The 72,089-nt window shown below is 47.2% G+C and overlaps 2 protein-coding genes across 5 annotated transcripts; both read left to right on the top strand.

Moving 5' to 3' along the window:
• Positions 1-16,604: 16,604 nt before the first annotated feature.
• Positions 16,605-28,310, top strand: LOC125535743. Of its 4 annotated transcripts, XM_048698815.1 has the most exons (5): positions 16,605-16,807; positions 17,368-17,425; positions 17,547-17,591; positions 17,688-17,800; positions 27,722-28,310. In XM_048698815.1, exons 1-4 carry the CDS (start codon positions 16,733-16,735, stop codon positions 17,777-17,779), a joined length of 270 nt encoding a protein of 89 aa, XP_048554772.1. In that variant the 5' UTR covers positions 16,605-16,732; the 3' UTR covers positions 17,780-17,800; positions 27,722-28,310. The 4 variants fall into 4 exon arrangements, with proteins under 4 accessions (XP_048554772.1, XP_048554770.1, XP_048554771.1 ...); XM_048698813.1 differs by having other exon boundaries at positions 17,547-17,800; positions 27,722-28,307; XM_048698814.1 differs by lacking the exon at positions 27,722-28,310 and having other exon boundaries at positions 16,606-16,807; positions 17,688-17,998.
• On the top strand, positions 25,331-27,714 carry LOC125535741 (aspartyl protease family protein 2-like). The gene has a single exon (XM_048698811.1). The coding sequence runs from the start codon at positions 25,446-25,448 to the stop codon at positions 26,772-26,774; it is 1,329 nt and encodes a 442-aa protein (XP_048554768.1). The 5' UTR covers positions 25,331-25,445; the 3' UTR covers positions 26,775-27,714.
• Positions 28,311-72,089: the final 43,779 nt, after the last annotated feature.

The following is a 72,089-nucleotide window of genomic DNA, read 5'->3' as shown; positions in this document are numbered from 1 at the left end:
CTTATGTTTATTCTCCCCCTCTACTCTCTTGTGATGAATTGAGTTTCCCCTTTGAAGTTATGTTATCGGATTGAGTCTTTTATGAACACTTGATGTATGTCTTGCCGTGCTTATCTGTGGTGACAATGGGATATCACGTGCCACTTGATGTATGTTTTGGTGACCAACTTGCGGGTTCCGCCCATGAACCTATGCATAGGGGTTGGCACACGTTCTTGATTCTCCGGTAGAAATTTTGGGGCACTATTTGAAGTACTTTTATGTTGGTTGGATAAATCTGAGATTGTGTGATGCATATCGTATAATCATGCCCACGGATACTTGAGGTGACAATGGAGTATCTAGGTGACATTAGGGTTTTGGTTGATTTGTATCTTAAGGTGTTATTCTAGTAAAAACTCCAGGGTTGTTTGTGACACTTATAGGAATAGCCCATCGGGTTGATTTGAAAGAATAACTTTGAGGTGGTTTCGTACCCTACCATAATCTCTATGTTTGTTCTCCGCTATTAGTGGCTTCGGAGTGACTCTTTGTTGCATGTTGAGGGCTCGTTATATGATCTATCTATGTTATTATTGTTGAGAGAACTTGCACTAGTGAAAGTATGAACCCTAGGCCTTGTTTCCTATCATTGCAATACCGTTTACGCTCACTTTTACCACTCGCTACCTTGCTGTTTTTATATTTTCAGTTTACAAAAACCTATATCTACTATCTATTTTGCACTTGTATCACCATCTCTTCGCCGAACTAGTGCACCTATACAATTTACCATTGTATTGGGTGTGTTGGGGACACAAGAGACTCTTTGTTATTTGGTTGCAGGGTTGCTTGAGAGAGACCATTTTCATCCTATGCCTCCTACGGATTGATAAACCTTAGGTCATCCACTTGAGGGAAATTTGCTACTGTCCTACAAACCTGTGCACTTGCAGGCCCAACAACGTCTACAAGAAGAAGGTTGTGTAGTAGACATCAGATTGCAATGTACAGAAACGCTAAAAAGCTCCTCAAACTCTTTGTACTCCTTCTGTTCCTTTTTACTTCACACATTGTGAAAGTGCATACTTTTTTGTATAAGATTGGTCAAAGTAGAGATACTTTGACTGCAGACAAAACTTGTATGCAGACTAGAAAGGACCGGAGGGAGTACATGTGAAACTGCTGTAAATGAGGTGATCACCCTGGGAATAATGCTAGTATGTATTGTTTTGCATGTTCATCCAATGCCAGTGATACAGGAATTCGAACTAATTGAAATAAATTCATTCATACACGGTCGGATTTTATATAAACATGCCAGATTTCATTACATTTCATACATTCTTCAACTAAAAAGGGGTGCGCTGGAGGTATAATTAATTAACCGAAGCTACCCACATGTGTCCTGCTGAGCCGAACATAAGCTTCAGTGACTTAACTGCAGGTGCAGTTGCGTAACTGACATGTGGCCTGTTGGGCCCACGTGCCAGTCAGCCAACTGCACCAGCAGTTAAGTAGGAGCAGCGTTATTATCCAGCAGAACTCCCCGACTCCACGTCGCCGCCAAGAAGCTAACCGGCCGTCAATGGTCAACCCGCCTAGCTTGGCTTCAACAGGAGGGTAGCAGCGGTGGCCTTACTTGGACCCGAGCGGCGGCGACCTACCGTGTTCTACTCGTCCTTGTTTTCTGTGTGGTGCGGCCTCGTTGGCAGCGGGGCGGGGCCTCGGCCGAGCCGGCGATGTCCTCTGTCTCGTTGCCAGTGGGCGGCGCCTCAGCAGAGCGGTGGAAATCCTCCCCTGCGTTGCCGGCAGGGTGGGGCCTCGGCTGAGCCGGCGATGTCCTCTGCCTCGTTGTTGGCGGGGCGGGGCCTCGGCGGAGCCGGCGGTGTCCTCTGCCTCGTTGTTGGCGCCGCGGGGCCTCGGCGGAGCAGGGCCTCGTCGACGCCAGCGGAGCGGGGACTCGTCGGAGCCGGCATTGTCCTCTGCCTCGTCCTCGGTCTCTCCAAACAGCCTCGCCCGCTTCATCGCCCTCTTTGCTAGCCTCTTTGTAGGCGGCCGTAGCCTCCGCCACCCGCATGCGGTCCCGCCAGCGCTCGAGGCGGCCCTTGCGGGCGGAGCGGTACGAGTCGAGCAGAACCTCCTGCTTCGCCCGCTCCGCGGCGATATGCTCCTCCGCCTGCAGGTGCTCCTGCAGGAGATGGTGGTTGTAGGCGGCATCGGCCTGCGCCTCCCGGAACTGCTCCTGATGCATCTGCCTCACACTGTCCACATATTGGGCACGGGCCTCGCCGATGGTCATGGTGCAATGCACCGGCGAGGATGGCACAAAGGAGGGGGTTGGCGCCGGATCGTTGACTACCATGTTCTCCATTGGGACGTCGTCGTCCTCCGGCTGCCTGCTGGCCAGCCGGTCGCCCGTCCCGAAGAGCGCTGGAGCGCGAGGAAGCCATGGTGGGCAGTAGTGGTGTGGACAAGAGAAAGGGAACGGATGCGGATGACTGCGGCTATGGCCGGCGCAGTAGTTTATATAGCAATGGTAGGCGGGCGGAGGGACGGACGTGTGGCGTCGGAGTAGCCGCCTCGGCAACCGCGTATCATTAATGTGGGCGACAGATGGATGGACGGACGACACTTGTGTCGTTTCAAGGCGAAGCAATCGCCTGCACCGGGAAGCGGGGCGGGCGGCGCTGACTGTTTCAGGCGGAAAGCGCGCGCGGGCTAGGAGATGACTTTACTTGGAGAGGATGACAATGGGGACCCACCAGGTCCATAGCCTCACGTACGCAAGTGCCTCCTTATTATATATATATGTATAAAACTATACTCCCTCCGTCTAGGTGAATAATTCGTATTAGAAGGTGCATCACGACCTAGGTGCAAGCAGATTGGTGGAAAAGAAGAATATTTCTCTCTTCTAAACACGACATTTAATCACAGCAGTTAAGAGGATGCCTTATTAGCTACCCATGCAGGCCATCGTAATTCATAGCATGCAAAGCACTTTTATTTCTTGCCTAATAACCGCATGGACGTGCTGCATGCATTGGTCCTTGCCCGAGCAAAAAAAGGGAGGAAAGGGGTTTCCACGGGAGACAACGAGGCAGAGGTGGAAGCGCTCGCTGGAGTTATTTATTTTGCTTCCCCTAGTTTCCTGACATCACGGTCCCACACCATTGTCAACCTATGTAGTACTAGTCAATAAACGAGAGAATTGCACAAGAAGCGGCCGACAGCTGGGACCAAGCAGCTCGAGCAGTATTTATGTTTTTGAGGTGTGAGCACTGCAGAGTTTTTCGATGTTTAGCCCAGATATTAATTTTTCTCCTCTGAACAACAACGAAAACATCGCTGCAAATATTAACTGGGCGGGTTGTGGACCGTCTAGCCCAGGCCAGATATCCAGCCCAGATATTAATTTTTTTCAAGCTGAAAATGGCTAGCCCAGCTATACTTTTTTTAGGAATACCCAGGCAAGCTCAAGTTGTTATTCTCCGCCCCGCTGGGCTGCAAATCTTTCCTAGGAGGGATGTATTAGGCTTAACAAGAAAATGCGCTTTAAGAAATAATAAATGGGATGTAATTATAAAAACTAGGCAGTAACTATAAAAAAATGCACCAAACACGTGATTACTTTATAAAATATTATTTTTGGATATTGAAAATTTTAATTTCATTAATTGTTGCGAGCGCAATGTTTCGTTGGATTTTTACGTAATATAAATTTATATTGAAATTGTATTTAACCTGACTAGAAATTTCGGGATAAAAATATTTCGGATCCCATCAAAATGTGGGAAATTTTATTGAATTCTGTTTTGAACGGTTGGTTGAAATGGGTTGTACTTTTAACAAACTGTAAATGGGCTGTAGTAAATTCCATTAGAATTCAAAAATGGGCTACACATTCTTGCAAATCTCAAATGGGCTATAAGTTCTCTGCCACACACTTCTGGCCTTACTAAGTTGACGCATCCCCTAAAAAAACAGAGTTAACGCGTATGCAAGGCTTTGTCAACTTATATTCAACACACGGTTCTAGCAGCAGTGGCCGTTGGATGTCCATCCAACGGATGCCATGCTTCTTCTTCAATCTCGGATATTCTAGCTTCACCCGCCCAAAAAATGATTCCTCCCCCTGACATCTGGGGTGCACCGTTTCGGAAGCTGACCTGTGGGCCTACTAAGTTGACGTACCAAGGGCTTTGTCAACTTAGTCAATATAAACGATTCTAGCTGCAGTGACCGTACGATGTTCATCCAACGGCCATAGTGCTTCTTCAACCTCTGGTCTTCTTGCTCCAGCCGCCCAAAGCAGCGCCGGTCGTGCCGCCTGCTCCTGCCTCCCGTGGTTGGCTGTGCTGCCGTGGAGGCCTCACCGCCCCCTACTATTCCCACCGCTAGCCAGACCCTGCGGCGACCGCAGCCGAACGAGTGAACCCTCGTACTCCTCTCCACGTGGGCATCCATTACCGCGTCTTCACCGGCTCCGCGTCGTCCCCTTCCTAGGCCTCGCCGTCGTCCACCGCCCTGGTGCTCTCGGCGCGGCGTGGTCAGCGTGGTCAAGGAACGACTTCCATCGGATGTGGACTGTACGTGGAGAGGCTGACAACTGGGTCCACGGTGGAAGCAAGGAAGTGCCTCCTTATTACGCGGAAAATAATGATTCCTCCACATGACATCAGGGACCCACTGGATAGGCCACCAGTATTTTGTGAAAAAAATCGTTTCCCCCTGACTGCTGGGACCCACCGGACGGGCCACCGTATTTCGCGAAAAAAACGTTCGCCCCGCTGTCAGCTCGGACCCACCGGAAGTGCCTCCTTATTACGCACAAAAAATGAATACTCCCCCGGCTAGCTGGGACCCACCTTGCTGGGAGGCTGACTTGTGGGCCTACTAAGTTGACGGGGATGAAGGGCTTTGTCAACTTAGTCAATATGAACGATTCTTGCTCCAGTGACCGTACGATGTCCATCAAACGGCAGTAGTGCTTCTTCAACCTCTGGTCTTCTTGCTCCAGCCGCCCAAAGCAGCGCCGGTCGTGCCGCATGCTCCTTCCTCCCGTGGCCGGATGTGCTGCCGCAGAGGCCTCACCGCCCCCTACTATTCCCACCACTGGCCAGGCCCTACGGCGACGGCAGCCTCACACCGCAGCCGAACCAGTGAACCCTCGTAGTCCTCTCCGCGTGGGCTTCCACTGCCGTGTCGTCCCCTTCCTAGGCCTCGCCATCATCCACCGCCGTGGTGCTCTCCGCGCGGCGTGGGCAACGTGGTCAAGGAACGACTTCCATCGGAAGAGTACTGTACGTGGAGAGGCTGACAGCTGGGTCCACGGCCACAGCCCAGTTTTTTGTGATTTGCCAAGTAAGTCGCTTTGTTAGGCCCGTTGGGCTGCAAATCTTTCAAGACGAGGAGAGCTTTCATTCGGCTGGCCGAGAAAATGGCCCATCAGTAATGAGAAATGGGTTGTATATTTTTAAAACACATCAAACCGGCAATTAGTTTCAAATATCTTTTTTTTCATTTCAAGATTTTAAATTACATTAATTTTTATGCGTGGAGAATTTGTTGGATTTTATATTGATATACATTTATTTTTAAAATCAGTTAGAATGTGAGTCGAAATTTCGGGATTAAAAACAGTTCGGACCGCACCGAAATATGCAAAATTTCGTATAATTTTTTAACCGTTGCCACAATATGGGTTGTAATGCTAACAAAAAGAATATGGGCTCCAAAAAAACCTTAAGAATTAGCAAATGGGCTGTAAATTATTAGAAATAATGGCAGATGGGCTGTATGCTGTTTTCCACAGATTTGAGGCTTTCCTAAAAAAAGGTTGACGCACAAGCAGTGACTGTTGGATGTCCATCCAACGGTTGTCTTCCTTCTTCAATCTCTACTCTTCCTGCTCCAGCCACTCAAACAAGCGTCGGCGGGACTGTCTGCTCCCTCCTCCTTGCGACCGGCTGTGCTACCGCGCAGGCCTCACCGCCCGACCGTACTCCCATCGCTGGCCTAGCCATCCCTCTACTCACCCACATCTGCTGTTATTCTCCGGCGACGGCAGACGAACCAGTAAACCCTCGTACAGTCGTACTCCCCTCCGCGTGTGAAACAACTGCCGAGTCTTCCCGGCCTCCGTGTCATCCCCTTCCTAGGCCTCGCCGTCGTCCACCGCCCTGGTGCTCTCGGCGCGGCGTGGTCAACATGGTAAAGGAACGACTTCCATCGGACGTGGACTGTACGTGGAGAGGCTGACAGCTGGGTCCACGGCCACAGCAAGGAAGTGCCTCCTTATTATGCGGAAAATAATGATTCCTCCACCTGACAGCTCGGACCCACCGGACGGACCACTGTATTTTGCGAAGAAAAAAATTCCCCCTGACTGCTGGGACCCACCAGCTACATCTTCGCACGCAAGGAAGTGCGTCCGGGTAAAAAACGATTAGCCCCCTGATTGCTGGGACCCACCAGCTACATCTTCGCAGGCAAGGAAGTGCCTGACGGTCTGGACCCACCTGGTCGAAGCGTACGTAGTGTTGTCATTCTGGTCGCGAACGTGTACGTACATACTGGTCGATGTAGAGACGCGCACGTGTCGTAGTAGAGGCGCGCACTTAGCATGTACACGTACGTACAGCGGCCAGGGTGCAAGAAAGAAAATACGGCCACGTATGTGTACATACGGGCGGGGTCTCAAACGCCTACTCGCGCATACATACGGCCAGGGCTCGTGTACATGGCTGGGTCGGAACGGAGAAACAGCGTCGTCGTCGTGTTCATGGGGAGGCAACGGAATGCGTCGTGTTCATGGGGAGGCGACGGAATGCATCGTGTTCATGGGGAGGCAATGGAACGCGTGGGAGCCAACCGGCTGGGTCAGAACGGAATCCGTGGTCGTGTTCATCGGGAGGGATTGGACGGAACAGGCGACGGAAACGAGGCCTGGCGTACTGCACAACGGAGGAAATGGACCTCCTATGTTCGGAACGGGGTCCTATTGATCGAGAGGGGTCTGGCGTACCGCAAAACGGAGGAAACGGACCTCCTACGGTCGAAACGGGGGTCCTGTTCATCGGGAGGGGTGTGGCGTACCGCAAAACGGACGAAACGGACTTGTGTTGGAGCGCTACGGTCGAAATGGGGGTCCTGTTCATCGGCAGGGGTGTGGCATGCCGCAAAACGGGACTCCACAGGATACTGTTCATCTCCACCGTCGACCCCCTCCAGCCTCCATGAGCTATTGTTCATCCACCGTCGACCTCCTCCAGCCTCCACCAGTGATTGTTCATCCACGGGCTCATGTTCATCCAGCCTCCACCGCGCGATACTCCACCGGCTACTGTTCAACCAGCCCTCTCCGCGGGTTCCTGTTCAACCACCCATCCACGGGCTACTGTTCATCCTGCCCTCCATGGGGTGGTCCTGTTCATCCAGCCCTCCACGGGGTCCTGTTCATCCAGCCCCAACCGGCTCGATCGATCGGGGTCCTGTTCATCCAGAGGCAACACCACGGGGTCCTGTTCATCCACCCCCACCGGGAACTGTTCATCCATCCCCTCCCCCCCTGCGCAATGCTCACTGTTCATCCAGAGGCAGCATCGACCGGCTTCAGTTAGCAGCAGTAGCGAAGGAATCGCTCGATCGGGTTCAGTTAACAGCCATCGATCGATCGCTCGGGTTCAGTAACCCGTAGCCTGCAGTGAATCGCTCGGGTTCAATTAGAGACCAACGCCTCGCTCAGGTTCAGTTAGAGCCAATGCCTCGCACACACGCGCGTACGTGTATGAGAGAAACGCGCATCGCTTGGCCCCCGACCTCCCACCGTAACCGGGAACTCCCCGAAATTTTCCTCGCCCTCGCTTCTACCACGGTTTTTTCCGTCATGGACGGCCCAAAGAATGTCATGCAGCTGCGTCTCCGGCCCGCCCAGGACGAAAAGCCCATTTTCTATCATGATTTTTTGTCATAGAAGTAGGAGCCCACCACATCTATGATGATACCGGGTTTTGTCACAATTATCATCATAGAAGTGTCATATGTATGACAGAATTTTTTTTCGTTCGGCCCAAAATGTCACGGATGTGTCTTTTTTTGTAGTGTAACCTACTGACATAGTGCCCAGTGCCAGTTCCTGTTTTTCCCATGTTTTTTACATCGCAGGAAATCAATATCAAATGGAGTCCAAATGGCACGAAACTTTACGATGATTTTTTATGGGCCAGAAGAAAGGCAATGGGCCCTGGTTGCACCTGGGGGGGTGCCCCGAGGGGGGCACAACCCACCAGGGCGCGGCAGGAGGCTCTGGCGCGCCCAGGTGGGTTGTGCCCACCTCATGTGCCCCCCGGACCGCCTCTTTGCTCTATAAATACCCAAATATTCCCAAAACCCTAGGGGAGTCGACGAAATATTCATCCAGCCACCGCAGAGTCCAAAAACACCAGATCCAATCTAAACACCATCATGGAGGGGTTCACCACTTCCATTGGTGCCTCTCCGATAATGCATGAGTAGTTCTTTGTAGACCTTCGGGTCCGTACTTAGTAGCTAGATGGCTTCATCTCTCTCTTGATCCTCAATACAATGGTCTCTAGGAGATCTATATGATGTAACTGTTGGGAAATGCAGTAATTTCAAAAAAATCCTACGCACATGCATGATCCATCTAGGTGATGCATAGGAACGAGAGGGAATAGTGTTGTCCACGTACACTCGTAGACCGTAAGCGGAAGCGTTATGACAACGTGGTTGATGTAGTCGTACGTCTTCACGATCCGACCGATCCTAACACCGAAGGTACGACACCTCCACGATCTGCACACATTCAGCTCGGTTACATCCCACGAACTCTACATCCAGCTGAGTGTCGGGGGAGAGCTTTGTCAGCATGACAGCGTGATGACGGTGATGATGAAGTTACCGATGCAGGGCTTCGCCTAAGCACTACAACAATATGACCGAGGTGGAAATCTGTGGAGGGGGGCACCGCACATGGCTAAGAGATCAACTTGTGTGTCTATGGGGTGCCCCCTCCCCCATATATAAAGGAGTGGAGGAGGGGTGGGCCGGCCCTCTCTATGGCGCACCCTAGGGGGAGTTATACTCCCACCGGGAGTAGGATTCCCCATTTTCCCTAGTTGGAGTTTTAGTCCCTTGCATATTGTAGTTCATCACGAAGCTCTTGTAGCTTGGTGGCGGTGATTGAAGAACTCTAACAATGACACTATCATCATGAAGATTAACTCCCAGTTGAGTCAACTGGTTGTGGTACCCAGACATTCTGAGTATATGTTCACTGGCAGAACTATTCTCCTCCATTTTGCAGCTGTAGAACTTATTGGAGACTTCATATCTCTCAACCCGGGCATTTGCTTGAAATATTAACTTCAACTCCTGGAACATCTCATATGCTCCATGACGTTTCAAAACGTCGTTGAAGTCCCGGTTCTAAGCCGTAAAGCATGGCACACTGAACTATCGAGTAGTCATAAACTTTGCTCTGCCAGGTGTTCACAACATCTAGCGTTGCTCCTGCAACAGGTTTGTCACCTAGCGGTGCTTCCAGGACGTAATTCTTCTGTGCAGCAATGAGGATAATCCTCAAGTTACGGACCAAGTCCGTGTAATTTCTACCATCATCTTTCAACTTAGCTTTCTCTAGGAACACATTAAAATTCAACGGAACAACAACACGGGCCATCTCTACAACAACATAGACATGCAAAATACTATCAGGTACTAAGTTCATAATTAAATTAAAGTTCAATTAATCAAATTACTTAAGAACTCCCACTTAGATAGACATCCCTCTAATCATCTAAGTGATCACGTGATCCATATAAACTAAACCTTATCCAATCATCACGTGAGATGGAGTAGTTTTCAATGGTTAACATCACTATGTTGATCATATCTACTATATGATTCACGCTCGACCTTTGTGTTTCGAGGCCATATCTGCATATGATAGGCTCGTCAAGTTTAACCCGAGTATTCCGCGTGTGCAAAACTGCCTTGCATTCGTTGTATGTGAACATAAAGCTTATCACACCCGATCATCACGTGGTGTCTCGGCACGATGAACTGTAGCAACGATGCATACTCAGGGAGAACACTTATACCTTGAAATTTAGTGAGATATCATCTTATAATGCTACCGTCGAACTAAGCAAAATAAGATGCATAAAGGATAAACATCACATGCAATCAGTATAAGTGATATGATATGGCCGTCATCATCTTGTGCCTTTGATCTCCATCTCCAAAGCATCGTCATGATCACCATCGTCACCGGCTTGACACCTTGATCTTCATCGAAGCATAGTTGTCGTCTCGCCAACTATTGCTTCTACGACTATCGCTACCGCTTAGTGATAAAGTAAAGCAATTACATGGCGATTGCATTTCATACAATAAAGCGACAACCATATGGCTCCTGCCAGTTGCTGATAACTCTGTTACAAAACATGATCATCTCATACAATAAAATTTAGCATCATGTCTTGACCATATCACATCACAACATGCCCTACAAAAACAAGTTAGATGTCCTCTACTTTGTTGTTGCAAGTTTTACGTGGTTGCTAGGGGCTGAGCAAGAACCGTTCTTACCTGCGCATCAAAAACCACAACGCGGTATAGTGGTTGATTTTTGATCTTTAGAAAGAACCCTGTTCAATGAATCCGATTCAACTAAAGTTGGAGAAACTGACACCCACCATCCACCTGTGTGCGAAGCACGTCGGTAGAACGAGTCTCACATAAGCGTACTCGTAATGTCGGTCTGAGCCGCTTCATCCAACAATACCGCTGAATCAAGAATCAACTAGTGACGGTAAGCAATATGTATATACCCACACCCACAACTCCTTTGTGTTCTACTCGTGCATATATATAACATCTACCCATAGACCTGGCTCTGATGCCACTATTGGGAAACGTAGTAATTTCAAAAAAAAATCCTACGCACACGCAAGATCCATCTAGGTGATGCATAGCGACAAGAGGGGAGAGTGTTGTCCACGTACCCTCGTAGATCGTAAGCGGAAGCGTTATGACAATGCGGTTGATGTAGTCGTACGTCTTCACAATCCGACCAATCCTAGCACCGAAGGTACGGCACCTCCGCGATCTGCACACGCTCAGCTCGGTGACGTCCCACGAACTCTAGATCCAGCTGAGTGTCGGGGGAGAGCTTCGTCAGCACGACGGCGTGATGACGGTGATGATGAAGTTACCGACGCAGGGCTTCGCCTAAGCACTACAACGATATGACCGAGGTGGAAATCTGTGGAGGGGGCACTGCACGCGGCTAAGAGATCAACTTGTGTGTCTATGGGGTGCCCCTCCCCCGTATATAAAGGAGTGGGGGAGGGGAGGGCCGTCCCTCTCTATGGCGCGCCCTAGGGGGAGTCCTACTCCCACCGGGAGTAGGATTCCCCCTTTTCCCTAGTTGTAGTAGGAGAGAAGGAAGGGGGAGAGAGATGGAAGGAAGGGGGGGGGGCGGACCCCCACCCAATTCAGATTGGGCTATAGGGCGCGCCCTCCACCTTTCCATTCCTCTCCTCTATTCCACTAAGGCCCAATAAGGCCCATATACTCCCCGGGGGGTTCCGGTAACCTCTCGGTACTCCGGTAAATGCCCGAAATCACCTGGAACCATTTCCGATGTCCAAACATAGGCTTCCAATATATTGATCTTTATGTCTCGACCATTCCGAGACTCCTCGTCATGTCCGTGATCATATTCGGGACTCCGAACTACCTTCGGTACATCAAAACACATAAACTCATAATACCGATCGTCACCGAACGTTAAGCGTGCGGACCCTATGGGTTTGAGAACTATGTAGACATGAACGAGACTCATCTCCGGTCAATAACCAATAGCGGAACCTGGATGCTCATATTGGTTCCTACATATTCTACGAAGATCTTTATCGGTCAAACCGCATAACAACATACATTGTTCCCTTTGTCATCGATATGTTACTTGCCCGAGATTCGATCGTCGGTATCTCAATACCTAGTTCAATCTCGTTACCGGCAAGTCTGTTTACTCGTTTCGTAATGCAACATCGAGTAACTAACTCATTAGTCGCATTGCTTGCAAGGCTTATAGTGATGTGCATTACCGAGAGGGCCTAGAGATACCTCTCCGATACACGGAGTGACAAATCCTAATCTCGATCTATGCCAACTCAACAAACACCATCGGAGACACCTGTAGAGCATCTTTATAGTCACCCAGTTACGTTGTGACATTTGATAGCACACTAAGTGTTCCTCCGATATTCGGGAGTTGCATAATCTCATAGTCATAGGAACATGTATAAGTTATGGAGAAAGCAATAGCAATAAACTAAACGATCATAGTGCTAAGCTAACGGATGGGTCAAGTCAATCACATCATTATCTAATGATGTGATCCCGTTTATCAAATGACAACTCTTTGTCCATGGCTAGGAAACTTAACCATCTTTGATTAATGAGCTGGTTAAGTAGAGGCATACTAGTGACACTCAGTTTGTCTATGTATTCACACATGTACTAAGTTTCTGGTTAATACAATTCTAGCATGAATAATAAACATTTATCATGATATAAGGAAATATAAATAACTTTATTATTGCCTCTAGGGCATATTTCCTTCAGTAACTCTTTTGTGGTGTGTTTGTTGGGATCGATGAACTTCGAGTTTATGATCAGATCTATGTTTTTATATCCATGAAAGTATTTGAGTTTCTTTGATATCTTTTATGCATGATCTCTTATAGCCTCGCATTTCTTCTCCGATATTTGGGTTTTGTCTGGCCAACTCGATCTATTTATCTTGCAATGGGAAGAGGTGCCTGGTAGTGGGTTCGATCTTACGGTGCTTGATCCCAGTGACAGAAAGGGAACCGACACGTATGTATCGTTGCTACTAAGGATAAAAATACGAGATCTATATCTACCGCCATATAGATAAACGGATCTTGTCTACATCATGTCATCGTTCTTATTTCATTACTCCATTTTTCCATGAACTTAATACACTAGATGCATGCTGGATAGCGGTCGATGTGTGGAGTAATATTAGTAGATGCAGGCAGGAGTCGGTCTACTAATCTTGGATGTGATGCCTATGTAATGATCATTGCCTGGATATCGTCATAATTAGATGTTCTATCAGTTACCCAACAGTAATTTGTTTACCCACCATTTGCTATTTTCCTCGAGAGAAGCCACTAGTGAAACATAAGGCCCCCGGGTCTTATTCCTCATATATTTGCCTTTGTGATCTACCTTTTATTTTCAGATCTATTAAACAAAAAAAATCCAAAAATACCTTGATGCAATTTATTTTATTTGGCGTTCGATCTATCAATATTTACAACTTTCTCCCGTCACACGCCAATTTCTGGCGCCGTTACCCGAAAGGGATTGACAACCCCTTTAACTCGTCGGGTTGCGAGATGTTGTTATTTGTGTGCAGGGGCTGTTTATGTTGTGTTGCTTGGTTCTCCTACTGGTTCGATACCTTGGTTTCATAACTGAGGGAAATACTCTACCGTCGCTATGCTACATCATCCCTCCTCTCCGGGGAAATACCGACGTAGTTCCAGCTGCCAACAGCGCTTCACTCCCCGGCAACGGCGCCAGAAAATAGCCTTGACGACCCACAAGTATAGGGGATCAATTGTAGCTCTTTTCGATAAGTAAGAGTGTCGAACCCAACGAGGAGCAGAAGGAAATGACAAGTAGTTTTCAGTAAGGTAGTGTCTGCAAGTGCTGAAATTGTAAGTAGCGGAGTAGTTTGATAGCAAGATAATTTGTATTGAGCAAGTAACAATAGTAGTAACAAAAGTGCAGCAAGGTAGCCCAATCCTTTTGAGGCAAAGGACAGGCCAAAACGGTCTCTTATGATAAGCAAAGCGTTCTTGAGGGTACACGTGATTTTCATCTAGTCACTTTCATCATGCTGGTTTGATTTGTGTTCGCTACTTTGATAATTTGATATGTGGGTGGACCGGTGCTTAGGTGTTGTTCTTACTTGAACAAACCTCCCACTTATGATTAACCCTCCTGCAAGCATCCGCAACTACGAGAAAAGTATTAAGAATAAATTCTAACCATAGCATTAAACTCTTGGATCCAATCGGTCTCTTAAGGTATAACGCATAAATTGGGATTTAAGCTTCTGTCACTCTCGCAACCCATCATCTAATTGCTACTCCACAATGCATTCCCTTAGGCACAAAATACGGTGAAGTGTCATGTAGTCGACGTTCACATGACACCACTAAGGGAATCACAACATACATACTATCAAAATATCGAACACATATCAAGTTCACATGATTACTTGCAACATGATTTCTCCCGTGACCTTAAGAACAAAAGTAATTACTCACAAATGATAAACATGCTCATGAACAAAGGAGTATTAAATAGCATATTGGATCTGAACATATAATCTTTCAACAAATAAACCATATAGTAATCAACTACAAGATGTAATCAACAGTACTAGTCACCCGCAAGCACCAATCTATAGTTCCGGTAACAAGATTAAACACAAGAGATGAACTACGGTTTGAGATGAGATGGTGCCGTTGAAGATGTTGATGGAGATTGACCTCCCCAAGATGGGAGAGTTGTTGGTGATGATGAGGACGATGATTTCCCCCTACGGGAGGGAAGTTCCCCCGTCAGAATCGCTCCGCCGGAGGGAAAAGGTGCTGCTGCCCAAGTTCCACCTCGAGATGACGGCGCTTCGTCCCGAAATTCCTCTCCTTATTTTTCTAGGTCAAAATGACGTATATACCAGAAGATGTGCACCAGAGGTGGGCCTGGGTGAGCACAACCCACCAGGGCGCGCCTGAGCTCCCTGGTGCGCCCAGGTGGGTTGTGCCCATCTGGTGGGCCCCCTTTGATAGTTATTTGCTCCAATAACTCTTAAATATTCCATAAAAAATCTCTGTGAAGTTTTAGTTTGTTTGGAGTTGTGCAGAATAGGTAGCCTGACGTAGCTTTTTCAGGTCCAGATTTCCAGCTGCCGGAATTCTCCCTCTTGGTGTGTACCTTGCAAATTATGAGAGAAAATACATTAGGATTACTCCAAAAAGCATTATTATGGATAAAAACATCATAAATAACATTAAGAAAATATGATGCAAAATGACGGTATCATGTCTTGACGAGCTAGAACCGCGACCATGGGGATGTTGCGACGTGCGGGCCATGAGATGGAACCATGCCCACGCGGTTTGCCGCAACGGCTACATCGACGAGCTGGAACCATGCCCACGCGGTTTGCCGCAACGGCTACATCGACGAGCTGGAACCGGCGTGGCATGCTGCAATCGACCATGGGTGAGCTGCAACTGTCTGTGCGGCATGCTGCAACCTACGACGAGAAGAGCTACGATGGGCGTGCAACCGATGATATTTTTTGCTGGAACCATCTTCTTCAAGAGCTGCGATGACTGACTATTTTTTTTTTTTTGCTGGGACAATGAGAAGTGTGTTGCGACAGGCGATCCATTTTGCTAGAACCAGATTTTTTTGCTAGAACCGCGATTGGCAATTGTTGCAACCCGCGGATACGAGGGAAAACTTCCTCGGTGACCATGACGACAGTTCCGCTACAACAGGATGATGCCTGAGCTGGAACCACCAGCTGGTTTGCTGCAACCGACTTTAGTAGCTTTCTATGGCGACGATGGGGCAGAGTCCTGATTGTTGCTACCGGCGCCCCTATTTTTGCTAGAATGGACGCCCTATTTTATTGGGACCGGTGCCCTGGCTTGCTACGACTTCCGCCTTGGGAGCTGCAAACATGGCGAGTTGGAATCATCATCTCGATGGCTGCTGGGACCGGCGTCTCTGTCATGCTGGGAATGGGCGTTGCGACATGCTGACTGGGGCGCCGCACCGTGCTAGAATCGGCCAACTTCCACACTGCAACCGTTGGCGAGCACTCATGTTGGGGACGGGGCGATGGACCGGTTCAATGAGGGCGGCGACGACGCGGCAAGCAATGGTGAACCAGCAGTGCTTCGAGAGTCGGTCGGCATGCATCCATGGCAGGGTCAATGGTGCTCGTTGTTGATCTCTTTCTCATGCGGTTGTGCGTGTCGACATGATTTTTTTAGCAAAGCAAAATGATACGAGGGAGGACAAAGCTGGGGCTTATCCAACGGCTAGGGAACGACGCATCAGCTTTCAGTCGTCGATCGCCGCCCTAAAAGAGTACTATTACTTCAGGATAAAAGAGTTATGACACTAACTTACCGAGGCTAGTCGGTCCATGCAGAGTGTCGCCCTAGAGAATTAATACTCACTTCGTCCAAAATTACTTATTATAGAAATAGATGCATCTAAATGTATTTTAATTGTAGATATATATTTTTTAATTTCTACCACAAGTAATTCGTACCGAGAAGTATTACTTCAAGATAAAAGAGTTGCGACACTAACTTATGCTTCTACACCGAAAATTCTAAACCAACGGACTATTACAGGCTTATTACGGGGTTTGTTCGTTAACTAATCTTCACCCTCTGATTTTCAAAAGGTGTGGGCCTCTCATCATTCTTTCTTCCAATCACAAGGTCCCCGTAAAACTCCGTTGTCATCTGTCCGTGTAGCAAAGCTCCTTCTACACCCCGCAAAAAGAAAAACTTTTTCTTCCGCTCTGTCTTGCGTGCTTTCCCGTCCCCCGGCGCTCTTGGCGCAAACCCTTGGGAGGCAGAGTCCAACCATGGCGTGTGCGCTGCTGCCTGCAGGTGTGGCCGCGGCCCTACCGTCTCCTCGCCGGAGCGCCGCCGCCCCCAAGGTAATTCGCCAACTACACCTTCTTCTACCCCCGTTTCATGGAGCAGGCATTCAGTCGAACAAGTTGTGGGCTCCGCCCTAGATGGTTGACATAAACTGATTTGATGCTTGCGAAATTGCAATAGAGTTGGGTAATTGCAGTATTTCAGAGCGTGTTGGTCAGAATTTTGTTTATTAGATTGTATCCATGACTGCCCCAAGCCCCCAAGATTTTCTTAATTTTTTTTTAAACCCCAAGCCCCCAAGATGTTTACCCCTTTCTGTTGTTGAAACCGAAGGTTATAATAATCGTCATTAGTTGCTAGTACATTCTACTTCCCGTTCCCCAAATATTCTCCTTTTGCCAGCTGCAGTGGCTACCTTAAAAACAAGAAGCTGAATGATACATGTGTTCATTTTTCATTACTCTGCATAAGAACTTGATAGATCATTCTTGGCATCTAGTTCAACCAGGTGCTTGAATAATTCACATTATGGTTAACCAATTAAAACTCAATGGGTTGCCGCTACTGCTTTTCTCAACCACCTGAATCTGAACTTCTGAAACATATTTGCTCACAGGGACAGCCGAACCAAGTCGCGTGCACGAACCAGCTTCACTGTAAGCTGCCTTTAAGTGGTGAGTGCTGCATTCATTACAACTTGCAAGAATTCAATGGCAACAGAGAAGTTATAATCCTACATCTGATTTCATTTGGTCTCAGATTTTTGTACTAATAAATATCTGATTGCAACTGCAGAGCCCCACAGATCCTGGAGCCTTGTTGGCTGCTGCACATGTTCAGGTTCGTCGACAGGAGCAGCTATGTCAAGGAGATCTGCAGATGCTGTAAGTTTTCATACCGATGTATCTCTGAGAAACTCTGTGGATGCTGTTCTAGGTGCGCAGATAGTTATCTCTGGCTACTGGATTGGCCCCGATGTGGAAGATGGTAGTGGTCATGTTCAGGCCATTCTGCAAAGAATTCACTGATGATGCGTCATTGTTAACAAGGTGATTTCCCTGGTATTTGAACATAATCTAGGCTGTACCACCCATAGAAATCCGGATTGTAATGTTTCTTTTGGTATGGATTTATCTCTGGCGGTCAAACCTTCCATTTTGTTTGTTCGCGATGCCCCTGAAATAACATGGGGAGGGAAATTAGACTGAATTTTGTCCGCGACTTCTTTTTTCCGAGAGTGAAGTACTCCCTCCGTTTCAAAATAGATGACTCAATTTTGTACAATTTTAGTACAAAGCTAATACAAAGTTGGGTCATCTATTTTGGAACGGAGGGAGTAGGCCTTTGTGATTTTGCTTTTGTAGCAAGCACATAAATTCTCAAAAGATTAGCAGCATCCAAGAATGCATTCACCCATCTGGTGCATGTTCACCCGTGTTCGAAACACATATTTTCTACTCTGCTGGAACTAGAAAAGATCTGGATGATGTTTGCATTATTGTAGGAAACACTATAAGTGAACGGAATATGCACCAACAGTTAGCTGACAAGCGACGATGTTGTTGGTACAGCACCAACTTATGTGAGCTCAGAGCAAAACCTTACCTAGAAATTGTAGGCACTTGTTATGACCGGCCGGACCTATGGTCGTAGGAGGCCCACCGGGCAAGCTTAGCCCACAAGTTATCTTAGTTTTATTTCACATCATGGTTATATAAACAAGTTGTAAGACTATTTTCAGATTTAAGCAATAAGACTATTCTATTGCCCGGCTCCCAGAGAAGCCGGAAACCCTAAACCCTAGCCGCCTCCTGCCTTCGCTGCCGCCGCACCTAGCGCAAGGACGGTGCCACGCCGCCGGCCGCCGCGCTCCAGCCCTCGCCCTCCTCCCTCGTTCCCCTACAACCTACGCCCAAGACCGGGGAGAACCCTAGCTCCTATCACCTTGGTATCAGCTAGCTTGGTTTCGACCATGTCATCACCACCACCAAGCCCGTCGCTGCCCCTCGCCACCACCTTCGCCGTGCCATCACCGATCCTCTCCACGGCGCCGATGGGTTCCACCGCCGGCGCATCGACCGGCCAGTTGCCGCCCCCCTCCACGGGTCTGCCGTCATCACCCTCCACCACGCTGCTCGTCTACTCCCCGGAGGCGATGACCGGCGTCCTCAACGACTTGGTCGTCGTGGTCCAGGGCATCCAGCTGTTCCTGGCTAGTTTGTACGGGCTGCCAATGCCGCCGGTCGTCTCCTCCGGACCGCCGGCCCTGCCCTGGTACTTGGTACCCGCAGCGATCACCGGGGCCCATCCGTCGCTCCAGCCGCCGCCCGCGTCGGCTCTCGCGGCGCCACCCGCACCTCCTGCGCCCGTCCCAGCGCCGCAGTGGCCCGCGCCGGCCCTAGCCGCGCCACCCGCGCCGCCCGTGCCAGTCCAGCTCCCACCGCCGCCGCCCAGCTCCGGACTGGGCCAATCCACACCAGGAGGCCTTCCGATCCAGCAGGTCCGGTTTCTGCCGTCACCGTCCCCGATCCCGGCCTGGCTAACCGGGACGTCACCACCGCCAGTTTACACGGAGGCCGGGGACCCACCGGTACCCACGCTGCAGTGTAGGGCCTCGTCTGGCTTCGCGGGGGCCTACGACGGGTTCCCCACCGTTGACCGGGCGCCGTCATCATCCTTGCTCCGCACCGCCGAGCCGGTCGGCCATGGTGCGCCGACCCAGACGCCGCCAAGATCGACTTCGCCACTTATGACGGCACGGAGGACCTGCTTAACTGGCTCAACTAGTGCGAGCAGTTTTTCCATGGACAGCGCACGCTCGCGTCGGAGCGCACTTGGCTGGCATCCTACCACCTCCGCGGTGCGGCCCGGACATGGTACTACGCCCTCGAGCAGGACGAGGGCGGCATGCCTCCGTGGGAGCGCTTCCGTGAACTGTGCCTCCTTCATTTTGGGCCGTCGATCCGCGGGAGCCGCTTGGCCGAGTTGGGCCGCCTACCCTTCACCTCCACGGTGCAGGATTTCGCTGACCGCTTCTAGGCCCTGGCGTGTCATGCGCCAGGTGTGACGGCCCTAAAGTGGGCCGAACTCTTTGTCGGCGGCCTCCCAGACCACATCCGCGTGGACGTCGAGCTGAAGGGGCCCCAAGACCTCCAGACAGCCATGTACTATGCTCGGGCCTTCGAGCGTCGCGCCCAGGCTTTGCCGCCGACGCCATCAACTCGAGGGGGCCGACACCCCCGACGACCACCCCCGACAGCACCTGCGCCCCGACCGCAGCACCAGCTGCCACCCCGGCTGCGACGCGACCTTTTCGGTGTCTCTCTCAAGCGGAGCAGATCGAGCGCCGGCGCTTGGGGCTTTGCTTTAACTGTGATGCGCCCTACACACCGGGCCATGTCTGCCCGCGCCTCTTCTACTTGGAGACGGCCGACGCTGCCGAGGAGGACACACCCACCGATGGACTCGGCGACCCCGCCGCCGCGGAGCCCACGCTCGCGCCCGCTCTGGTGACGACCCTCGTCGTCTCACTCCATGCGCTGGCCGGCATCCGCGACGAGCGGATGATGCTCTTACCGGTGACGATCCACGGCGAGCGTCTGGTGGCCCTCCTGGATACAGGCTCCACGCATAACTTCCTGTCTGAGGCCACCATGCGACGCCTAGCGCTCCAGCCGACAGGCGGGGAGCAACTTCGGGTCACCGTGGCTAACGGCGACCGCCTACGCTGCCATGGGCTCGCATGGGACGTGCCCATCACTATCGGCGATGAGCACTTCACCATCACGTGCGCCGGCATCGACTTGGGCTGCTTCGACTTCATCCTCGGCGCCGACTTCTTGCGGACTCTCGGTCCCATCCTCTGGGACTTCGACGCTCTGACGATGACCTTCTGGCGTCTCGGCCGCCGCATCCGGTGGGAAAGCATTGGAGCCCCCCGGCGCCACCCCAGCTCCAGCTGGCCGCGGCCACCGCCGAGGCGGAGCATCCTCTGTTGGACCACCTCCTGTAGCAGCACTGTGACCTCTTCGGGGAGCCGCAGGGCCTTCCACCGGCCTGGGTCTACGACCACCGTATTCATCTTCTGCCGGGCACGCCACCGGTGGCAGTACGGCCCTATCGGTATCCTCAGCTACAGAAGGACGAGCTGGAGCGGCAGTGTGCGCTCATGCTCGCCGCGGGCATCATTCGGATCTCCACATCACCGTTCATCGCGCCGGTCCTCCTCGTTCGCAAGTCGGACGACATGTGGCGTTTTGCATCGACTAGCGTGCCCTTAATGCTCTCACACTTAAGGACAAGTTTCCTATCCCGGTGGTCGATGAGCTCCTGGATGAACTACATGGGGCGCGCTTCTTCACCAAGCTCGATCTCCGGTCGGGGTACCATCAGGTGCGCATGCACCCGGACGATATCACCAAGACGGCGTTTCGGACTCATCATGGCCACTTCGAGTTCTTGGTGATGCCCTTTGGCCTCTCCAACGCCCCGGCGACCTTCCAAGCTCTGATGAACGAAGTCCTCCGGTCCTACTTACGTCGGTTTGTGCTCGTTTTCTTTGATGACATTCTGATCTACAACGCTTCATGGGCAGAGCACCTCCAGCACGTTGCCATCGTCTTCAACGAGCTTCGGGCGCACCATATTCATATTAAGCGCTCAAAGTGCTCGTCCGGGACACCTTCCGTCGCTTACCTCGATCACGTCATCTCGGCCGCGGGGGTGGCCATGGACGCCGACAAGGTGGCGGCCGTCGCCGCGTGGCCAATCCCGCAGTCGCCGCGGGCTCTTCGCGGATTTCTGGGCCTTGCGGGGTACTACCGGAAATTTATCCGGGAGTTCGGCCTCATCGCGGCCCCGCTCACGCGCCTGCTCCGTCGCGACGCCTTTTCTTGGGATGAGGAGGCAACCACAACATTCGAGGCCCTCAAGGGGGCCCTCACGACGGGTCCCGTCCTGCAGATGCCTGATTTTGACCACCCGTTCACCGTCGACTGCGATGCCTTCGGTGCGGGGTTCGGTGCGGTCCTTCATCAAGGCGATGGACCCCTCACCTTCTTCAGCAGGCCCTTTGCCGCACGCCATCTTAAGTTGGCTGCCTATGAGCGCGAGCTCATTGGCTTGGTACAGGCGGCGCGTCACTGGCGGCCCTATCTTTGGGGTCGGTCTTTCCGGATCCGTACGGACCACTACAACCTCAAGTTCATGCTGGATCAGAGGCTCTCGACCGTGCCGCAGCACCAGTGGATCAGTAAGCTCTTCGATTTTGACTTCACAGTCGAGTATCGTCCGGGCCGCCTTAGCACCGTCGTCGACGCCCTGTCTTGGCGTGACGCCGACACCGTCGAGGGTGCTTCTGAGGGGGCGGCGTTCTGCATCCGCTCGGGGCCCTCCTTCGCCCTCTTCACCGACATCCGTCGGGCGACTACGGTTGCACCAGACGCGCTCCTCCTTCAGCAGCAGCTGGCTGCGGGGGAGCTGGATGAGCCGTGGCGCCTCGCCGACGGATTGCTCCTCCATGGGCGCCGGGTCTTTGTTCCCGCGCACGACGATCTCTGTCATCAGGTGTTGCTGCTCGCTCACTCGGCGGGCCATGAGGGTGTGCAGAAGACGCTCCATCGTCTCCGTGCCGACTTCTACATTCCAGGTGATCGTGCCCTGGTCCGTGACTGGGTGCGGTCTTGTGTGACGTGCCAACGCAACAAGACAGAGACTCTGAGGCCGGCTGGCTTCCTCCAGCCTTTGGAGGTGTCGTCTCAGGTCTGGGCGGGCATTTCCATGGACTTCATCGAGGGCCTTCCCAAGGTGGGCGGCAAGTCCGTCATTCTCACGGTGGTCGATCGCTTCTCCAAGTATGCTCACTTCATCGTGCTTGGGCATCCCTACACGGCGGCGACAGTCGCTCGGGCCTTCTTCGACGGTATTGTCCGTCTCCACGGGTTTCCCACTTCGCTCGTCAGTGATCGAGACCCCGTGTTCACGGGGCACGTGTGGCGCGACCTCTTCCGGCTGGCGAGCGTTAAGCTCCGCCTCAGCACGGCCTTCCACCCTCAGACGGACGGCCAATCTGAGGTCGTTAACAAGGTGATTGCCATGTATTTACGTTGTGTGGATGACGTGGATTGGCTCTCGTGGGCGGAGTACTGCTACAAGACTTCTTATCACTCCGCCCTCTGTGCCACTCCTTTTGAGGTGGCTTATGGCCGGCGGCCCCCGCCGATTCTTCCTGTTGATCCGGCCCTGGCGAGGACCGAGGCGGCCGGTGCTCTTCTGCGGAACCATGACGAGATGCTGGCAGAAGTCCGGCAACGCCTCCTTCAGGCCCAGCAGTTGGCCAAACACTACTACGACGGCAACCATCGCGGGGCGGAGTTCGCGGTGGGTGATTGGGTGTGGCTGCGTCTTCTTCATCGCTTTACGCAGTCACTGGACCCACGCGCGAAGCGGAAGCTGGGTCCTCGCTATGCCGGTCCCTTCGCTGTCCTGGAGCGCATTGGGAAGGTGGCTTACCGCCTTCAGCTTCCGGCGGGTGCGCGCATCCACTATGTCTTTCATGTGGGGCTGCTCAAGCCTTTCCGTGGAGAGCCACCCGTGGTTCCTCCTGCGCTGCCGCCGATCACCGACGGGCGTCTTCTTCCTGAACCGGAAAAGGCGTTGATGGCTCAGCTGCGTCGCGGCTCCTGGTACGTGTTGATTTAGTGGGCTGGACTTTCAGAGGAGGACGCTACTTGGGAGCAGCGGGAGGAGTTCCGCCAACACTACCCAGACTTTCAGCTCGAGGACGAGCTGTTTGCGCAGGCGGGGAGAGATGTTATGACCGGCCGGACCTATGGCCGTAGGAGGCCCACCGGGCAAGCTTAGCCCACAAGTTATCTTAGTTTTATTTCACGTCATGGTTATATAAACAAGTTGCAAAACTATTTTCAGATTTAAGCAATAAGACTATTCTATTGCCCGGCTCCCAGAGGAGTCGGAAACCCTAAACCCTAGCCGCCTCCTGCCTTCGCCGCAGCCGCACCTAGCGCAAGGACGGCGCCACGCCGCCGGCCGCCGCGCTCCAGCCCTCGCCCTCCTCCCTCGTTCCCCTACAACCTACACCCAAGACCGGGGAGAACCCTAGCTCCTATCAGCACTATACTTGTTTGTTTGCACGAATTTGGCTTCTTGGAAGAAAAGCAACAAAATACATCAAATACTCCCTCCATTCCTAAATATAAGTCTTTTTAGAGATTCTAATATGGATTACATCTGAAGCAAAATGAGGGAATCTACACTCTAAAATACACCTATATTCAGCTGTATGTAGTCCATATTCAAATCTCTAAAAAGACTCGTATTCAGAAACTGAGGGAGTAGAACACATATAAATTAACTACTCACTCTGGCTCATAACAACGACAAATTTTAAGACGAATTAGTCCTTGATGCCACTCAAAGATGCCTGTGCGTCAGATGAGATACTCTTGGAGGTACAGGGGCGGGCAAAGGGCACAAGCTTCGAAGTTGTTCAGACGCTTCACCGTCACAACCTCTGGATAAACTCCAATGGAGGATTGATACTTTTTCATGCTCATGACACCGGAAGAGGATCCTCTACCGTTCGGCAGCCTGCCGTTCTACCACTGACATGTGGGCCTGTGGGAAACCTGGCCCACATGTCAGCGGCCCAACGTCACCTAGCGCACGGCAGAGGAGCCGTGTCCCATGAAACCGGGGCAAAAGTACACCACGTTCACGGCCGCAGAGGGGAACCTCTCGGTGGAGAGGGACAGGCATGCCCCATCCCCAACGAACACAGCGCGGCATCGGCGGTGTCCTCTTACCTTATGAATTTTTTAAAATTTGCGAGCCTTCTCAAATCCTTGAAAATTTTCAAATTCGTAGACTTTTTTCAAATGGGCGAACATTTTTATAATTCATAAGCTTCTTCCAAATCCATGAACTTTTTCAAATTCATGAACATATCTTAAATACATGAATATATTTTTGAATTCGTGAGCATTTTTTTTAAAAATTCGCCCATAGCTTGTGGGCTGTGAGCGCCATAGCGACCTTTTGGCGCCTGAAGTGCCTATCCATCTAGAGATACTCCAGAGATGGATTGATTAATTAGCCGCCCACTTCGCTGCACTAAGTAATCGGAGTCACCAATGCATGCATATCCATCTAGAGATACTCCAGAGATGGATTGATTGATTAGCCGCCCTGTATCTTCGCTGCACTAAGTAATCAGAGTCACCAATGCATGCATATCCATCTAGAGATATAGATACTCCAGAGATGGATTCATCTGAGTCTATTCAAGACACGACCTCCAAATGAAGAACGCACGCTCAACCGGATACTCCACTATTTTTAGGGGATCGGTTAGAAATGCCCTAACAAGGTTGTTGGAGGAATCAGTTTAGGGAACATATCATTTCAACCATCGACATATTGAGTTTTCTCCTCACCAATGCATGCATATCCATCTAGAGATACTTCAGAGTGGATTGATTAATTAGCCGCCCTGTATCTCGCTGCACTAAGTAATCAGAGTCACCAATGCATGCATATCCATCTAGAGATAGATACTCCAGAGATGGATTCATCTGAGTCTATTTAAGACACGACCTCTAAATGAAGGACACACTCTCAACCGTCTTTCTGGCTTGATTGATCATAGCCCTAGGATAGAGATCGGAGGCATCAACCATGTCTGTTTTATATGCTTGTAAGCTCTGCTTCCTCCTTGCTCTGCTGAATTCGGCCAGCCACGCCGTCGCCGGCAATGTGGCACCACCGACACTGAGCGCCGGATTCAGTCTGCCTATCGTGTCCAACCACAACACAGCCGGCGGGCTCGGGCAGTTTGACGCGAACCTCACGAGCATAGGTCCGCACATAGCACCCGTGGGGTGGCCCTTGTACGACGTCCTCGTCGGCGTTGGCTCTGGCCAAACCCGGCACTTTTACAAGCTTGGGCTGGACCTCGTCGGCAATCTGACGTGGATGCAGTGCAAGCCCTGCGTGCCCGAGGTTCGGCAGGAGGGCGCCGTCTTCGACTCTGCTGAGTCCCCTCGCTACAAGCACATGAAGCCCGCAGACCCCAAGTGTAGGCCCCCCTACACCCCCTCCGGCCAGAACCGGTGCAGCTTCTACACCACCTCCTGGAACGTCGCCGCGCACGGCTACCTCGGCAACGACACGTTTGCCTTCGCCGGCAGCCCCGGCGCAGGAGGACACAACAGGGACGTTGACAACCTCATCTTGGGTTGCGCACACACGACGAACGGGTTCGAGCACCTGAGCCACAACATTCTCGCCGGGGTCCTGAGCTTGAGCAGGCACCCGACGTCGTTCATGAGCCAGCTCACCGCACGCGGGCTGGCCGACTCACGGTTCTCATATTGTCTCTTCCCCGGACAGAGCCACCCCAACGCCAGGCACGGGTTCCTCCGCTTCGGCCGCGACATCCCGAGGCACGACCACGTGCACAGCATGCCGCTGCTGTTCACTGGATCGGGCTACGGCCAAAGTAGCATGTACTACATCCACGTCTTCAGCATCAGCTTGAACGGGAAAAGGCTTAACGGGGTAAAGACGGCGATGTTTAGGCGGGATCCACAAACCCGTCGCGGGGGGTTCGTCGTCGACCCCGGGACTCCCCTGACCAGGCTGGTTCGCGCGGCGTATGACGTCGTGGAGGCCGAGTTCGCGGCAAACATGCACAAGCAGGGGGCGCGCCGCTTGACGGTGCCGGTGCAGGGGTACCGCCTCTGCTTTGGCTCGTGGGCCCACGCGCACCTCCCGAGCTTGACCGTGACCCTGTACGAAGACGCGACCAGGCTTTTTATCAAGCCGGAACTGTTATTCATGAGGGTGAACCATGAGCACCTGTGCTTCGCCGTCGTGCCGGACGAGGAGATGACGGTGCTCGGCGCGGCGCAGCAGGTGGACACGCGGTTCACATTTGACCTCCCGGGGAATCGTCTCTACTTTGCCCAGGAGCATTGTAGTGCTGACACTCGCCCAACTGTCTAGATCCTAGAGAGTACTATATGTATCTGCGCCAAATGCATTCATCATTAGTTGGTGCATAAACCGATGTGGGAACAATTTAAGAATAATGGGTTACATTCCTAATTATAATGCTGAATTTAATGATGATGATTGGTGCATTCTTACCCTACCCTCTTTGGAAGCATTTTGCAGGATGTTTAAGTATGAAAGATTCGCTGTTTTTTCTTTCCTTTTAGTATTCACTATTTACTATGGTTTACTTTGTAGACTCCCTCCGATGCAAATTATCTGGAGGAAAGCTATGTATGCCAAAATGTGAATTTAGATTATTATTACCCTCCTGGAGATATAATACTAGCAAGTTGGGGAGACTGTTTGATTTCTACTGCTGCTGTACATAGTTTTTGTGCAATATGCCTCAAGTTTCTGCGGCATCAAGTAATAAACATTACTGTGCGCTAGATCAGTTTCTGTGTATATGAATCACGGACCGACTACTTGCTTGCTCGTAGACTGGTTTAGTAATAAATTTTTCTCGCTAAATGTCAAAACACCCTTGAACTTGGTATGAGTGCTAGCCGATGATTTTCAGTTGTAGGCTATCCAGTGTCAGGCAATAGTTGTTGTTTGCGCTGTTGCACATTTAGTAATTATTTGGTATTAAAAGAAGCAGTGGTGCAATTTTTGTTGAGAAACTGAGCTTTATCTGGTGATTTATGATCAGATGCGTTCTCAGGCCGCTTATAGTGAGCCATTCGGCTTCGGCGCTGGTAATTATAGCCTCCCGTGGGTTGGGGTTAAGATAGTCTAGACATTTTCTTTGAATCGATTGACGCATGAGCTTGCCTTTTACCAGATCTACAAGTATTTTGTTGCGTGTGCGACTTGTTTTACATATTTTCTTTCTACATTCTAGGGTGTGTGATGTGTCAAGCTGTTGTTGACTTGATGCGTGTGTTGTGTTTCAGTCTTTTAGATGCAGGCATTGTTTGGTGTTGGTGCCATTGAGATTGATGGTGACGATGTTGTTACTCCAAAAGGTCGCAAGATTATCATAAAATGACAAGACGAGCCGGATCATGCAACTTGTGCTTTGCTTGCTGGCTGGCGAGTGAACTGGCGTTGAAATTGATGCCAATTACTCCTTGTTTATGTGTTTCCGCCAACTGTGGACTTTTTTTTTGCAGAAAGTAGGGAGATTTCATAACTCAAGGTGGCTTTTCAGTCGTACACAAATTTACAACTTCGTCTGTGCCCGTACCAAACCAAATGACAGTATGGGGTATACTACGCCCATAGGCTATGAGGCTATGACTAACTTTATTTTGAGTGCACCTAATATGCGTAATAAAAATCTTCCGTGGGTCCTCTAACATCTGGATGTCTCGCACAAGTGTTCTGTATCTGGAGCGGTCCTCATGACTCGCGTTTAACATTGAGGCTGCCCGAGCACAGTCCAACTCAATGGCAATGGGTAAGATAGTGCGGTGAAGAGCAAGATCAAGGCCTTCCTTACACGCCATAAGCTCTGCCTCTAGTCCATCATCGCATGTGGTGATTTGTCTGCATGCAGTAAAAATAATAGCACCGGTATCATCTCGAAGCACCATTCCACCACGAGCCGCCCTCGTTTCCTTGATATAACTTCAATTTCGTCCATCCATGGGCAGGCAGTGACCAGGAAATCTCCTTTTGCTGGTTTCCTGCATGTTGCATGTCGTAGCTGCTCTGGCTAGCTAGTACGTGCACCACCACTTTGCCTTTCTCAATGTTCCCCGATGAATGTTGTTGAATGCACATGAAAGAGCTTATATACCCCAGGAAGCGTCGCAATGCTTCTGTTGGAGGGGCTAGCTTCCCATGCGTGAGTTCATTTCGAACGTACCACACACGCCACATGGGCATCAGGAGATGACCACCATGCGAATATTTCCCGTGAGCGGCTCGAGCAGGGTAAAAAGCCACTTTGGTCCGGTGTTGCGAACAACATCAATGTCTGGCAATGGCCAGTACGAGGCCATGGCACGCCAGATAGAGGTTCTTCGCAAGGGGGCACCTACACATTGCATGGAAACCATCCTCCCGTTCCACACCATAAATGGGGCACACGTCAGTATGTTTGAGGTGGCGAGAAAATTTATTTTTTCAAGTAGCCAGAGAATTGGACACAAGCCTCCATGCAAAGTCACGTACCTTCGGAGGAGCAGGGCACCCCCATATGATCTTTCAGATGGCGCGACGAGCATCCGGTGCCCTGCTCGTGGCGGGTGCCGATGGACGCTCGCGCTCGTCCATGGCTAAGCGATAGGCGCCAACTGTGGACTTCAATGCAATGGAATCTTTCAACGAAAGTAACATGGTAAAGATGACTTTCTTGTGTTGCCCATTGTCTATGTATGTTTAATTTCCTGGTTGGTTCATTTCGGAAACGTTGGGTTTTTACTGCCACAAGCATCCTTTTGTTCAACCATCAATGGTTGCACCGGGCCCCTGTAGTTCATTATAATTTTTTGCGTGCCCACCCTGAGCAGAGTTTTAGATTTGGTTTATGTTGATGATTGGCACTCCTTATAACTAGTGTCAAAATTGACGTCAATTACTCCTTTGGAACCCTTCAACGAAATGAATTTAATGAACCACTAGTTATATTATATGATTTCAACCAGAAAATTTGGTTGACTCACCTTCTTAGTAGAATTAATGATTTAACACAGATGAAATATAAATCTCTAATTTCTCACGAAAAGCATGCTTGAACATACACATGTGACGTGTGTGTATGAGTTGCGCTTAGGACCAAGCAAGTAAAATTCATGAAAATATTTCTATGGAAAGAAAAACTCATTTTGGTAGAAAATGAGGGGAAAACTGATTCCTATTTGATTTTCTATCTTTTTTAGGATTAATTATACTAATTTCGAGATTTTTCCTAGATTGACCACTGAAGAAACTTTGTAGTAAGAACAATACATCACACATCACATGTTTCCAAGTTTCTTAAAAGCTTCAGATTTTCCAAACTTATCTAGAAATTTATATTCTTTTTTTTCAATTTTATATTTTTCTACGCAGGTTATTAATATAGCAATGGTGGTCACATGTACTTCCTCCGTCTCAAAATAAGTGACTCAACTTTGTACTAACTCCCAAAATAAGTGACTCAACTTTGTACTAGCTTTAGCACAAAGCTAGTACAAAGTTAAGTCACTTATTTTGAGATGGAGTGACATAAGTTATGCCAAGTGTGGTCTCATAAAATGTATGACTTACTCTACTGTGTTGTCACACGTGCAAGTGTGCATACCCATTTGTGTACTCGATGTTTAGTATATTGCCGTGCCAACAAACCTTTTGAATCCTGCCAAGGCAAAGGCCCAACCAAGCCCACAAGTTGACCAAGGCACTAGCCAAGTATTAGGCATACGGAGCCACGCATGTCTAGCTTCTACCTAAAAATGACCCAGATTTAGGTAAAAAATGACTAAGCTCAGAATCCGTCAATTTAGGCGACAATCAGGTAGTTTGGCGGGCTTTTAGGCAAGGTCCGGTACGTGCCTCCTAGTGCCTACCCAAACCTTTCAGCCTCCATGTATGTATGGGCCAACCATAGTGGCCCAACAACCTTAGCGTCTTCTGTTATTTTCACAAGGTACGTGGGAAGTCTGCTCATTCAACTGGATAGGATAATAGGATGAGCATCTCGAATACTGTTGTTTGAAGGTCTTGTGGACGAAGTTGTGCTCCAATCTCCTCAGATTGGATGCGTTTGGTTTAGTGGAGTTGTGGATATCTGAATTCTGGACGTAGTGTTCAAATCCCAAGGACGGTGCTGGGGACGTAGTTCCTGTACGTGTACTGCTGTCCTCCCTAGTCAGTCGGCTAAGCAGAAACAAGAATAGAAAGAAACCAAGGACAGAGGAGGAAGGGAACATAAGCACAACTGCTAGGCTTAATGAAAATATTGTCGTGGAACTGCCATGGTTTGGGTAACGCTGCAGCAATTCGTGCCCTGCTGGAAGTCCAGCGCTCTTGTAACCCCGAGGTAATGTTCCTGTCGGAGACACACCTTGACGATTATCCGGCTGAGTGTTTAAGGAGGAAATTGCAGATGGATGTGAAGGTTGTTTCGGTCAGTGATGGCCGGAAAGGTGGACTAGCAATGTTCTGGAAGAGGGACTCGGGTGTCCAACTAATCTATGCATCACCAAACTATATTGATGTTAAAATTGAGGACTCAAGTGGCGAAGAATGGAGGTTTACTGGGATGTACGGAGAATTTAAGTGGCAAGAAAAATATAGGACTTGGAACCGTATGAGGATGTTGAAGCAGCAGAATAATCTCCCATGGGTGATTGCGGGATACCTGAATGAAATTTTGCAACTATCTGAAAAAGAAGGAGGTAATCCGAGGCCAATGCAATATATGGATGCATTTAGAGATGCACTCACTGACTGCAATCTTGAGGATATTGGTTTTGTAGGTGACAAATTCACATGGAGGAGAGGACGTCTTCGGGAAAGACTAGACCGAGCTGCTGCTAACTCGGGATGGCCCCAGATGCACCCTCTTGCTGCGCTGATAAATATGGAGTTTAACCACTCGGATCATCGCCCTATACTGCTAGATACTGAATACTATCGCCAAGATAACCCTCCAAACAGCAGGGGGCGGAAGTGCTTCGAAGCACGTTGGCTGAAAGAACCTTCGTTTGGAGAAGTTGTGCAAAAGGCATGGGACGAAGCGAGTGGGCATGCCACGGGAGATGTACTTGCTAAATTAAAAGTAATGCATGCATGCTTCCATGTTTGGGACAGTAGGGTCCTAAAGAAGCCTAGAAAACGTCTTAAGAAATGCCAGCAAGAACTGGAGAATATTATGAGAGATGCTATGACAGATGAGAATGAAAAGAGGAGGAAAGATATAGCAGCAGAAATTGAGATGCTGCTAGAACAACAGGAAATATATTGGCTACAGAGAGTCCATATAACTAAATTAACCAAACCAATAATTTTGTATTTGTAAATGAAGTGAGTCAAAGTGAAAAACTTTGATGGGTCTTTTCTATATGGGTTGCCCGGGACTCGAACCCGGAACTAGTCGGATGGAGTAGATAATTCTTCCTCACAGCCCAGGCACAACGACGCAATTATCAGGGGCGCGCTCTACCACTGAGCTAATAGCCCGTCGCGCGGGCCTCCCAAAGGGAGGCCTGCTACGCCAAAAGCGAGAAAAACTACATCCCTTTCCTTTTGACATTTGCAGTCCCCTGCCTTACCGCTTGGCCATGCCGCCAAAAAATCCGATCAAAAATCTAGAACGACTAACTTGGCTGTTAAATGGTGACAAGAATACAAATTTTTTCCATTTGTTCGCGTCAACAAGGAAGAAACGTAACCTAATTAAAAAACTGAAAAATGCACATGGGGATTGGCTGGAAGGTACGAATGTGTTGAATCCGTTCATTAGAGATTATTTTGCTAACCTGTTTCCATTCGAGGTGAATGCAACAGATCCAGATTTCCTAGCGAAGATTCAGCAGCGTGTCACGGCAGCGATGAATGAACAATTATTAGCTCCATTTACTGAAGAGGATGTCAAATGGGCTGTGTTTAGCATCGGGGATTTGAAAGCCCCGGGACCGGATGGGTTGCAAGCTATATTCTATAAGAAATATTGGCACATAGTAGGCCAGGAAATTACGCAGGAGGTGCTGAAGGCTATAAACACCAAACATATACCTGCTGGGTGGAATGATACTACCGTGGTTTTAATACCGAAGGTGGACTGTCCTGAAACTATTGCTCAATATCGCCCCATTAGCCTCTGTAATGTGATTTATAAAATCATTTCCAAGATGCTTTCAAAGAGATTGAAAGTGATCCTTCTAGAAATAATTGCTCCAACTCAAAGCGCTTTTGTTCCTGGTAGGCTGCTTACAGATAATGTCTTAATTACGTATGAATGTGTACACAAAATTAAGAATCAGAGGAATGGAAAAGAAGGTATTTGTGCTGTAAAATTGGATATGCACAAGGCCTATGATAGGGTGGAGTGAGTCTTTTTGAGAAATATGATGTTAAAGATGGGATTTCATGAGGATTGGGTCAACACGATGATGGAATGTGTTTCCTCAGTTCAGTATAATATAAGGTTCAATTCACAGGAAACTGACAATATTGTGCCTACTAGAGGGTTAAGACAGGGAGACCCCTTGTCACCCTATTTGTTCTTGTTGTGTGCAGAGGGTCTTTCAAGTGTACTAATGCATGAAGAAGAAGTTGGTGGTATTGATGGGGTTAGGGTGTGCAGGAATGCACCGTTGGTCTCTCACTTGTTATTTGCCGATGATTCCCTTTTTCTCATGAAAGCAAATAGGTCTAATGCAACTTCCTTGCAAGGTGCTCTTCAAGCCTACTGAAACAATTCTGGACAACTAGTCAGCGTGGGCAAGTCAAGTATTTTTTTTTCAGCCCAAATACACCCGTGGAGACAAAGGCAGAGGTATGCAACATACTTAATATAAATACAGAGGCCATATCAGATACGTACTTCAATCAGATGCCGAGCTACCCTGATTTATGTATTCACGATGTTGTGCTTACTGCGTGTTGGTATATATGGTGGATGCGCCGTCAGGTAACACATGAAGGTGCGGTCCCTCCGGTGAACAAGTGTGCACTCTCTATTCTAGCAATTACTTCAAATTATTCTAAAAGTTCTGCGAAGGTGACCAGTGTTGTAAAGGAGAAATGGGTAAAACCAGCTGGGGGATGTTTGAAATTAAATGTTGATGCCTCTTATCATGCGGAGGATGGAACTGGGGCGACAGGTGCTGTTCTCCGAGACTCCTCAGGTACCTTCCTAGCTGGACGTTCTCGGTTCATTCCCTATGCCGCTTCTGCCCAAACTATGGAGGCGATGACCCTTCAAGATGATTTACTGCTAGCAAATGAGGTTGGCTATAATCGCCTTCAAGCAGAGTCTGATTGCATGGGTGTTATAGATGCATTATCTGGAACAAGTCAGTGGTATGACCAAGCAGGTCCGATTTATGCATCGTGCACGAAAGATATTGGTTTGGTTAATTTTATGCATTGTCATAGGGAAGCTAATGTAGTGGCGCACGAAGTAGCTAGGTTTTGTTTTTCACAAAAAGTTGATTGTATTTGGCACGATGAGGCCCCTAGCTTTATTCTGCAGTTCTTGTTGAACGATGTAAACTTTTTTTGAAGTAATAAAATGCGCCATGATGGTTTTCCCTCAAAAAAGTTTTAACTTCCTAATAATTTTTTAAGGGATCCCATACCTTTATTAATTTGGTTATTGCTCCAAATTAACTTTAACATTTGACCTCTCGGGGAATCGTCTCTACTTTGCCCAGGAGCATTGTAGTGATGACACTCGCGCAACTGTCTAGATCCTAGAGAGTACTATATGTATCTGCGCCGAATGCATTCATCATTTGTTGGTGCATAAATGTGTGGGAACAAATATAAGAATAATGTGTTGCATTCCTAATTACACTAGTAGAAAAAGGGTCAAATGTTCAGCTCATTAGTCCCGGTTTGTAATTGAGTCGGCACTAATTTGACCATTAGTGCCGGTTCCAACGGCTAGCTGGGCCGCTACCATTAGTACCGGTTCGTGGCGAATCTTTAGCACCGGTTCGTGCCACGAACCGGTACTAAAGAGAGTGGTGGCAGAATGTTGTCAGTCTAGGACCCCTCCAGCACCTTTAGTACCGGTTCATGGCACGAACCCGTGCTAAACGTCGTCCTATATAAACCCTTCGTCCACCAGCGAGCGAGCTCTCTCTGTTTTTCCCCTTTCCCCTCTCCTCTCTGTTCTTCCCCCTCTACCTCGAGCTCATCTCACATTTTGCCCAAATTTTGTCAAGATTTGAAGGCCCCCATCCATTCAAGTGATCACAAAGGTAAGCAACTTTGTCCTTTCATCTCTTATTGCTAGATTAGCTTTTGCAATGCTTTATATAGTCATTAATTTATGGGTTTTAGTAATTTGGGAGGAATTATATGTCGTAGTTTATTTGATTTATATGCAATCTGAGCTCAAAATAACTCTTAGTTTGCATATGTAGGTGTGGTTTACTTAGTGCCTTCCCGTCTCCGTCCTAACCATCATCGATCGTCCGCACCGTCTTGTGGCCGACACCACCTTGTGGGGTGAGCCCTCTTGTTCGTATATTTTTTATAAAAAAATCATGTTTGTGTGATTTAGATATATAGTTACTTGTATAATTATCTTACCCATACGTTATTTGTTATTCATAGTGCCATGGTTTTGATATCCGTCCCCGCCGGCCCTCGTCCGGGTTATGATTCAGATGTGGTATATTTTCTTTTATAACTATTTTGTTGCATTTCGTGTTTATGACAAATTATGCCGATCAAATTGACATAGATATTTTTATCTAGGAGATATGTGAACCGAAAATTCCAACCGACCCTATTGTCGAGAGTTTAAATTTAGTTGAAAGAGAAAACGAGTATTTAAAAGAAAAATTGAAAAGAATTGAGGGGGAGAAGATGGAATTGGAATTGCATGTTGCCGATGTCGTCGATGATCACAAGATCAAGATGGAGAAAATGCGCTTGAAGGTTAGAAAGATTAGAAAATATGCCATTCATAGTGAGGCTTGGTATCATTATGCTGTTGGAATTGTTACCTTAGTTGCGATCTTGATCGCATTTGTTGTTGTATTTAAATTCTTTAGCTAGAGAGCTATTTATATGTTTGCTTTATGAGAATAAGTATTGTATGAACTTTATGTATGAACTTGTATTAATTTGGTCTATTCGGTGTTGTGTAATGAAGATGAGCCGGCAATGGATGTAAGATGACCGATGCTCTCCCCAGTTCGTTGAGGGCGTGCATACTTTTCTGATTGCGGCTCAGGAAAACAAGCGGGCAGATGGTTTTATGCCTTGTCCATGTGCTGGCTGTAAGAATGATCACAATTACTCTAACGCAAGAACCATTCACATCCACCTGTTTGAGTCTGGTTTCATGCCCCACTATTGTTTGGACCAAGCACGGAGAAAGAGGGGTTATGATGGAAGAAAATGAAGAAGAAGAGGACGGCGATAGCTATCATGGTCATGGGTTCCCTGAATACGATGATACAACAATGGAGGAAGAAGTTGAGACGGCAATGCGGGAAGAAGCTGAACAAGAGGCATCAGATGAGCCAACTGATGATCTAGGTCAGGCCATTGCCGATGCAGAGAGAAACTGCACAAGTGCAATGGAGAAGAAGAAGTTGCAGCGCATGTTAGAGGATCACAAGAAATTGTTGTACCCGAATTGCGAAACTGACAATAAAAAGCTGGGCACCACACTGGAATTACTGCAATGGAAGGCAGAGAATGGTGTATCTAACAAGGCATTTGGAAAGTTGCTGGTAAAGTTAAAGAAGATGCTTCCAAAGGACAACGAATTGCCCGAGAGTACGTACGAAGCAAAGAAGGTTGTCTGCCCTCTAGGGTTAGAGGTGCAGAAGATACATGCATGCCCTAATGACTACATCCTCTACCGCGGTGAGTACGCGGATTTGAACGCGTGCCCGGTATGCAGTGCATTGCACTATAAGATTAGCCGCGATGATCCTGGTGATGTCGAGGGCGAGCGCCCCAGGAAGAAGATTCCTGCCAAGGTGATGTGGTATGCTCCTATAATACCACGGTTGAAACGTTTGTTTCTAAACAAAGAGCATGCGAAGGTTATGCGATGGCACATAGAATACCATAAGAAAGGCGGAAAGTTGAGATTACCCGCTGACATGTCACAGTGGAGAAAAATCGAGAGAAAGTACAGGGAGGAGTTTGCAGGTGACACAAGGAACGTATGGTTTGGTCTAAGCGCAGATGGCATTAATCCTTTTGGGGAGTAGAGCAGCAACCATAGCACCTGGCATGTGACTCTATGTATGTATAACCTTCCTCCTTGGTTGTGCATGAAGCAGAAGTTCATTATGATGCCAGTGCTCATCCAAGGACCTAAGCAACCCGACAACGACATCACTACTAGGGAAAAGCCTATACACAGAATTTTACCAGTAGCACTGTACAAAATCAAGCGCTGCTGCTACTTAGTAGCAGCGCGCGTAAATAAACCGCGCTACTGCTATGACTTTAGCAGTAGCGCGTACTAGCGAAAAGCGCTGCTGCTACGTTTGAACTGGGCGCACATGGCTAGCCCAACCTAGCAGTAGCGCGTATAATGGCCCAGCGCTACTGTTAATCTCCTTAGCTGCAGCGCGCTTACGTGTAAAGCGCTGCTGCTAACGGAAATAAAATAAAGTGAAAAACAAGTAAAAAAGTAAATGAAAATGAAAGAAATAGAAAAAGGAGAAAGGGAAAAAATAAAATGTAAAGAAAAATAAAAGAAAAAAGGGAAAAAAGGAGAAAGGAATAGCAGTAGCGGGTTTCAGTAAACACGCTATAGATAACTTAGCTATAGCGCGTTTTCGGAAACGCGCTGCTGTTACGTTTCACTTAAACAGCGGTTTCCCCCCACCCCGCCCCCCGGCCACCAATTCTTCCCCAAATCGTCCCTCGCCCTCGCCGCCGTCTCCTCACCGCCGCCGCCCGAGGCCGCCCTCAGCCTCACCGCCGCCGCCCGAGGCCGCCCTCAGCCTCACAGCCACCGCCCAAGGCCACCCTCCACGTCACCGTCGGCGCCCTCCACCTCACCGCCGCCCGAGCCCGCCCAGGACCGCCCTTGCCCGTGCCCGAGCCCGCCCTCTCCGCCCCTGCCTCCGTCACCGAGCACCTCCCCGCCACCGTCTCTCCCCTCTATGTAAGTCCCCCACCCCTCCCCCTCACTCATCTATCTCTGTATTTTATAGAAAAAAATTAGATGTTAATTAGATATTTTTCAGTTAGGGCACTAGAGTTTTGCTAGGTTAATTAGGTTAGTAGTGCTGCTAGTAGTATTGGTACAGTAGGTTAATTAGGTGATGTTAAATGAATAACCTAAATGAATGAAATTAGTAGTCAACTGAATTTTTTTTCCTTTCATCATTATAGAGCACTAAAGTTAACTGAATTTTGTTCTATTAGTAGTTAAATGAATTTTCTTCTACACTGTTTGCACATGTGGTTGCTCGTGTATATTTGGACACTGTTTGCAGGGAATGATGCTTAGTGGCCTATGTTTTGCCGGAATGTTGATTCATTTCTTTTCCGGCAAATTTTAGGTTCTCGATTTGTCCACTTTTTAGCAAAGCTCATGCCGAAATTTTTCGTGAATTTTGGCATGACTTGTGTTACAAACTAGGACATATCGAGTGCCCGTGATTTGCCGCACCAGGAAGGAGTCAACATTCCTGCAAAACAATAGGCCTTTTTATGTCATTATTCATTTTATTACGTCTAGAATTAATTGACTAGATTTAATCATAGGAAACATGGCTAACAACAATGAAGGACAGGGTTCTGGTGATTGCGACGACGCCTACCGGGCGGCAGACAAATTTTTTAGCCTTACCGATGATCAACCGATGTTATTGCTGGGCCCACCGATGGCATCGGGGACTGAGACCGACACGCAGACCGGTGCTGAGACTGAGACCGGCGCTCAGACTCAGACCGGCATCGAGACCGGCGCTGAGACTGAGACCGGCGCTGCCTCGGGGAGCGGAGCCAGTGTAGAACCGAAAGCAAAGAGGCAACGGGTTCCTAACAAACTTAGGACTACTAGAGTGGTGGTCACGGAGGTGGACGACAGCAATTTTGAGCCAACGGCGCCCGAGGAAGCGCGTCGATGCTACGGCAATCAAATAGGCTGCATCGTACGGACAACCGCCACCATCAACGATGAGAAACTACAGAAGATAGAAAATATGAGGAGCTCCCTCCTAAAGAAGTTTCACCAGATATTCTTGTTCCTGAGCAGGAATGAGAAGGATTATAAAGATCCAGATGAGGACCCGGCAATGAAGAAGATAAACAAACACGCCATGACCAAGTTTAGCGACGCGTTGGCCGCCTGGAAAAATCGAGTGAAAGCAAGGATCATCGACAAGAAGGAACCCTACTCCGAGATTGTAAAGGATAATTCGACAATCATGGAAGAGCAGTTTCAAATATTCAAGGAGGCTCGCGAGGCCGAAGATGCCAAAAAGAGTCTATGTACATGAAGGGGCTTCAAGAGAGGAACATTGGGAGCCACCACCTCGGAAGCCGTGGTTACGGCGGAAAGAGGTCCAAATGGGCCAAGGAGGACGCGGAAGCCGCGAGTCTGGGCATCCCAGACCCCTTGGCGGAGTTCACCGTCCCGCAGGAGCGTGACGTCCTCAGGGCCCGGCACCGTTGGGACCCAGTGAAAAAGGTTTACGAGACAACATCGGTCATTACGGAGTTCATGAGACTGTTGGTAATTTTAGTTTCTGATCAATTCGACTGCACATGTTAGTCATATTTGTAAACGATCGTTGTGCCTTTTGCAGAGAGAGCAGCACAGGATTGCGGCCGAAAGCGACTCGCCATCTGAGGCATTGGCGAGGCCTAAGTGGGACACTCCATTCAACCGGGCGTTGAACAAATTGAAACAACAACCGGTGGATACTTGACCGTCATATGGACGCGTGCACGGTGTCGGAGAAGGCGCCACGTGGAAGAAGTACTACCGTGAGACCACGGAGGAGAGAAAGGAAAGACGGAGGTTAAATGAAGAAAACATCGACAAGAGGGTTGAGATTGCGGTTGAGAAGAAATCAACTGAGATAGTCGCAACAGCGGTAGCTGCCGCAAAACAGGTGGCTTTAGATATTTCTACTACCTTGGTTCCGGCCGTTTTCAATTGGACCAGGCAAAATCCAAAAAAAGATGCAGCGGACTTTCCCCTTGCTGACATCTTGGCGGGGAGCAGCTCGACTAGCGTTGCACCAGCACCTGCAGCTGCACCTGCTCCCGCACCGGCTCCCGCACCGGACGTGCTAGGCGGTGCTTCGTCTTTGGCTGAGCTCGACGCCCTCACGGTATCTGTCACACCGGCCCCCTTCAATATAAATGTATAATCTCCCATTTTCGTTGCCTTTCGGATGTCTCACGTCGCAGACTTTTCTTTGCAGGCCGACGAAACCCCGTGCACCATATTGTACACCATCGGCGACCAGAAGGTGGACGTGGGGAAGGAGACGATAATGGAGCCGAAGGAACCATTGTTCCACAACCGGCCGATCCCCCCGAACATCTTCAAGGTTTCCGTGGCCAGTGTCAAACCGGGCCACGAGAATTTGCCTCCTCCAGTACTACTGGGGGATGACGACGAGACACCGCGGCGGCTTGGTGATTGTTGCAATGCTGGGAGGGTCTTGTTGTGGCCAAAGAGTCTGCTTCGTCTGGAGGCGGCCGGGAGCACACCCACGAGCACACAGCCTCAGCAAGGTATGAACATCAACACCCCACCTACCCAATTATCGTCGGGTGTCGGGTTGGGTGATAGCGGACGGGGTAAGGAGGAGGCTCCATTAGTCGCTGATGACGTCGCCATGGATGAGGATGAGGACGACGATGGCGCTGCTGAACAGTATGTCTATACTGGCGCCTCCTCAGGGTTTGAGCGTCATGAGTCGGTGCCTGAATTGCCATCTCAACATATTATGGACGACCTTCCGGCAGTAAAGAAGTTTAGGAAGAGAGCGAGGAAAGGCAAAAAAGCTGTTTCTATGATCCAGCTGCCTCAGCAGCCTCGGCTTCAGGACCGTATAGATATCCCCGGTGCGGATAAATGGCATATCCCCGGTCAACCAATCCTACCTGCAACAGTGCTACAGGCCAGATTCGGCGATCTAAAGAGACTTCATGATGATGTGCTGCGGGTAGAGAAAGACCTCATCGCCTCGAAAGATCCAGGATACCCACTCTACGTGGTTAACGTTCCGCGACAAATGTCGTACGTCGATAGCTTCCCCGCGGATAAGTTCTTCCTCCGATTCGATTACATATTCGACATGTTTCACGTGAAGAAGCTGGATTTTACGTTTGTCCGCCTTTATGCCTTGCACATGAACTACATCATCGGGGTTGAGCAGATATCTCATATCTGTGTCACTGACCCGTACTACATGCACAAGGGCTTCTTGGGAGTCTGCGCAAATCACCGTGAATACGCGAGGGATTACATCGTCAGTTTCATGCTCACCAATAAGGACAAGGGGGCGATTCTCGTGCCTTATCATCCCGTGTAATTCATCCGCGCTGCTATCCTTCCTTCGATTTCAATCATTCATTTGCACGGTGGAGGCTAATTAATTTGAGGACTTATTTTGCGCAGTGGTGGGCGCGCCGTCCTCATCATCCTCTACCCCCGATTCTCCCACGCTCTTTACTTGGACATGTCGAAGAGCATTCACAAAAAGGATTACACCCACATCAAGGATGTTCTCGACAGTGCTATGTATCACTACCAATCACTGGGTGGAGAGGTCAGGGACAAGAAGATGAGGGGCGGCAGGGTCGCCTTTGGCCATAAGACCAACTTCTGCTGCATCCAGCAACTGGACGATTCTCTTAATGATGGATTCTATGTCCTACACCACATGCTGGAGTACAGACGGGATCACCAGAACCTTCGCATGGCACCTTCTTCCGGCGATGCCCATATTCTGCAATGGGCAAAGGACATAGGAGATATCAAGGATCATCGACTTCAAGCTGAGTTCTATAACATCCAGCGCGAACTTGCCCAAATCATCATGAAGGAGGTCGTCGGAAAAACAGGGATGTTCTACGGAGAAGGACAAATGTCGCGGGAAGACGTCCGAACATGGATAGCCTCTCAGCGTCTCGACCTGAAGCCTTTCACTAGGCTCGGGGACTATCTCCCTGACTTGGATGGATGGAACAACATGTTGGAGTGATTGTCGATATATGACAATGTGTCTGTTTAGTCCATACTTTCTGTATGACAAAACTTTGAGTTATGCACGGTGAAACTTTATTTGTGATGTAATTAAACCGTCCTCCTCCTCGACTAGCGAAAATCACTCTAGTTAGGGCATTTTGGGGTACGATGAACTTTGTTATTTATGCTTATGATATGTTGTTTTTATTTTTGCCAAGTCTGTCTCTTTCTGTTGCTCAACTATATATGTTGCATATCATCGACTCATGTGATGATGCAGGTGCATAGATCATAGATGGCAAAGAAGTGCTATGCCAGGAGTATATATACGACAAGGATACGAACTCATGTTCTCAAAGTGATAGCCCTTCTTGCGTATATCATTGTTTAGATGGATGACGATGTATTTGCATATCATTCGAGACTTGTATCGCTATTTTCGAGATGATGACGAGAGACCACTTTGTGTTGGATGATGATTATGATGATGACATGATTTGATGAGACTAATTGTATGTATATGCTATGATTACATTTGTATGTGTATGATATGCTAAAGATTATTGTATAAAGCCTATTCAAATACAAAACAAATATGCAGGAAAAAAAACTAATAAATAAACTAGTAGTAGCGAGGGGGGAAATTCAGCAGTAGCGCCGCATTGTCAGTAGCGCGTCCCAGCAAACAGCGCTGCAGATAATATCAGTAGCGCCCCTTCCCAAAGAGCGCTACAGCTATTCATGTATAGCAGTAGCGTGGGACAACCGGCGCTACTGCTATACGTTAGCTGTAGCGCCTTATTAGTAGTGCCGGTGCCCGCGCTACTGAGAGGCCCAAAACCCTCGCTGCCGGTAGGCTTTTCCCTAGTAGTGCATTGATTTTTACCTAAGGCCATTAGTTGAAGAACTCTTACAGTTGTGGAATGGAACATGTGTGTATGGGAAGACAAAAGATACACCGGAAGCACGGGAGGACCAGCAACGTATGCACGGAAAAGACGACATACATCAGGGTCATGCTGCTACACTCTTACCAAAGAAGAGAAGGAAATCTTCTTTGAATGCCTGCTCAGTATGAAGGTACCGTCTGGCTTCTCGTCGAATATAAAGGGAATAATAAATATGGCAGAGAAAAAGTTCCAGAACCTAAAGTCTCATGACTGCCACATGATTATGACGCAACTGCTTCCGGTTGCATTGAGGGGGCTTCTACCGGAAAACGTTCGATTAGCCATTGTGAAGCTATGTGCATTTCTCAATGCAATCTCTCAGAAGGTAATCGATCCAGAAATCATACCAAGGTTAGAAAATGATTTGGTGCAATGTCTTGTTAGTTTCGAGTTGGTGTTCCCACCATCCTTCTTCAACATCATGACACATGTCCTAGTTCACCTATGCGAAGAGATTAACGTTCTTGGTCCTTTATTTCTGCACAATATGTTCCCCTTTGAGAGGTTCATGGGAGTCTTAAAGAAATATGTTCATAACTGTGCTAGGCCAGAAGGAAGCATCTCCAAGGGCCATGAAAATGAGGAGGTCATTGAGTTTTGTATTGACTTTATTCCTGACCTTAAGCCGATTGGTGTTCCTGAATCGCGGCATAAGGGCAGACTGGATGGAAAAGGCACGCTAGGAGGGGGATCAAATAATATGTATGGACGGGCATTCTCTCACTCAAGCACACTACGCAGTTCTACAGAATTCCGCCTTGGTAGCTCCGTATATGGACGAACACAAGAATTTTCTACGCTCCAAACACCCGAAGCAGTCTGACGACTGGATTACACGTGAACAAACGGGGACTTTCGCCGGCTGGTTGTAGACACATGCCATGCATGACGCCGCTATTGAAGATGACATGTACTTGTTGTCCCAGTTACCATCTTCGAATGTAATGACTTTCAAAGGGTACGAGATAAATGGGAATACATGTTACACGATCGCACAAGATAAGAAGAGCACCAACCAAAACAGTGGTGTCCGCTTTGATGCAGCAACCAATATGAGAAAGGAAACATATTATGGTTACATAGAGGACACATGGGAACTTGACTATGGACGTGGTTTGAAGGTCCCTTTGTTTCGTTGCAAATGGGTGAATATGACACGAGGCGAGGTAACGGAATACCCGCAGTACGGAATGACAATAGTGGATCTCAACAATCTTGCGTATGCAGACGAACCATTCGTCCTAGCCAATGGTGTGGCACATATTTTCTATGTGAAGGACATGTCCACCAAGCTGAGAAAAAGAAAATATAAGGTAGCGAATGCATCATACGATGAGCCAAAGCTCCATATAGTTCTTTCTGGGAAAAGAAACATCGTGGGAGTGGATGACAAGACAGACATGTCAGAAGATTATGAAAAGTTTCATGAAATTGCTCCATTCACAGTGAATACTGAACCGAGCATCCAGTTAAATGATGAAGATTGTCCATGGTTACGGCGCAAAGAGACACAGGCGAAGAAAAAGTTTCACACGGCCCAAAGATCCCACTCTGGGATGTGATCAGCTTCTCACTGTCATCACTTTCTTCTCTAGTGAGTTTCCAGACTTATATATCTGGAAAGTCCCGCTTCGAACAAACCGGAGGGAATCTTTGTAATAGTTAGGGTACTTATGTGTTATGGCATTTGAAACGCGAAGAAATTTTATGTGCAAACAAATTCTTTCATGTATGTACTGATTTTTTCAGCTAAATGACCCTCAAATTGAAAAACACTTCAAATGAATTCTGAAAAGGTTGAAAGTTGGCATGCTATCATAATTTCACCCACATAGCATGTGCAAAAAAGTAGAGAGGGTTACAGCAAAAACTGGATGCACTTCGTGTACAGAATGTACAATCTCTTTCGAAGTATCATGGTTTCGGACAAAAACTCATCTGTTACAAAGGCATTTCATTTTTTAAATAACCTAACTGTTACCAAATTGAATATAATGATAAAACACACTAATATTAAACATAAGAAAAAATAATCACTGAAAAATCTATTTTTAAGGTTAAGTTAGTCACAAACTAGTGATCCACATAAATTTCAAATAATTCAAATTTAAACTATTCAAATTTGAAAACTACCGGCACTAACAGATAGTTTGTAATTTTTTGTAACTAAAGCAAAAAATATTCAGAAAGAAACTCTAAATACAGCAAAAAACAACTCAAAAATAAATTAAAAAAATAAATAAAGCAGAAAAGAAAAAGAAGAAAAAACAAAAATAAATAAAAAGCCTGCCTACGACTAGAAACCCAACCTCTAGTTGGGCCAGGATGCAAGCCCGCTAGCCCAGTAGGCCCAACAGGGCATCGCAGAAGAGGTAGGCCCAGAAGGCCTGCTTGAGAGAGGAGCTCGAGACAGCAGCGGCGGCGAGGCTTATAAGCAGGTGCAGGCGCCCCTCGGCTAGCGAGGTGGGACTAAACTTTTGCGCCTCTCGCCTAGCAGCGCACCACCTTTAGTACCGGGTGGTGGCTCCAACCGGTACTAAAGGGGGGGATCTTTAGTACCAGTTGGAGCCACGACCCGGTACTAAAGGGGTGCCGTTCCCGCCGCTTGGCCTGGCCAAATTTGACCTTTAGTACCGGTTGGTGGCTACAACCGGTACTAAAGGTCCCTCCTATATAAACAACACTTGAAAAAAATTTCATTCTCCCTCTGTTTCTCCATCGACGACGCACTGCCTGCCCCGCTCGATCGACGCCGTCGCTGCCTCCGACGCGCGCCGTTTCCGTCGCCGCCCCCGTCTCCATCGCCGCCCTCGGCCCGTCCCCACGTCGCCGCCCCCGTTGCGCCCCGGCACGTCGCCGCCCCCCGTCTCCGCCCCCGTCGTCTCGCCTCGCCATCGCCGTCGCCCCGCTGTGAGCTCTCCTCCCTCTCCCTTGCCCCCGGCCACCATGGCCGCCCCTCCCCGAGCCCACACACACATGCATGATGAACACACACACATACACATTTTCTTAAGTTAATTAGTATATATGTATTTTTGTATGTTTAATTAGTTTAGATGTTTTAGATTATTATTTTTTCACTAGTATATATATGTATGAATGCATGTTAGATGGATATAATTAGTGTTTAATTAGTATGGATTTTTTGTATATAATGTTGTTTTTCTATTTTTAATGGATATATAGAAGTTGCTTTTCTGTTTTTAGTGTTAGATGCTTAATTAGTTTTTCTGCTGCATATCCCAGTATAGAAAAAAATTGCATATAAAAAAGTTGCATAGGAAAAAGTTGACCATATATATATATTTGTTAGACGAAGGACTAGGAGAAGTTGCATAGGAAAAAGTTGCTCAAAATTTCCTAATAGAATGACATTGCATATATAGGAATTTTTTTCATAAGAATTTGCTATCGACGTCAACGATGCTCGGCCCACATCCTCGCCGTCAACCCATTCGCGACGATGTCCTGGTTTAGAGGACCCATGTCCGGGACTGGGCTCTGCCAGGCTGGCACTGGGAGGTGCTACCTTTAGGGGCTCGCCGCATGGTGAGTAACCCAGCCCCGGGTCCCGTCGTCGACCCTAAGCTCCTTTGGTGACGTTCACGTGGGCCACGTTCGGTGTAGAGGGAGCCGGCCCCGCCGGAGGTGGTGCGTCGCCAAGTCAGGGAGGAGGACGAGCACGTCCGTCGCTACATGGCTGCTATGGACGTCAGGTTCTCCACTGCCTGGCAGGTTCTTTGGGGAGATGATCGGAGCTCTGATCTTGTGATGGTTCTTTCTCTTTGGATGTCCACCGCCCGCGCCTCAGGAACCGCGAGTGGCCTAGATTCTTCTGTAGTATTCGATCTTTATTAGCTAGCTAGCTAGTGATGTATTTGATATATAATATGCAAGATGATGTATTCGAGGTTATATATATTATTCGAGACGATGTACGAGATTATGTACTATGATTCAGTTTTTACTTATTGATTGCATGCATGCATTGTAATTTAAATACTAAATTGTTTTATTTTTCTTCTGGATTAGTTAAATAAAAGCTATGGCGGACAATACCGGCAGAGAGGGAGAAGAGGTCCTGTTCGAGATCATACGCTCCCCTCGTGGGCCAGATGATCAGAATGAAGATGATGACGGCTCCCAATATCTGAACAACACCGGGGAGGGTGATGATATGATATTCAATCGCGACGACCAAATTGATGAAGTCATTAACTATGATGATGATGACGCCGAAAATGATGATCTTGAAATAACAGAGACCGGCGAGCTATATTTATATAAGAAGGCATATGGTGATCATCACATGTTTTTAATGATTTGAAGATATATTAACGAATCGATCTTTCTTCTTTTAGCCCTCCGGGTCGAGCAAATCTTCTACAGGCAGCAGGATAATGCGAGGCCCAGGCAAAAAGTTGAAGGAGGGCGTAAAGTACAACATCGATTCCATCAAAGCTAATGGCGAACCTAGCGCGCCTAAGAACATTGAGAACACGTTCATTCGTCAGTGCGGAGTTCTTGTGAGGGACCAACTCCCGATCTCCATTCAAGAATGGAAAGAGCCAACAAAGAAACGTCCAGATCTTACTTGGGTCGATAACAGAGCAAAATCAACGCTTTGGGAATCTCTCATGGAACATTTCACCCTACCAGACCATTTCACTGATGCAGATGTGGAGAAAGTCAAGGACGCTGCTCTTAGGAAGATGGCAATTGCATTCAACACCCACAAGAAAAAAATATGGACCAAGTACGTCGAAGTTGGAAAGAAGACTCCAGAATTCGTGGGAACACTGGAGAAGCAAAGAGAACACTGGCCCGCTTTCATGAAATTCAAGGAATCAGAATTTTCTAAGGAACGGTCGAGAAAAAACAAGGCCAATGCCGCAAAAAGGAGTAGTTCCATAGGCTGGGGCCAGGTGGCTACACGGTGGCAATGCCTAAGTGGGATAAGTCTGAGCAAGAGATTCTGGATGCAGAGGCCACTCCAGTTACTAAGAGCTGGCCCCCAGGTGCAGAACTTGGTTCTATGTGCATGAGGGGGGGGCGTTGGACCTGAAGACATGCCAGGTTTCAAAGAAGGCAAGTCTTAAAGGAGCCAAAGATAAGTTACTTCAAGCAATAGAAGATGCTCGAAAGAGGGTCACTAAAAAAATACACTTCCGTGATGATACGTGTTTGTCACAGTAGGTCACGTTTTCTGTCATGCATGTACATCCATGACAAATTTATGACAGAATCAAGATAGTCATACCTGCGCCGTCGTAGAAGCGTTCCATGACATTACCAAAATTATCATCACGGAAGTGTCCACTTCCATGACGATAAATCGCGCGTCACAGAAGTGCTTTCGTCAAGGGTGACCGACACGTGGCATCCACCGTAACGGAACGCCGTTAAGCTACCGGGTCGGGTTTTGGATCTGATAACCTGTTAACAGCCCCGACCAATGGGGATTTTCCACGTGTAAAATCATCATTGGCTGGAGGAAACACGTGTCGGCTCATCGCTGGGACAGATGTCATCCACTCATTGGACAGAAGGCGCCTATGATACGTCGACACATGGCGCGACCCAACAAAGGCCCATTCCTGTGAAAAGGACGGCCCGTTTGACTTGGTCAAAAGGTGCCGGGCCAGCCCATGGAAAGCCTGTTAAGGGCCTATTCGCATATAGCCCATTTACAGCCCGCTAACCCAAGGCCCGTTACGCCGTATTCGAATTAGGCCTAGTAGCGTCATCTGGGCCATCCAATATGATTCCAGCCTGTTTTTGAAGGAAATATTCCCTAGAGGCAATAATAAAGTTATTATTTATTTCCTTATTTCATGATAAATGTTTATTATTCATGCTACAATTGTATTAACCGGAAACATAATACATGTGTGAATACATAGACAAACATAGTGTCACTAGTATGCCTCTACTTGACTAGCTCGTTCATCAAAGATGGTTAAGTTCCCTAACCATAGACATGAGTTGTCATTTGATTAACGAGATCACATCATTAGGAGAATGATGTGATTGACTTGACCCATTCCGTTAGCTTAGCACTTGATCGTTTAGTTTGTTGCTATTGCTTTCTTCATGACTTATACATGTTCCTATGACTATGAGATTATGCAATTCCCGTTTACCGGAGGAACACTTTGTGTGCTACCAAACTTCACAACGTAACTGGGTGATTATAAAGGTGCTCTACAGGTGTCTCCGAAGGTACTTGTTGGGTTGGCGTATTTCGAGATTAGGATTTGTCACTCCAATTGTCGGAGAGGTATCTCTGGGCCCACTCGGTAATGCACATCACTATAAGCCTTGCAAGCATTGTAACTAATGAGTTAATTAGTTGCAGGATGATGTATTACGGAACGAGTAAAGAGACTTGCAGGTAACGAGATTGAACTAGGTATTGAGATACCGACGATCGAATCTCGGGCAAGTAACATACCGATGACAAAGGGAACAAATCTATGTTGTTATGCGGTTTGACCGATAAAAATCTTCGTAGAATATGTAGGAGCCAATATGGGCATCCAGGTTCCGCTATTGGTTATTGACCAGAGAAGTGTCTCGGTCATGTCTACATAGTTCTCGAACCCGTAGGGTCCGCACACTTAATGTTCGTTGATGATATAGTACTTATTAGTTATGTATGTTGGTGACCGAATGTTGTTCAGAGTCCCGGATGAGATCACGGACATGACGAGGAGCTCCGGAATGATCCGGAGGTAAAGATTCATATATTGGATGATATGGTTAGGCCAAGGGGTCAGGCCCATGGGGCTATAAGTTGGTGCAAAAGGAGTTTTGCGGAGGCCAGGGGGACAAACGTCGGAGACCCTGGCGTCTGGCCCTGGGCCAGACGCCGAGGCCCATGGCGTCTGGGCCAGACGCCAAGGATTGTGGCGTTTGGTCCTGGAGTCCGAGTGGGACTCTTGCCTTTCAGGCAAAACCGACTTTGAGGAGGCTTTTGCTCCAAGTTTCGACCCCGGGGCTCAACATATAAATAGAGGGGCACAGGGCTAGCACCAAAGACGCATCAAGAAACTCCAAGCCGTGTGCCGGTAACCTCGTCCCCTCTAGTTTATCCTCCATCATAGTATTCGTAGTGCTTAGGCGAAGCCGTGCGGAGATTGTTCTTCACCAACACCATCACTACGCCATCGTGCTGCCAGAACTCATCTACTACTTAGCCCCTCTTGCTGGATCGAGAAGGCGAGGACGTCACCGAGCCGAACGTGTGCAGAACTCGGAGGTGTCGTGCTTTCGATACTTGGATCGGTCGGATCATGAAGACGTATGACTACATCAACCGCGTTGATATAACGCTTCCGTGAACGGTCTATGAGGGTACGTAGACAACACTCTCCCCTCTCGTTGCTATGCAACACCATGATCCTGCGTGTGCATAGGAATTTTTTTTAAATTACTACGTTCCCCAACAATGGCATCCGAGCCAGGTTTTATGCGTAGATGTTATATGCATGAGTAGAGCACAAGTGAGTTGCGGGCGATACAAGTCATACTGCTTACCAGCATGTCACACTTTGGTTCGGCGGTATTGTTGGATGAAGCGGCCCGGACTGACATTACGCGTACGCTTACGCGAGACTGGTTCTACTGACGTGCTTTGCACATAGGTGGCTGGCTGGTGTCAGTTTCTCCAACTTTAGTTGAACCAAGTGTGGCTACGCCCTGTCCTTGAGAAGGTTAAAACAACACTAACTTGACGAACTATCGTTGTGGTTTTGATGCGTAGGTAAGAATTGTTCTTGCTCAGCCCGTAGAAGCCACGTAAAACTTGCAACAACAAAGTAGAGGACGTCTAACTTGTTTTGCAGGGCATGTTGTGATGTGATATGGTCAAGGCATGATGCTAAATTTTATTGTATGAGATGATCATGTTTTGTAACCAAGTTATCGGCAACTGGCAGGAGCCATATGGTTGTCGCTTTATTGTATGCAATGCAAATGCCCTGTAATGCTTTACTTTATCACTAAACGGTAGCGATAGTCGTAGAAGCATAAGTTGGCGATACGACAACGATGCTACGATGGAGATCAAGGTGTCGCGCCGGTGACGATGGTGATCATGACGGTGCTTCGGAGATGGAGATCACAAGCACAAGATGATGATGGCCATATCATATCACTTATATTGATTGCATGTGATGTTTATCTTTTATGCATCTTATCTTGCTTTGATTGACGGTACCATTATAAGATGATCTCTCACTAAATTATCAAGGTATAAGTGTTCTCCGTGAGTATGCACCGTTGTGAAAGTTCTTCGTGCTGAGACACCACGTGATGATTGGGTGTGATAGGCTCTACGTTCAAATACAACGGGTGCAAAACAGTTGCACATGTAGAATACTCAGGTTAAACTTGACGAGCCTAGCATATAATAGATATGGCCTCGGAACACTGAGATCGAAAGGTCGAGCGTGAATCATATAGTAGATATGATCAACATAGTGATGTTCACAATTGAAACTACTCCATCTCACGTGATGATCGGACATGGTTTAGTTGATATGGATCACGTGATCACTAAGAGGATTAGAGGGATGTCTATCTAAGTGGGAGTTCTTAAGTAATATGATTAATTGAACTTAAATTTATCATGAACTTAGTCCTGGTAGTATTAGCATATCTATGTTGTAGATCAATAGCTCGCGTTTAGCTCCCCTATTTTATTTTTGATATGTTCCTAGAGAAAACTAAGTTGAAAGATGTTAGAGGCAATGATGCAGATTGGATCCGTGATCTGAGGTTTATCCTCATTGCTGCACAGAAGAATTGTGTCCTTGATGCACCGCTAGGTCACAAACCTATTGCAGGAGCAGATGCAGACGTTATGCACGTTTTGACAAAAACTCGATATGATGACTACTTGATAGTTAAGTGCACCATGCTTTACGGCTTAGAACCGGGAATTCAAAAATGTTTTGAACGCCACGGAGCATATAAGATGTTCCAAGAGTTGAAATTGGTATTTCATACTCATGCCCGTGTCGAGAGGTATGAGACCTCTGACAGTACTTTGCCTACAAGATGGAGGAGAATAGCTCAACCAGTGAGCATGTATCCAGATTGTTTGGGTACTACAATTGCTTGAATCAAGTGGGAGTTAATCTTCTAGATAAGATAGTAATTGATAGAATTCTCTAGTCACTATCACCAAGTTACTAGAACTTCGTGATGAACTATAATATGCAAGGGATGACGAAAGTAATTCCCGAGCTCTTCACGATGCTGAAATCGACGAAAGTAGAAATCAAGAAAGAGCACCAAGTGTTGATGTTTAACAAGACCACTAGTTTCAAGTAAAAGGACAAAGGGAAGAAAGGGGAACTTCAAGAAGAACGGCAAGCAAGTTGCTGTTCAAGAAGAAGCCAAAGTCTGGACCTAAGCCTGAAACTAAGTGCTTCTACTACAAAGGGACTGGTCACTGGAAGCGGAACTACCCCAAGTATTTGGTGGATAAGAAGGATGGCAAAGAGAACAAAGCTATATTCGATATACATGTTATTGATGTGTACTTTACTAGTGTTTATAGCAACCCCTCAGTATTTGATACTGGTTCAGTTGCTTAGAATAGTAACTCGAAACGGGAGTTGCAGAATGAACATAGACTAGTTAAGGGTGAAGTGACGTTGTGTATTGGAAATGGTTCCAAGATTGATATGATCATCATCGCACACTTGCTATACTTTCGGGATTAGTGTTAAACCTAAAATAAATGTTATTTAGTGTTTGCGTTGAGCATGAATATGATTGGATCATGTTTATTGCAATACGGTTATTCATGTAAGTTAGAGAATAATTGTTGTTCTGTTTACATGAATAAAACCTTCTATGGCCATACACCCAATGAAAATGGTTTGTTGGATCTCGATCGTGGTAATACACATTTTCATAATATTGAAACCAAAAGATGCAAAGTTAATAATGATAGTGCAACTTATTTGTGGCACTGCCGTTTAGGTCATATTGGTGTAAAGCGCATGAAGAAAATCCATGCTGATGGGCTTTTGGAATCACTTGATTATGAATCAGTTGATGCTTGCGAACCATGCCTCATGGGCAAGATGACTAAGACTCTGTTCTCCGAAACAATGGAGCGAGCAACAGATTTGTTGGAAATCATACATACTGATGTATGTGGTCCGATGAATGTTGAGGCTCGCGGCAGGTATCATTATTTTCTGATCTTCACAGATGATTTGAGCAGATATGAGTATATCTACTTGATTAAACACAAGTCTAAAACATTTGAAAAGTTCAAAGAATTTCAGAGTGAAATGGAGAATCATCATAACAAAAATAAAAGTTTCTACGATATGATCGCAGAAGTAAAATATTTGAGTTACGAGTTTGGCCTTCAGTTAAAACAATGTGAAATAGTTTCACTACTCACGCCACCTGAAACACCACAGTGTAATGGTGTGTCCGAACGTCGTAACCGTACTTTATTAGATATGGTGCGATCTATGATGTCTCTTATCGACTTACCACTATCGTTTTGGGGTTATGCATTAGAGACAGCTACATTCACGTTAAATAGGGCACCATCTAAATCCATTGAGACGACACCGTATGAAGTATGGTTTGGCAAGAAACCTAAGCTGTCGTTTCTTAAAGTTTGAGGTTGCAATGCTTATGTGAAAAAGTTTCAACCTGATAAGCTCAAACCCAAATCGGAGAAGTGCGTCTTCATAGGATACCCAAAAGAAAATGTTGGGTACACCTTCTATCATAGATCCGAAGGCAAGATATTCATTGCTGAGAATGGATCCTTTATAGAGAAGGAGTTTCTCTCGAAAGAAGTGAGTGAGAGGAAAGTAGAACTTGATGAGGTAACTGTACCTGCTCCCTTATTGGAAAGTAGTTCATCATAGAAATCTGTTCCTGTGACTACTACACCAATTAGTGAGGAAGCTAATGATGATGATCATGTAACTTCAGATCAAGTTACTACCGAACCTTGTAGGTAAACCAAAGTGAGATCTGCACCAGAGTGGTACGGTAATCCTGTTCTGGAGGTCATGTTACTTGACCATGACGAACCTATGAACTATGAGGAAGCGATGATGAGCCCAGATTCCGCAGAATGTCTTGAGGCCATGAAATCTGAGATGAGATCCATGTATGAGAACAAAGTATGGACCTTGATTGACTTGCCCATTGATTGGCGAGCCATTGAGATTAAATGGATCTTCAAGAGGAAGACCGACGCTGATAGTAGTGTTACTATCTACAAAGCTAGAATTGTCATAAAAGGCCTTCGACAAGTTCAAGGTGTTGACTACGATGGGAGTTTCTCACTCGTATCTATGCTTAAGTCTATCCGAATCATGTTAGCAATTGCCGCATTTTATGAAATCTGGCAAATGGATAAACAAAACTGCATTCCTTAATGGATTTATTAAAGAAGAGTTGTATATGATGCAACCAGAAGGTTTTGTCAATCCTAAAGGTGCTAACAAAATATGCAAGCTCCAGCGATCCATCTATGGACTGGTGCAAGCATCTCAGAGTTGGAATATACGCTTTGATAAGTTGATCAAAGCATATAGTTTTATACGGACTTGCGGTGAAGCATGTATTTACAAGAAAGTGAGTGGGAGCACTACAACATTTATGATAAGTATATGTGAATGACATATTGTTGATCGGAGATAATGTAGAATTATTCTGCAAAGCATAAAGGAGTGTTTGAAAGGAGTTTTTTCAAAGAAAGACCTCAGTGAAGTTGTTACATATTGAGCATCAAGATCTATAGAGATAGATCAAGACGCTTGATAAGTTTTTCAATGAGTACATACCTTGACAAGATTTTGAAGTAGTTCAAAATGGAACAGTCAAAGAAAGAGTTCTTGCTTGTGTTACAAGGTGTGAAACTGAGTAAGACTCAAATCCCGACCACGACAGAATATAGAAAGAGAATGAAAGTAATTCCCTATGCCTTGGCCATAGGTTCTATAAAATATGCCATGCTATGTACCAGATCGATTGTATACCCTACACTGTTTTTGGCAAGAGAGTAGAATAGTGATCTAGGAGTAGATCACTGGACAACGGTCAAAATTATCCTTAGTTGAATAAGGATATGTTTCTCGATTATGGAGGTGACAAAAAGGTTCGTAGTAAAGGGTTACATCGATGCAAATTTTGACACTGATCGAGATGACTCTAAGTCTCAATCTGGATACATATTGAAAGTGGGAGCAATTAGCTAGAGTAGCTCCGTGCAGAGCATTGTTGACATAGAAATTTGCAAAATACATACAGATCTGAATGTGGCAGACCCGTAAACTAAACTTCTCTCACAAGCAAAACATGATCACACCTTAGTACTCTTTGGGTGTTAATCACATAGCGATGTGAACTAGATTATTGACTCTAGTAAACCCTTTGGGTGTTGGTCACATGACGATGTGAACTATGGGTGTTAATCACATGGTGATGTGAACTAGATTATTGACTCTAGTGCAAGTGGGAGACTGAAGGAAATATGCCCTAGAGGCAATAATAAAGTTATTATTTATTTCCTTATTTCATGATAAATGTTTATTATTCATGCTAGAATTGTATTAACCAGAAACATAATACATGTGTGAATACATAGACAAACATAGTGTCACTAGTATGCCTCTACTTGACTAGCTTGTTCATCAAAGATGGTTAAGTTCCCTAACCATAGACATGAGTTGTCATTTGATTAACCAGATCACATCATTAGGAGAATGATGTGATTGACTTGACACATTCCGTTAGCTTAGCACTTGATCGTTTAGTTTGTTGCTATTGCTTTCTTCATGACTTATACATGTACCTATGACTATGAGATTATGCAACTCCCGTTTACCGGAGGAACACTTTGTGTGCTACCAAACGTCACAACGTAACTGGGTGATTATAAAGGTGCTCTATAGGTGTATCCAAAGGTACTTGTTGGGTTGGCGTATTTCGAGATTAGGATTTGTCACTCCAATTGTCGGAGAGGTATCTCTGGGCCCACTCGGTAATGCACATCACTATAAGCCTTGCAAGCATTGTAACTAATGAGTTAGTTGCGGGATGATGTATTACGGAACGAGTAAAGAGACTTGCCGGTAACGAGATTGAACTAGGTATTGAGATACCGACGATCGAATCTCGGGCAAGTAACATACCGATGACAAAGGGAACAAATCTATGTTGTTATGCGGTTTGACCGATAAAAATCTTCGTAGAATATGTAGGAGCCAATATGGGCATCCAGGTTCCGCTATTGGTTATTGACCAGAGAAGTGTCTCGGTCATGTCTACATAGTTCTCGAACCCGTAGGGTCCGCACGCTTAACGTTCGTTGATGATATAATACTTATGAGTTATGTATGTTGGTGACTGAATGTTGTTCGGAGTCCCGGATGAGATCACGGACATGACGAGGAGCTCCGGAATGATCTGGGGGTAAAGATTCATATATTGGATGATATGGTTAGGCCAAGGGGTCAGGCCCATGGGGCTATAAGTTCGTGCAAAAGGAGTTTTGCGGAGGCCAGGGGGCCAAACGCCGGAGACCCTGGCGTCTGGCCCTGGGCCAGACGCCGAGGCCCATGGCGTCTGGGCCAGACACCAAGGATTGTGGCGTTTGGTCCTGGAGTCCGAGTGGGACTCTTGCCTTTCGGGCAAAACCGACTGAGGAGGCTTTTGCTCCAAGTTTCAACCCCGGGGCTCAACATATAAATAGAGGGGCACAGAGCTACCACCAAAGACACATCAAGAAACACCAAGCCGTGTGCCGGCAACCCCGTCCCCTCTAGTTTATCCTCCGTCATAGTATTCGTAGTGCTTAGGCGAAGCCCTGCGAAGATTGTTCTTCACCAACACCGTCACCACGCCATCGTGCTGCCAGAACTCATCTACTACTTCGCCCCTTTTGCTGGATCGAGAAGGCGAGGACATCACCGAGCGGAACATGTGCAGAACTCGGAGGTGTCATGCTTTCGGTACTTGGACCGGTCAGATCGTGAAGACGTACGACTACATCAACCGCGTTGATATAACGCTTGCACGAACGGTCTACGAGGGTACGTAGACAACACTCTCCCCTCTCGTTGCTATGCATCACCATGATCCTGCGTGTGCGTAGGATTTTTTTTGAAATTACTACATTCCCCAAAAGTTTTCACTTCTGGCCCATGTATGGCCCATGACGTCTTTTGGCCCATATGAGGCCCTATGTAACTCTTGGCCTATTAACGGCCCGTGGTGAAACTGGCCCGTAATGAACAGTGTATCACTTTACACCCATTAACGGCCCGTGGTGAAACTGGCCCGTAAAGAACAGTGTATCACTTTATACCCATTAACGGCCCGTTATTCCATTGGGCCGTTTCCAGCCCATGTTATCTTTAAGCCTTATGAGAGCCCATTTATTCTTGGGCTATTTTCCAGCATTCTTTTACTTACGGCCCATTACTGTCATTTTCTGCTTGTGGGCCAAATTCAGCCCGTGGTTACAGTCGGCCCGTTTGTGGTACGTTAATACGTTGGGCTGTTTTCATAGCGTCATCAAATATGGCCTATTAACGATGGCCCATTATGGTCAGCCCATGAACGGACGGTTCCAACTCTAGCCCGTTTACGGCCAGAATGCGGGCTGTTTGGCCCATGTTTGGCCAATCGATCATACGACCCGTATAAGGCCCATTGATGATATGGCCCGTAGAAGGCCCATCGTTTCTACGGCCTGTAGAAGGCCCACTGTTTCTACGGCCCGTAGAAGGCCCAGTGTCACTACAGTAAATATTAGCCCATGGTTATTTTGGCATAGTTTTAAAAAATAGGTTATTGCAGCCACTAGCAAACCACAGAAAAAGAACTGCACTGACTACAAGCAAACAAATAAACAAGACAACAAGGAATTAAATAAGCAAGCAACTTACACTAGGCTATCACGGCTATTACACATATTACATCCACTGGGTATCAAACTTCGCCACCAGTGCAAATATAGGGAACACAACAGCATATAAACGCCGCAGCAAAAAAAGTCCAGAACTGAAACCACTTCAGAAGAGCTCAAGAAACAATATCCTGGGTACCCATAATGCTAGCAAGATGCATAGCAAGCTTATTAACTTTCTCTTGTTTCGCGCTTAAGTCCTCCAGCGCTTGCTGTTGCACCAGAAAGTATGCATCTGAATTCTGCAGGGACTTCCTCAGTCCTTCGGCTTCCGGTCGCATAACATCTGATCGATGTCTTTCAACTTGAAGTTGAGACTCAAGAAGCCGAACTGATTCAGGCAACGAGTTCGAAGAGCTAGTGCTAGCAGTGGTAGCCAGTAACTCGAACACTACATCAAGACAGGACTTTGGGGTTGTCTCAGTGTCTTCAATATAGTTTTTATCAGCTTTCTTGGAGACCAACAGGGATGTCTCACTATCTTGAACCTTATCTGCATTACTTCCTTTACCATTGCATAACAGGGTACTCTTCTCCAATATTTTATCCGCGTTCTAAAAGAGAAACAAACAAACACATCTCAGGTTTACAATGTAGTATATGAAACTCATTTTGGTAAACCAGTTCAGTAGTAAGGTGGACAGGATAACATCATGAAACAAACATATATCTATGTAGTATGGTCACTGTATGGTCTATATCATTCGAGTTTATGTTGCCAAATCAAGATAGATACAGTTCGAATCATACCTATTTAAGACAAAGCAGCATAGACAGAATATAAGTGTGGGAAACTACATAGCAATAACAACACTTGTAATGTGCATGGCATGAGAACATAACTGTTTATTCAATTGAAACCGAAATCAATATAGAGCAAGTTACAACAGCAAACAGCCAAACACGTTGAAGAAACAGGTTTAAAACATACCTGTTGCGCCATTGGAGTTTCAATTGCATCCTTCAAATTTGAAATTAGTTGGTATCAGTAAATACAGTGATGCAAGAGCAAAGTAGTATGAACCATAGCTATGGAACCTGACCTCAGAACAATTCTTCTTCTGCTTTAAGCGTTGACTTCGGGTTCGGAGTGGTGGTCCTCGTGATTTGGGCACTACAGTTGCCTTGCTAACTGCTCGTGTTTGGGTGCTCTGTGGTGGAGACGGTGCTGTGTCAACGGGAACTGGGTGTCTATCTGCTGGGGTTGGGGTTAGAAGGGTGTAGCTGGTTCTCTGTCCAACTGGGTAGGGGTACAATCTGCATGAGTGTGGGTTATGTGTGGTGGGGCTGGTTCTTGGGCAAGTACAACCGTGGTTCTATCTGCATCGACAGGTAGCACGATCTTTTCTGAAGACCGTGTTTTTACTCCCACAGATACTGCCATCACTCCCTCCAATTGAAATGGCTGATAAACAAGAAAAGTAATTGAATGTACAGACATTGTAAGATAGACAGGTGCAATGGATAGTAGGGAAGAAAACAGGGCATGAAATAATTCACATTTATGTTGTCTAGGCAAACAGAATAGCAGGACATAATTTCACATATATGATGGCTAATTAAACAGGATAGCATGACACAATTTCACATGTGATGGCTAACTAAACAGGATAGAATGACATACTTCAAAATATGATGACTATGTAAACAGGGTGACATGATATAACTATACGATGTGTCTATTAAAGTGGTTGGCATGCCATAAATCACAAACATGCCGTTGATGGAAACATGATGGCATGATATAATTCACGGATAGAATGACATAATTTAAATTATGATGACTATGTAAACAGGATGAGATGATATAACTATATTATGTCTTTAGAAAATGGGTTGGCATGCCATAATTCAGATACATGCTGTCTATGTAAACATCATGGCATGACATAATTCAAATATATGATTTATATACTAAGGAAGTGAGTAGAGGGCAATCACATATATGATGTGTCAACTAAGGAGATGGCATTCAATATTGTGTATATGATGTAAAAACTAAGCATTGCAATACAACATATGCATTATATGAGTAATATAACCCTGCCAAGTTTGAGCATACACCTCAGGGGGATAATAGGACTGGTCATCTGCCTCTGAATCCTCCTCTGAAGAGTTATCTATAACCAGTAAGATATCTGCTTCAGCAGGTAGCATTGTCTTCTCTGAAGACCTTGTTTTCACTCCATATTTCTCCATCACCAATTCAAATGGCTGATGCATAGGAAGAGCAGTTGAATATACAAACATTATCGACAAAAGCAATGAGAAATACAAAAAAGGACGGCATGATATAATTCACATATATGACGCTTGCCTAAACAGCATGGCATTGCATAATTCACATACATAGTGCCTTGCAACAAGATAACATTGCATAATTCACATATATAATGTCTTACAACAAGATGACATTGCATAATTCACATATATGGTAATTAGACACTAAACAGGTGGCATTCACACAAAGCATGTCTAAACTAAGCAAATGACATAGCAATGCAAGATACCATACACACGATATGAGCAACATAACCCTGCCAAGTTAGGGCATGCACCTCGGGGGGAAATATGACTGGTCATTTGTCTCTGAAACTTCCTCTGAGGAGCTATCGGTAACCAGCAAGACATGCGCTTCGTCAGATATCATTGTCTGCTCTGAAGACCTTGTTTCCACTCTAGATTTTTCCATGACCGTGCCGAATGGCTGATGCACAGGAAGAGTAATTGAATGTACTAAAATTGTTGACAAATTTAACACGTAATAAAAAATGATGGCATGATATAATTCACATATAAGATGACTGGCTAACCAGGGTGGCATTGCAAAATTCACATATATGATGCCTGGCTAGACAAGATGGCATTGCATGATTCACATATACGATAAAGAAACTAAACAGATGGCATTGACACAAAGCATGTCTAAACTAAGCAGATGACATCTTTAATGTATACAGTAAGCAATGCAAGGCACCATATGCATGATATTACCAACATCAGCATGCCAAGTTAGAGCGAAGACCTCATGGGGTAAATAGGAGTGGTCTTCTCCTTCTGAATCCCCCTCAGAACAGTTATCTTCCTCTTGATTACGATCTGAAATGGGTGGAGGGGGGCTGCCTTTGCGCCCACCATGGAACGACGTCTGCATGAAATTTTATTGACACGCAAGGCTCGTCTCTTTTGCTCTACATGATCAGTTCCATTGTGTACAATAACTGGCATGCATAGGAATAAAACATAGTGAGATTATGTAAGGAGTGTATGCACAAATCCAGAGTGATGGTAGCAAACTGTGGATAGACCCAAAACCAATGATAGCAGGCAGATAATAGCTTTAGTTAAAAAATACAGATAATGGCTCCTTTAATGTTTGTTTGCACCCAACATGAAACTCATAGTAGACACTGGAGATTAACCAGATAGTAGACAGATAGTACTGATTGCTGCCCCAATATGTACCCAACAACCATTTAAAAACTCAAGTTTCAGCATTAGTTTGGACCTGACTCGGAGTCTAATAGGTGAACACGACGATAATGTAGCATGTCATCATATTAAGCGACACATAATGTAAGCAGACACGGAAGAGTGCGACCTCTCTTGCGGACCCGTGTAGTCCTCAAGGTCATCTGCTCAGTTGATGATGGTAATGCAGTTGCCATGGCTGCCAGCGGCGGGGAAGAAGATCTGAGGCGGTGAAAGACAGTCTGGAGAGCGGATCCCTGCTGTGGTGAACCCTTCCGTCGTTGGAGCAGCTGAGCTGGGGTGGAACACAGCACCGCAGGAGCAGGACAAACCACACAAGATTTTCTTTGACACATATCTGTAACAGAAGTAATTGAGTAAGGGCTTGTTTGAATTTGAGGATTCTAACAATGCAGGGATAGGAAATAGACATGAATAGGATAGGAATGCATGTGCAAAACATAGAATTTAAAAACACAGGATTTCTGCCAATCTGGTTGTTTGATTCACAACAATTGGAAGATCACAGGATGCAAAAAAGCATGGTGATATTAAGTCAAACCACAAGAAAATGTACGGTTATAATGCTATTATGCTACTATCTCTTAGTCTTGTGCTTGATGAATAGAAAACTTTCCAATTCCTATGTTTTTAATTAACTTTTCCTTTCAAGCACTGGCGATTCTAGTAGGCAGGCTTGAGCAAGGAAAATCCTACACTAAAAAAATGTTTTTGTGCTTCTTCTATTACTTTGGACCCAGGCCACTGCCATACTAGCTCAACTCCCAGGCCCATCGGCAAATGCACAGCTCAAACGCGCAGAGATAAATAATGATGGTGTTCAAGAGAGTCCATCACGGATAGCTAAGTTGCCTAGTACCTCACTACTTGTCAAGATGGGAATGGGTCGACCCGGACCTGGCCTTGGACCTGGCCCTCTGGCCCCAAGGTCAGTATGTGAGACCATGGGTCGACCCATTTCACCAAAAAACTATGGCCTCGCTGACCCGTTGGGTATATGAGGCCAACCCAAAATTAAGATGAGAAAATCCATGAATTCAGTTGGCACAGTCTGAAGACCGGGAAGGCCACCGGGACGGCAAGCTGGGCAAGTTGAGAAGGAAGAGGAAGGCGACCAGGATGAAGAGCTCAACGGCGGGACGAACACCGGCGGCAGCAGAGATGCTCGGGGGTGCCGTTCACATAAAAATCAATCCACTTGCCTGCTTGTGTGTACAGGGGCGTCTCCAATAATCGATCCAGTTTGGTCAGCTTCTTACGTGCGTGTCTTCCGGTCAAGTAATCCATCTGCACATGAGCACATCATCGATTTCGTCAAAAAGTACACGACGAGTTGAGGCCAACAGGGGGCAGCCAGCGGCAGCAGAGATGGTCGGGGGAATGGGTCGACCCATCTGACCCATCGGGCCGCACGGTGCCGACTCCACGGACCCATATATCAATTGAGGCCAACCCACCTGGCCCATTGGCCCTGACATTTTGGGCCGGGTCAGCGACCCAGCGGGTCGACCCGGCCCATTCCCATCTTGAACTGCTTGTCATATAGTAGGATAAAATAATCGTATTTCCCATTACTACGAGTGCTCAGTGGACAATATATATAACATGTAGATAAAAAAAGAGATGCAACAAGTGTACAACCTCTTTGGCGAAGCCATGTCGATCTCAGCATGATTGGGTTGGCCGGTGAGGATGCTCCAGCTGACTTGGCTGTCGGAGGAGGGGAAGAAGATCTTAGGCGTCTGGAGATGGAGCCCGAGGTACTGCTCCGCTGTGATGGATGGTTTCGTCGTTGGAGCAGCTCCGGTGAGTTGTACGACGCCGAGGCTGAAGCAGGACAAGAGAGACAACGAACAACGTTAACCTGAGTGGAATTCTAATAGCATCTCCAATACATGACGTAAAATACATAACCATAAAGTGCTAGATGTAAAATACATCAGTAGCTCATCTCTGAACTTAACTGTCAAAACTGAATTTTGCTGTCGAAATTGAATTTTGCTGTCGAAACTGAACGCACTAGCAAGGTGAGGCTACACCTCGGTCGACTGACTTTTTCATCTCTGGTCAGTCGATTTTGCAGCCGTTGGATATGAAATGAAGGGCCTGCGGTTCATCTTCAACCTCCACCCCCCTGAGCCATCAGCCACCACCGGCCAAACAGCAGCCCCCCGCCGCCCGCGGCCGGCGGTGCGCCGCCCCGCCCGCTCCTAAAACACTCCCCACCGCCGGTCCGCCGCCGCCCCGGCCATCCCTCTAGGCCCCCCCCCCCCCCCCCCCCCCCCGTGACGAGCTTTTTCTTCGACGATCCCCACGCCACCGCCCCGCCAACGCCTCGCCACCACCGGCGACCACCGCCCCCATCCTGAACCCTAAGATAGATAGTGGGGTACCTCTCCGGCGAGCCTCCCTCCCCGTTGCGGCTGGTTCTTTCCTTCACCCCGGTGAGCCCCTCCCACCCCCTGAAAATCGACTGACCCAAAAGTCGATTCAGTCGACTGAAGTGTAGCTAAATCGGAGCAGCATCGCAAGCAAGAGCAAGAGCAACAGCGCGAGCAAGAGCAATAGCAAGAGCAGACCAGGCAGGGGACCAAGAGCAAGAGCAGAGCAGTAGCGCGAGCGAGAGCTAAAGCAGCAGCAGCTCCTACTTATGTGGACGTCGCCGCCGAGCGAGCGACACCGTGGAGGAAGTGGCTGGCGACGCCACCGTGGATGGAGCCGCGCCGTGTCGGCTTGGGACCGAGCACCGGCAGCACCGTGAGATCGAATCAAGAAGAAAATGTGGCAATTAGTGTACAACCTCTTTGGTGGCGCCGATTAGGCCGCAACTTCATCCAAGGAAACGGTGATGATGATGCTCTTCCGGTGGTGTAGGTGAAGATGGCGGTGTGGGAATGGAGGTGGCGCGAAAGACGAGGGGAACATCGGGGCAGCTCCTTGGAGGTGGAGGACGGGGTTGCTGAACCGGTGGGACGATGAGATCGACGACGGATCCTCATCCGGTACGGTGGATGAGGGATGTCGAGGTGTTGTTGTGGATGACGTCATCGGGGAAGAGGCTCCGGCTGGGTGGTGGACGGAGCAGGGTGTGGGGTTTCATCGTGGGTTTTCGCGGCCTCGGTGTACGAATGGGTGGGTGGATGGGATGGCAGTGGGGAACCATGGCTTAGAGACGCGCTCGTCTGAAATGTGGGGTAAGTTACGAAAGTACCCCCACCGATTTGAGGCGGTTCTTTCGGTTCAGGGGTACCACGGGCATTTCGCGTGTCGGGATTTCACAGGAGGTGGGAGTTTTCGCGCGCGTTGTCATTTCAGAATAGCAAGGCGCGGGTTGAGATGGAGGGAGTTGTCGGAGCACAACGAGACAAAGATATATCTTAAATATTTCGGGCTAACAAGTCACGGGTTGAAGAGGAGGGAGTTTCGCAGCACGATAGACACAGACGCTAGCTTGAATTTTCGGCATAACAAGGCGCGGCTTGAAATTTTAGAAGAACAAGCTTAACGTGTACCCAAAAAAAGACAATTTGCGCCTCAACACGCACAACACACACACAAACACCATTTAGACTAGAGTAAGGTACACGTGCATTGCACACATGAGATTTGGTAACCAAATTATGAATAAATACCACATTATAGCATGCAAGATTTGAGTCATATATGCATGATGTAGATGTTCGTTTCATTCTTATAGTTCATTTCATTCAAAATCATCTAGTTTTTATAAGAAAGCTAATCTATTTTAAGATTCATGGAATTGTGCGTCGTAAGACATAAAGTAAAAACAGATAATGGCAAATCATGTAGAAAAACATTTGGGCAATTCTGATACGGAAGATTCTAGAACAAATAAGAAGTGCTTGTGTTTTGATGTTTGTGCATTATGCTTAAGTTCAACCATGGAGTCTTCTAGATTATACATGTGACGAAATCTGGTGGAATCTAGATGATATCCAACGACCAGTAGTGCTCAAATTTGCCATCTTTGGACCATCGGATTCGCCTCATCCAACGACCATCTTTCAAAGTTAAAGTTACCCGCACACAATATAAAAAAATATAAAAAATAATATATATATATATAGGGGTATAGATATAGATAGGTGATGCCAAAGCCGCCCATCATCTCCAATTAGAATAGTGTGTCCATGCACGGATGCGACGTGGCCAAATGATGTATGCCATCAGTATCTCAAATTCAAATAAGTCTGACCTTGTTCAATGTGTATACATTACAACCTGCTCGTTTCCAAACCACACCGCGCAGATCTCCATTATATTCATGCATGCATGGGTTTCAAACATCAGGATCACTTATTCAAATATTTGAATTCAACTTTACATTGATTATGACCTCACCTATTCTTTTACACCCACACAGTAGTCTTCTCTTTATAATTGTACTACTAACTTTCTCTCGTGCATGCATGCACACACACTACCAGTCGGCATTATCCATCACACGCATGCAATCTTTTTATTCAGGTCGGTCTCCCATGAAGGCACACACCCACACACATCCCCCCTCTTCATCATATCAGGCATTCTTTATCTCTCACGCGTGCATGCGCAATGATCGATGTTCCTCTATGTATGTGTCTATATAGCTAGGTCTTTCATAGTTTTCCACACAAACCGATCAATCGATATATCCAGTGAGGTCTCACCCTCTTTCCCACGTCCACATCGATCAATCTATACCTCTCTATATAGGATTAACATATATAGGTAATACACCCACATTAATTATATATCCAATGTCCCCCTCTCATCATCCATGCCTTCCGCTTTATCTCTCAGACGCGTGCACAATGGCGAAGACAGGGGCAGTAAGGGCCCTGCCCCCTCCCCCCTAACATCACTATATATTGAGGCTAATATGAATGTGATCATTAGACAATTGCTGCTAAAAATGGTTTAAGTTCATGAATTGACCCTCCTCGTAAAGGATTAGCAATGCTTGGACCCCTAGCTCATTTATTTTTCATGGCTCCACCACTGCATGCAACAGCGCACGTGTTCGCCCCCTATCTCTAAATATCGATCTCGCACTTGTGCATTCCTTCATAGTCTCCCTCCACTCGGCCCCTCACACCATCTTCTAGTCCCCCACCGGATTTTGCCACATGTACAATCTAGCAGGCTCCATGGTTGAACTTAAGCATAATTCACAAACCTCAAAACAACAGTGGTTCTCTTTTGTTCTAGAATCTTTCGTATCATAACTGCCCAAACTTTTTTTCTAGTTGAATTGCCATTATTTGTTTTTACTTTATGCTTTAAAATGCACAATTCCATGAATCATAAAATAGATTAAGGGCTTCTTTGATTCAAAGGATTATCAAAGGAATTTTGGAGGATTCTAATCATTAGGAATTTTCCTATCTTGGTTGTTTGTTTAGTAGGATTGTAAACCATAGGAATTTTTCCATATGATTCATTTGCACTAGATTTCATAGGAAACATCCCATCCACTCAAACCTCTTTGAAAGAATTCTGCGTTTTTTCAATGCACAATCAAACACTCGTACAATCCTGTAGGATTCAAGACGACATTCCACTATAATCCCATGTTTTTCCTATTCCCGCGTTCTTAGCTTTTTTATAAAAACTAATTGATTTTGAATGAGATGAAATATAAGAATTAAACGAAGGGCTACATCAGGCATATATGACTCAGAGCTTACATGCTATAGTGTGGTATTTATTCATAATTTGGTTGCAAAATCTGATGCGTGCAATGCGCGTGTACCTTACTAGTACTTCGAGTATGTGCAAAACACGTAAATTAGAATACCAATGGCATGCTACACAGTGTCTCTCTTACAGTTCATGAAGCCACGTGGCACATGTGGAGGTGTTGTCGTGACCTCCTTGCGAGGATTGATCACAGTGACGTGCTGCTGGTTCGAGAAGAATGTACTCGTCCTCCCTGAGTCATACTGGCGGTACATGCACGAAGCGAAAATGTGCACGCACGCCACGCACGCACTCATTCCCTCGCACGCACACGCGGGTACACGGGCGGACGCAATTTTGTACCAAGATCCACCCCATGTGATAATTTGACGCATGTAAAGTCGTTCACTTCATTGATGGTCAATTAATATAGCGCATGCAAATTGAGTGGACGTGAGGGCGGAAGAAAGACATTATTACTCCACTGCGCGCATGTGAGTAGTTAAATCGTGGGTTGCTAGTAGTATTTCCATTGGTCTCCTTCGTATTTTGTGCCAATTTTTGACAGTGACATAATATTTACGCATTTGAGCAGTGTAGTACTTGAAATTTATGTTCTACTAAACTCATCGGGAGCCGTTTCGGGCCTCGAAACCAAAACCATCAATTAATCCTTGTTCCCATCACATTCGAAAGCCTGCTCACACCTACTAGTACGTACCAAACCTGAACGTGTTTCCACTATGCATGTATTAGTAGTAGTGCTAGTACTTAGGTTATAAAAAGGGGAACTACCTAACCGAAAATTACTCTACCTTTCCTCCTCATAAGTGCTTCTTCTTCGTCCGTCATTGCCATGGCCGGTGAGCAGAGCTCTTGGTCGAGAACTACTCGTAACAAGGGAGCGGCAACCAAGGCTGCGGAAAAAAAGAGGGCTCGCCGCCACGCAGAGACCTCGAAAGATCTCTCACGGGCAGGTGATGGCTCCCAGGAGCGCCCTAGCCGCGGAGGCGAACATGCCGAGCCGGCGGAGCTGGAGTCTTTATCCCTCGATGGCATGCCCGATCAGCTCAATAAGCACCTCAATAAGCAGAAGGAGTTCATCCAAGGCTTGATGGAGTTGCTGAAGGAGAGCCTTGATGACATGCCCGCTGAGCTCAATTAGCAGGGGGCGTTGACCGCTGGCTTGGTGATGCTGCTGAAGAAGAGCATTGCCTCGGAGAAGAAGGCGACTGGCGAAATCCTGCGACTTCAGGAGGACAAGGCGAAGCTCTGCCACGAGATCGACCTGTTGAAAGAGAAGAACGCCAGCTGGAAGAAGCTGCATGAGAATAGTAGTTTCTTCATGAAGATGATGCAGGCCCTCGTCATGGAACAGAAGGAGGAGTTGGCGAAGCTCCGCATCGAGCACCCGGCTGCTATCAAGGTACGTAATGCGGCCGTGGAACAGATGATGAAGGCTCGCATTGAGAAATCTCGCGTCATGGACAGAATGAAGAAGATGGCGGAGGAGAAGCGCAAGGAGATGGAGGTCGTGGAGGAGATGAAGAAGCAGTTACGACTCCGCGGCGAATTAGATCATTTGGGGTGATAATCTTCCTTCTTCTTTTGCTCCTGTGTTTCATCTTTTGCTTCGGGTGTTTCGCCGCACGTGTCACATTCTCTGCGAGGCATGAATAGAACAATGGTTTTTTTGAGGGAATGAATAGAACAATGCTAACAATGAGATGACTAGCAAATTAGATCATTTTTTATCGCCATATGACACTGGACTGCCGTGTTTCGTACTCCTCCGTCGCAGTACTACTCCAGTGGAAAACTTGAGTATACCGCACGGTTCTTTGCTCCTCCTCGATCAGGTCATCGGCGCATTTATATGAGCAGTCAAATCACAAGGCCCCGCCTTCCAGCAGTAATGAGCCGTCAAATCACAAAGGCCCTCGCCTCTCATGAAACCGACCAAGCTAGACTGCCCCGCCCTCTAGCCTTTTAAAAAATGTATACTTTTGTACAGCAGTAGTATCGATGGATTGCACCATGGAGCAAAACTTGAAATTAAAAAAAGGTGGTACATATAGAGAGCGCTCGTCGCCAAATTATGCATATACTACTATTAAAAAGGCTAGTCACAATAATGGTGTCCAGCACAACCCACCCCTCAAATAAAACTAAGAGGGTGCTTGGATACGTTTTAGTCCCATGACTAAAAGTAGTGGGACTAAAACATCCTAGCCTCACCCATGCTTGGATCCAAATACTAAAAAGGCTAAAATCAAGTTAATGATCATTTATTATCCTCCAAATCCTCCAATCCAGAATTTTTCTGTGTTAAAGGAGAGGAGTTAAATGAGTAGAGAGAGGACCAATCCACATTTTAGTAGGGGTACCCCTGACTAAAATTTTTTAGTCTCAAGACTATTTTTAGCCCCTCTTTTTTCAGGGGTGCTTGGAACTTTAGCCTCTTAAAGAGACTATTTTTAGTCAGACTAAAATAAGTCCCTTGGATCCAAGCACCCTCTAAGCATCCTGGAATTCTTTGACAAAACTAAGCACTGTTGGCTATATGATGTTGGCCATATATATTGTATGTATATAATGTGAAGAAACGAGTGGTAGTACTATACCAACTAAAAGATGAAATGTAAGAAATACTAGTTTGTACATACTGAAGAGTTAAAGTAACGAGAAGAAACATAACATAGTTCTGCTGGGGGCTCAGCACAACACACCCCTCAAATTAAATTAAGCACACCTGAAATTAAACTTTGCAACTATTCTGGTAGACACTGCATTAGAACCACCATGAGCAACGACACTGCCACCTTACTCAGAGTCCTCGTCCACGTGCTCGACTTCGTCCTTGTCCCTCTTCCTCTTGGCTGATACTTCTTTGCTTGAACCGCACACTTGGTTGTTGCTCTTCATCCAACCCTTGTAGATATTGAAGCAAAGGTAGCCATCCATTGCAGCATAGTGGATGTGGTCTATATCTAGTACATTCCGCTGCCATGCATGACGATGAAACGTGTATGGAGGTTTCTCCAGTTTACCATACGAAGGATGAACCATGGCTCCTGCCAGGGTCAGCATTGAAGGCTGACAAGAGGACACCAGCCGATTCTTCTGGAGGTCGAAGGGGTTGCCTACAACGAGACCTATCCGACGCAGGACATCCCTGTCGTTCTTAAAGTCTACAGTAACGAATTTGACTAGGTTGCTCTCGAGGAAGTCCTTAAAATCCTGGCACTCAACGTCGGCATGGCATATGTGGTAGACCAAGCATAAGTCATGCACGCAAACCTGGATCACGGCAGGCTTCTTCCTCTCTTCGTCCTTTAGATCCTTCTCTAGTCCCAGGACTGTGGTGTACTCAACATCTAGCCCAGCGACCCACTCATCATCTGAGTTTTTGAACATGCGTCTGAAGCGAGAAAGGCATCCTTTCACCGTCACGGAAGAACGGGTGTAGATGACGTCGAACTCATCGCCGGTGATGGTTCTAACCTTGTACTCACTGCCGATCGTGGAGATTTGGGACACCATGGATTTGGGAGGAGGGTTAGGATTAGTGGAACCGCCGTAATGTGAATGGACGGGACAACTAGGAGCGAACCGTCGTAGTATTGAAGGATGTGTGGGGACGAGTAGGAGCGAACTGCTAGCGTGCGAACGATAGGGTAGTGGCTTTCCATTCTCCCATGATACGGGCTTCTGAGAGCCCTTGGATCTGAGATCGAACGGTTGCATGGCGTGATTCTAGACCTATGGGTGAATATCCTATCCTGGAGGGTTATTCTGCAAATTTTCAGCAACTTAGCATGCGACCGTTTGATCTTAGATCCAAGGGCTGCCAGCAGCCCGTATCATGGTCGCGCCTACCACGACCGTCGCGTCGCTCGCGCGGTCGCGCCCTTGGAGATTTAACACGGTGTGTTAGGCTATCTGATGTTGGCATGTCATACATAGTCATCACTTAGTCACTCATACTACAACAAGGTTGGCTATAAGGTTGGCTATAAGTGTATTTTTTTACTCCTCTCTATCTCTTTCTTCGTACTCCCTCCGTCCCATAATATAAGAATGTTTTTGACACTAGTGTAGTGCCAAAAACGTTCTTATATTATGGGACAGAGGGAGTACTAGTATTTATTGCATTTGCCAAGGAGTGACCTCTTCCAATGAAATGGTGTTGCTAAGTTTCCTTCATTTAATTAGCTATAGACTCAAAATTGTCTTTTCACCTAGGTACACGCGCTTAGCACCGTTTCTTCCTTGGGTCACCAAATTAGTCTCTCTCTTCTTGATTAACTTCCCACATCAGACTTTATGCCTATGTGGCAAGCTTAAGCACCTGTAGGAGCAAGTAAAAGTAAGTACAATAGTGCGCTTTACATGGAATTTTTGCATATGTGGAGGAAAGAGAGGCAAGGAAAAAGTGGAGAAGTGGGCTCTCATGCAAGAGCCAGCCTCTCTTACATGGTGGAGCATTGGGAGAGGCACCTGTATGGAGGTGGTCAGGAATCGGGAGACTCACGCCGGTTGTAGCGCCGCAGTTAAAATGATAATGGCAAGTCAAATCACGAGGCCCCACCTGTCCAGCAGTAACTCGCTGTCAAATCACACAGCCCTACATTTGCAGCAGCCTACTCCCTCGTCTTCTCGTGTCTCTGTCGAACCGACTAAGCGGAACTGCCCCGCCGCCTACCGTGCAGGAAAAGCCCCGCCCTCGACTTTTAAATAGTATACAGTATACTAATTTTGTATCCATGGATTGCGCCCGCGCCATGGAGCAAAGCGTCTAGAAAACGGAGGAGAGACGGTGGTCTTGCAATAGAGAAGAGGGAGAGGCGAGACGGTGGTTTTGGAATGGAGATGATGGAGAGGAGAGGAGGTGGTTTTGCAATGGAGAAGATCACAAGAGGGAGAGGCGAGACGGTGGTTTTGGAATGGAGATGATGGAGAGGAGAGGAGGTGGTTTTGCAATGGAGAAGAGGGAGAGGAGCGTGCGGCAGCGATTTAGGATTGGACGAGAGGGCCGGCGCGCTGTGACTGGATCAAAATCAAAATCAATTTACCCTTCAATTAAGAAAGCGACCCCACATTAACTAGTCTCCCTTTTATTCTGGGTCATAATTGACCATGATTTTCGCACATAAAATATATGTTATACCTTGCAAAAATAATATAATTTCAAAGTACATTCAGATACGAACGAAACGATACAATTTTTGGTGACATGCATTCACATTTTGCTTCTCAAATATAGTACGTGGTCAAACTTTGACCCAAAATACGCAAAACAACAAAAAAATACTTCCAAGACCAGCGCCGCTCTTCTGCTCTTCTCCTCTTAAACCACCGCCGCTCCTCTCCTGTTC

The sequence above is a fragment of the Triticum urartu genome, chromosome 2 (assembly GCF_003073215.2).
Source record: "Triticum urartu cultivar G1812 chromosome 2, Tu2.1, whole genome shotgun sequence".
In the NCBI taxonomy this organism is placed as follows: domain Eukaryota; kingdom Viridiplantae; phylum Streptophyta; class Magnoliopsida; order Poales; family Poaceae; genus Triticum; species Triticum urartu.
The sequence above is the reverse complement of the archived record's forward strand: the minus strand, read 5'-3'. Positions and strand labels throughout refer to the sequence as shown.

What these genes read in the sequence shown, in the direction of transcription:
- LOC125535743 (XM_048698813.1), top strand. Translation starts at nt 16,733, where the DNA reads ATGGCGTGTGCGCTGCTGCCTGCAGGTGTGGCCGCGGCCCTACCGTCT. An exon ending in GGAGCGCCGCCGCCCCCAAG is followed by an intron (nt 16,808 to 17,367) that starts GTAATTCGCCAA and finishes ATTTGCTCACAG; the next exon opens with GGACAGCCGAACCAAGTCGC. An exon ending in CTGTAAGCTGCCTTTAAGTG is followed by an intron (nt 17,426 to 17,546) that starts GTGAGTGCTGCA and finishes TTGCAACTGCAG; the next exon opens with AGCCCCACAGATCCTGGAGC.
- LOC125535741 (XM_048698811.1), top strand. Translation starts at nt 25,446, where the DNA reads ATGTCTGTTTTATATGCTTGTAAGCTCTGCTTCCTCCTTGCTCTGCTG.